Raw genomic sequence first — 72,089 nt, forward strand, 5'->3', positions numbered from 1 at the left:
GGCTTTGTTTGGCTCAACTCAGACTGTTGCAGTCATTTAGGGAGTGAACTAGCACATGGAAGGCCTTCTCTCTGTCTCATCTTTCTTCCATTTCTATCAACCTGCGTTTCAAATAAAAACAAAACATTTAAAATAACCACCTCTCTGTACAAAAATATGCAATAAAACTTGAAGGATATGTGTGGAAAATGCATTATACTCATATCATGTTAAAGAATTGTCAATGGTTTCAATATAGCAGACAAGAAAAAAGGCATGTGCATTTGGACCAGGGAAGAGAACACAAGAAAAACAGAAGGAATGCTTTCTCCAGAGAAAGTTAGAGAGGCTTGTAGTAGAAATTCCGCAAAAACAACACAGGTACAGTAGAGCAGTGTGGACAGCACAAACACCCACAATTTCATCAGAGGGTGAAGCTGTGATTCTCCACTGACTGAATCTTGTGAAAAAAGCATGCAGTGATCTGGGCACCCATTTCTAACTTATGAGGTGCTCCCATCCCCTAACTTCACCAGCTCTGGAGGGCACTGACACTGCATTTCCTGTACCCTGTGACTGTAGCATCCTTGCACACTATCACTGTCATAATTTTGGGTTTACACAATCGCTATATTTGGTATCAGGTACTCAGATACTTGACTACCAGAGGAGGGTTCACAGCTCACGCTGAGAACCACACAGATCCATGTATCTGCGTAGGTGTTAGGCTGAAGGCCATGTGGGCTAACCCTGGGAATCTATCACCTTGGAAGACAGGAAGTGAGGCTGTGATATAGGAGCACATGTGACTGTGCCCTCCAACTCTGGGGAATAATAGAGGTCATCTACCATGCCCAAAGTGTCACCCTGGACTCATGCCTCACCCTTACGGACTGAGGAGTGCTTCCTGGTGCCATCCCGGATCACACTTCTGCATGTTCATAGAGTGAGCAAACACTTCACTATTCCACAGAAGCAGCACTGAAAGACAGAGTCATCAGAGAGAAAAATTAGCAAGTTTTTTTTTTCCACAAATGCCTAAAATACAAATAGAGAAATGCAAGGAACAGGAACAACAAAGAAAATATGACTCCTCGAAAGTGACACGAGATTTCAATATGAGAATGCAATGATGAAGAGATCTATGAAATGTTGAAAATAAATTCAAGAGAATGAGCAAAAGATTACTCAGAAAAAAATCATGAGATAAAAAGATTCATATCCAATATGGAAGAAAGTCTGCATACTGAAAAGAAATCAAAATAAAATATTATGAATGAAAAGTTCAATCTGTCAAACAGAAAATAACAGTGAAAATCCACGACAACAGATTTTTTTGAGGTAAAAGGAAGAATATCCCAACTAGAGGGCAAAACTTTGGATAAATCCCAAACCAAAAAACAACAAGAAAAAATGAGAAACAAAACCCAAAACAATATAAGAGATTTGTGAGATACTATCAAATCACCTAAAATGTGTGTTGTTAGAGAAACTGAAGGCTTCGAAAGAGAAAATGAGTGAAAAGCAACATTTTTGGAATAATAGGAGAAGCAGACTCTTAGGAAAAGGAAAGGAACATCCACATTCAGGAAATACACAGAACTCCTGGTATACACTATCAGAAAGATTTAAAGTAAAGAATTCTAAAATATGTGTAAGAGAAATGTCAGTTCACCTTCTAAAAATGCTCAGTTAGAATAAGAGTCGATTTCCCTCACAGGAACCCTATGTGCAGAGACAAATTAGAGACACAGCTGAAGCCCTAAAGGAGACAGCTGGGACTTAGGTACTGGCACAGTAAGTCAAGCTGTCGCCTGAGATGACTACATTCAACCCGATTCAGTCTGAGTCCCAGCTGCATCATTTCGGATCCACTTCTGTGCTAATGTCCCGGGAAAAGAAGCAGAAGGTGGCTCAGGTGCTTGGGCTTGGGCCACAATGCAGAAGACTAAGAAGAAACTCCTAGCGCGTTACTTTGGACCAGCTCACCATCAAATAAATAAATAAGCATTTAAAAAAGAAAAGAGAATCAGTCAACCCAGAATATTGTGCCCTGCAAAGTTCTCACTTATAAATGAAGGTGAAAGAAAAACCTTCCCAAACAAGCAGAAATGGAAAGAATGTCACCACATGTACACACTTGCAAATGATGCTTAAGGATGTGCTACACACAGAAGCAGATGATAGTCATTTTTATCAAGGGCCGTGAATGCATACAATGTCCTAGGGAAAGTCCAAAGATAATCCAAAGTAAACAAAAAGAATACTTTCCAAAACATGGTAAGATCAAGTTGTTACTTATCAATAATAACCCTGAGTATAAGTGGATTAAATCCCTGATTTAAAAAATACAGAATGGATGAACATAATAATAATAATAATAATCATAATAAAAGGCCCAGCTATTTCTACATGCAAACAACCCTCTCGGTTATGTAAACAATAGTAAAAACAAAATTTTAAAAATGTAAAAAGTATCATTTATGTATATGTACCAAATCACTAAATGGACTTTACCAAATATAACACAGCAGCATTATATAATGTGTACATATGGTGAACCACTCAGAGTTCATCCAGGAATGCAAGGATGATAGAAGACAAACATCAATCCAGGTAATCAATCACACAGCATAAAAAATTGTAAAGCTGCAAATCACCTGCGCTGACTGGAGAGCAACCTGACAAAACCTAATGCCTTTTGTATAAGATTTTTCAAAACTTGTTTAAAAAACATGCCACAACACAGAAGAACTTCGTAATCACGATGATAAAACTTTAACTTACCAGGGTCTGGAACGATAGCATAATGGTTAAGATCCTCAGCTTGAACACGCCTGGATCCCATTTGGGCAACGGTTCTAATCCCAGCAGTTCCACTTCCCATCCAGCTCCCTGCTTTTGGTCATTCCTGGCTCTTGCCTTCAAATTGGTACAGCACCAGCCGTTGCAGCCACTTGCAGAGTGAATCATCAGACAGAAGATCTTCCTCTGTGTCTCTCCTCCTCTCTGTACATCTGCCTTTCCAATAAAATAAATAAATCTTTAAAAAATTAAATTTATTGTTCTCTGCAATACTAAAAAAAAAAAAATCACTCAACAAAATAATGGAAGATAAACCACAGCTTTGTATCAATCTTTCCTGAAAAACTCATGCAGAGCCAACATCACATATGAATGAAATTGCTGAAAACTTTCTTCCTAGACAAGCATTTGAGTGCCCATTACTTCTCTCCATTGTTTTGGAGATTTTGAAGTAGGACAATTGAGGGGTAAAGAAAGGAAATTAAAAAAAAAAAACAATCCTTTCTGGAAAAGAGTTTGTAGAATTATCTCCATTCTCCCACAGCACAATGTCACATACAGAAACAAACCTAAGGATTTTCAGAGTAAAGAAATGATATGCTAAATGCCGCAGCAAGGCCACTTCCGCAGAAAGGAATCACAAAAGGAAAGCAGACAAATCTCACACTGTAGTTGGGTTAAGAAAAAAAGACTCAGCAACAAATCTTTTGAAACAACATTCAAGTATCTGTACTCACTTCCAAAAAAGTAGCTTGCAGAACAAAGAAAACCACTAGAAATATAGGCAAAGTTTACACAACAAAGGAAGGGCAAATTCACCATGAAGGAAACACCTTGAATGAAGCACATGCTTGCTCCTGACAACAGATCTCTGGCAGACAAGATACAAAAACTAAGAGAACAGATGAAGAAATATACTCATTGATAATTGCAGGCAGTTTTTAATATTTCTCATTCAACCACAAATAATATTATGAATGGACATAGAATTAGCAAAGACATTGATCAACTCAATCACTCCATCCAGAAATGACCTAATTCACACTTATGAAGCCCCAATTCAACAACAGAAGAACACACAATCATTTCAAGCTCACATGGACCATTTGCCCTAACATAGACCATATACTGGAGAAAACAAACTAATGAACTAAAGAAAAACTAAACTCACATACTATATTCTCTAATGAAATGCAATGAAAGTAGAAACCAGTAACAGAAATTACTGGAAAAACCTCCCAACAGGGTTCATATCTGAATTCAGAAAGCAATAAAATGGCAGTTAATTCAATTACAAAAAGCTAACCTAATATACATGTAGATGACTAAACAAAAGAAAATATGAAAGACTTGCACAAATTACCCAAATGCAAATTTCAAAAATCAAACACCCATGGCTAGCGTACATACATGGTGACAAGCAAAAACACATGCATTTGAAAAAAAAAAAGGAAGACAATACTCTAGTTAGCCATGCAAAAGAAGAAACCTGGTGAAGTTACATTACAAGATTCAATGACTCAAAATAAAACCAAGGAAATTCAGGGCCAGGTGCTGTGGACAGGGAGTGAGCAGGATTCATGTACCGCTGGCTGGAAAGCACAGCAGCACCCATACATTGGAAGGCAGAAATAAAAACCAAGCATGCACAGCCAAAGCCACATCCCTCCAGTACCAGAGAGGGGGAGAGAGAGAGAGAGAGAGAGAGAGAGAGAGAGAGAGAGAGAGAACAGGATGCTGCAGTGTTCTGGTGCAGACATTCACTGAGGATCTGCATTTGGCACAGCTATGTAAACTCTGTCCATAGTAGAAGAAACCACAGAACACCTCACAGTGGGAAGGAATGAACCATCTATGAATACAGGGAAGAATGCAGTGACTTTCACAAAGATAATGCTGACCCACAAAAGTCAGACACACCTATCCTATGTTTACACTCACACAAAATCAAAGAGTGAGTACAAGAATACTAGGATGAGTGTTGTGCCTATGCGGATTAAGCCACTGCCTGAGATGCTGGCAACATATATGGACACAGTTGGATTCCTGGCTGCTCTACTTGCAATCCAACTCTCAGACAGCAGAAGATGGCCCACGTGCTTGAGGCTCTGTACCCATACAGAAGTACCAAAATGAAGCCCCTGACCCATGGCTTCAGCAAAGGCCAGACTAAGCTATGGTGGCCATCTGGATGGTGTGCACTAGTGAATGCAGGCACACTCTGTACACCACTCCACTTTCTGTACGATTTCTTGGTTACGGTTACGGTTACGGTTGGGGTTGGGGTTGGGGTTAGGGTTAGGGTTAGACATCATACTTCCAAAGCCATGACTGGAACAGGGCATAAGATGGATCTTGGGTTTCTCTAGGTTTCTGCTTTTTCTTGCATTGTAACAGTTATACCATGTGTGCTGAGCCTGAAAATTCACCAGATTACATGTGTATTAATTCAGAGTCATGGCTGCCTGTCCCTGCCCTCGGTGTACCTCAGTACACTTAGAGGAGATGAGCTGACCACCACTCCTCACCGAAGGCTCCAAGGGCACATCTAGCTCAGTGACAGCAAACACTGTCAGGAAAGTTCTCTCTCTGTCTCATTGTTCCTCTCCCCCACCAATCCCATGCTCTCTTTCCTCTTACACCCCCACTTCTCCTTACCCTCATTCCTTCCCTCTTACCCTCCTCTCTCTTCCTCCCTTTTCCCTTCTCACTCCTCTCCCTGCCATTCCTGACAACATAACACCTTTCTGGTTTCTATCCCAACACCACCCTTTGTCCCCAGCTCAGGCCCCTACCTGCCCTGGGATACAAGAATATCCAGCAGCTCTGTCTCCAAGCCTCCTGCAAAAAGAACACTCTGTTAGAAATGGGAGTGCATGCAATCAAAACTTCCAGAAGCAATAGTAGAGGAGACTGCCTGGAAAATTCCAGAAACTCAAAGAGCACACTCAAATGCCATAGGCTGCAGCCTCACCTGAGCCAGGCCTGGCTCTGGCTGTACTGGGTTTTTCCCAGGCTGGCCAGCAACATTGAGGGTAGCTCCTCACTGCTTGCCCAGGACCATGCAGGAAGGGTTCTATAATGTATAGAAGAGGCCAAGATTCTAGCTTTATCTTTGAGTTTCAGTGCCTGGCACAGGCACTCCCTACTATGGGTGTGGTGGCACAATAGATGCTGCTGTGTGTCGCCACATCCCAGCACCCAGTGCCCATCAGCCACCTCCACATGTGAGAGCCATGGAGGCATGAGATTGCCCAAATCCTCGGGTCCCTGCGACCCACAGGGGATACCCACATGGAGAACTGGCACCCTGGCTTAGGCATAGTCCACTTGCAGAGAGAGAACCAGTGGATGGAAGAACTTATATACACCCTCTGCCCGACTCTGTTATGTTTCAATAAATACGCAAACACACATCATACATAAATATATAACTAAGTGCCAATATAAAACTAAGTACATATACACAGCTATATTCATGCATACTCAAGTAAACATATAATGCCTAAATATGCATGAAAATGCATCATATACACATAATTAATATACATGCATACATATACCTACATCAATGCATGTGTGCACACACATGTAACCATTTGTTGATTACAGAAATAGCTACACATAAACACAAATACCTAGGTAAATATGTATATAAATCTTAACCAAATACATGTAAATACATACATAAATACATGCATAGGTATACATGTATACACATATCTAAACACATTCATACATACATACACATATAATTATGTAAAATCATACACACGCTCATAAGCATACACACACATATATATAATTACATATACCTTTATAAGCACCTGTCTATATACTTAAGCACACACACATATACACACCCCCATTTCTTGCCCTGGTTCTCTTTCTCCACACCCATTTCCCCTGACTCTGTTCCCCATCTCTCCCCCACTTCCTCCTCCTTCCTCTCCCTGTGCCCATAAATCTCCCTCTTTTCCCCCACCCCCTCACACACCCACATCCCTTCTCCATTATCTAAACACATGAATACATAAATATATACCTATATAAACTCATTCATGGCTACATTCACACACATAATTACATACATACCTTTATAATATATGCCTTTATACTATATACATACATATATACACCTATATTCACACACACACATACAATACCCCATTCCTTGCCCAGGTTCCCTGCCTTTCCACACCTCTTTTCCCCTTGTCTTCCCCTTTCACATCACCCTCTCTCCCCATTCTTCCTGCCTTCTCTCCCTGTCCTAGATGTCACCTCGATAATTGAGCCCCCTCACACACCCACTTCCCTTCCCTGTATCTAAACACATGAATACACAAATACAAATATAACCTTATACATGGCTCTATTCATACAATTACATAAATATATACCCTTACAATATATACATATCCACACACATAAATATACATGAATATCACATTCTTTGCCCTGGTTCCCTGCCTTTCCCCACCCCATCTCCCCTTGTCTCTCCTTCCCTGTCTTCCTCTCTCCGGCTTCTTCATCCCTCCTCTCCTGTCCCCCATGTCCCCTCTATACCCACACTCCCTCACACAACCACACCTATGCCCATATCTAAACAAGTGAATACACAAGTAAAAACTCACAATGCCTACATTCACACATATAAATACATAAATATACCTTTAAAACATATACATATATAATACACCTACATTCACACACATATACGTAAATATTTTATTATTATATTTTATTCTTTGCCCTGGTTTCTTGCCTTTACCCACACCTTTGTCTTTCCCTTTCTTTAATGTTTTAATATTTTTTAAATATTTTTATTGGAAAAGCAGATTCACAGAGAGAATGAGACACAGAGAGATTTTACATTTGGTGGTTCACTCCCCAAATTTTGGCCAGAATGGCCCAGTTGAGTCTATTCAAAGCCAGGAGTTTCTTCTGGGTCTCCCTCACGGGTGCAGGGTCCAAACTTTGGGCCTTTCTCTACTGCTATCTCAGGCCACAGGCAGGGAATTGGGTCTAAAGTGGAATGGCCTGGACTTGAATTGCTTCCCATATGGGATCCCGGTACATGCAAGGATAAGATTTATTGGTCTCACCCCCTACCCTTCTAGATGGCCGGAGAACCTTGTAAGAGGCCCTGACACCCAGCCCAGGGAAGGCTACCACTACTCAGCAGGGAAAGACGACCCCACCCCAACCCTTCTAGGTGTCCAGGGACCCGCTAGAGTGGACACTGACCCGGGCCAGAAAAGGCACCCCTGAACCCTTACCCCTGCTTCAGGTCAGAAAAGACACCCGGAATCCCTATCCTTCCAGGTGCCTAGGCCCTCATAGGGGTCCCGAAACGGGCAGAGGGATGTGCCCCCAACCACTATACTTCCAGGCAACCTGGATCCTTCTGGAGCCATTTCAACCCAGGCCGGAAAAGGCGGCTTATTTCCTATCCTTCCAGAACTCTGGGGGTCCACCTAGGGGCCCCCGGAATAGGCCACGGAAGGTACCCCAACCCCTACCCTTCTGAGTGTCCCCCGATCACAGCCAGGGAAGGTGCCCCCCGACACGGACCAGTGAAGGTACTCCCACACCCTACCAGTCCAAGAGGCCGAGCACCCTCCTGAGTGTTTCTGACCCAGTGCTGGGAAGGCTCCACCACGCCCTACCCTTCGAGGTGGCAGGGGCCTTCCGAGCGGCCCCTACCAGTGCGGTGGATCTAGATCACCTCTTTTTCCTTAACACTTTATTTTTGTTAGAAATTTCGATAGACAGAGATGAAGATGCTCTGTCCTTCACTTACGATTTTCCACGCCTCTCTTCTCTCTGCTGGCCGACCTGCAAGTCCGCCATTACTGAGCACGCAGGGGTCACGCAGATGACGTCGAAGCGTTCACAACGGGGTCACGCACACGCTGGGGTCACGCAACGCTGGGGTCACGCTGCCGTAAGGTCACTTACAGAGCAGTGGAAGCCAGGAAGCCAAGGAGAGCTGTCCACGGAAGAAGCTCAGGTAAGCCGAGGGCAGGATACTTAGTATGAGGCCACGGGAAGGGCAGAGGGTCACCGGGAAGGAGTGAAGGATTACCCGATAGGGATAGTGCTTAGGGCTCCGGCTCGGGCTCCTCAGAGGGTCGCTGGACGGGGGGAAGGCGCTAGCTTCTGCTTCAGAATCTCCAAAACAATGGAGAGAAGTAATGGGCACTCAAATGCTTGTCTAGGAAGAAAGTTTTCAGCAATTTCATTCATATGTGATGTTAGCTCTGCATGAGTTTTTCAGGAAAGATTGATACAAAGCTGTGGTTTATCTTCCGTTATTTTGTTGAGTGATTTTTTTTTTAGTATTGCAGAGAACAATAAATTTAATTTTTTAAAGATTTATTTATTTTATTGGAAAGGCAGATGTACAGAGAGGAGGAGAGACACAGAGGAAGATCTTCTGTCTGATGATTCACTCTGCAAGTGGCTGCAACGGCTGGTGCTGTACCAATTTGAAGGCAAGAGCCAGGAATGACCAAAAGCAGGGAGCTGGATGGGAAGTGGAACTGCTGGGATTAGAACCGTTGCCCAAATGGGATCCAGGCGTGTTCAAGCTGAGGATCTTAGCCATTATGCTATCGTTCCAGACCCTGGTAAGTTTAATTTTTATCATCGTGATTACGAAGTTCTTCTGTGTTGTGGCATGTTTTTTAAACATGTTTTGAAAAATCTTATACAAAAGGCATTAGGTTTTGTCAGGTTGCTCTCCAGTCAGCGCAGGTGATTTGCAGCTTTACAATTTTTTATGCTGTGTGATTGATTACCTGGATTGATCTTTGTCTTCTATCATCCTTGCATTCCTGGATGAACTCTGAGTGGTTCACCATATGTACACATTATTTTATACTGCTGTGTTATATTTGGTAAAGTCCATTTAGTGATTTGGTACATATACATAAATGATACTTTTACATTTTTAAAATTTTGTTTTTACTATTGTTTACATAACCGAGAGGGTTGTTTGCATGTAGAAATAGCTGGGCCTTTTATTATTATTATTATTATTATTATTATTATTATGTTCATCCATTCTGTATTTTTTAAATCAGGAATTTAATCCACTTATACTCAGGGTTATTATTGATAAGTAACAACTTGATCTTACCATGTTTTGGAAAGTATTCTTTTTGTCTACTTTGGATTATCTTTGGACTTGCCCTAGGACATTGTATGCATTCAAGGCCCTTGATAAAAATGACTATCATCTGCTTCTGTGTGTAGCACATCCTTAAGCATCATTTGCAAGTGTGTACATGTGGTGACATTCTTTCCATTTCTGCTTGTTTGGGAAGGTTTATCTTTCACCTTCATTTATAAGTGAGAACTTTGCAGGGCACAATATTCTGGGTTGACTGATTCTCTTTTCTTTTTTAAATGCTTATTTATTTATTTGATGGTGAGCTGGTCCAAAGTAACGCGCTAGGAGTTTCTTCTTAGTCTTCTGCATTGTGGCCCAAGCCCAAGCACCTGAGCCACCTTCTGCTTCTTTTCCCTGGACATTAGCACAGAAGTGGATCCGAAATGATGCAGCTGGGACTCAGACTGAATCGGGTTGAATGTAGTCATCTCAGGCGACAGCTTGACTTACTGTGCCAGTACCTAAGTCCCAGCTGTCTCCTTTAGGGCTTCAGCTGTGTCTCTAATTTGTCTCTGCACATAGGGTTCCTGTGAGGGAAATCGACTCTTATTCTAACTGAGCATTTTTAGAAGGTGAACTGACATTTCTCTTACACATATTTTAGAATTCTTTACTTTAAATCTTTCTGATAGTGTATACCAGGAGTTCTGTGTATTTCCTGAATGTGGATGTTCCTTTCCTTTTCCTAAGAGTCTGCTTCTCCTATTATTCCAAAAATGTTGCTTTTCACTCATTTTCTCTTTCGAAGCCTTCCGTTTCTCTAACAACACACATTTTAGGTGATTTGATAGTATCTCACAAAACTCTTACACTTTTTTTTTTGTTTTTTCTCATTTTTTCTTGTTGTTTTTTGTTTGGGATTTATCCAAAGTTTTGCCCTCTAGTTGGGATATTCTTCCTTTTACCTCAAAAAAATCTGTTGTCATGGATTTCCACTGTTATTTTCTGTTTGACAGATTGAACTTTTCATTCATAATATTTTATTTTGATTTCTTTTCAGTATGCAGACTTTCTTCCATATTGTATATGAATCTTTTTATCTCATGATTTTTTTTCTGAGTAATCTTTTGCTCATTCTCTTGAATTTATTTTCAACATTTCATAGATCTCTTCATCATTGCATTCTCATATTGAAATCTCGTGTCACTTTCGAGGAGTCATATTTTCTTTGTTGTTCCTGTTCCTTGCATTTCTCTATTTGTATTTTAGGCATTTGTGAAAAAAAAAACTTGCTAATTTTTCTCTCTGATGACTCTGTCTTTCAGTGCTGCTTCTGTGGAATAGTGAAGTGTTTGCTCACTCTATGAACATGCAGAAGTGTGGTCCGGGATGGCACCAGGAAGCACTCCTCAGTCCGTAAGGGTGAGGCATGAGTCCAGGGTGACACTTTGGGCATGGTAGATGACCTCTGTTATTCCCCAGAGTTGGAGGGCACAATCACATGTGCTCCTATATCACAGCCTCACTTCCTGTCTTCCAAGGTGATAGATTCCCAGGGTTAGCCCACATGGCCTTCAGCCTAACACCTACGCAGGTACATGGATCTGTGTGGTTCTCAGCGTGAGCTGTGAACCCTCCTCTGGTAGTCAAGTATCTGAGTACCTGATACCAAATATAGCGATTGTGTAAACCCAAAATTATGACAGTGATAGTGTGCAAGGATGCTATAGTCACAGGGTACAGGAAATGCAGTGTCAGTGCACTCCAGAGCTGGTGAAGTTAGGGGATGGAAGCACCTCATAAGTTAGACATGGGTGCCCAGATCACTGCATGCTTTTTACACAAGATTCAGTCAGTGGAGAATCACAGCTTCACCCTCTGATGAAATTGTGGGTGTTTGTGCTGTCCACACTGCTCTACTGTACCTGTGTTGTTTTTGCAGAATTTCTACTACAAGCCTCTCTAACTTTCTCTGGAGAAAGCATTCCCTCTGTTTTTCTTGTGTTCTCTTCCCTGGTCCAAATGCACATGCCTTTTTCCTAGTCTGTTATATTGAAATCATTGACAATTCTTTAACATGATATGAGTGTAATGCATTTTCCACACATATCCTTCAAGTTTTATTGCATATTTTTGTACAGAGAGGTGGTTATTTTAAATGTTTTGTTTTTATTTGAAACGCAGGTTGATAGAAATGGAAGAAAGATGAGACAGAGAGAAGGCCTTCCATGTGCTTGTTCACTCCCTAAATGACTGCAACAGTCTGAGTTGAGCCAAACAAAGCCAGAAGCCTGGAGGTTTCCCTGGGTTTCCTAACTGGGTTGCACAGTTCCAAGCTCTTGGGCCAAGCTTTGCTGCTTTGGGAGCTGGATCAGAAGTGCAACAACCAGGATACAAACCAGTACCCAGATGGAATGTTGGTGCTTGCATATAGAGGATTAGGTAGCTATACCCCCTATGCAGCCCAATAGTAAAATTTTGATGGAGTCCTATACCACATGTAGCTGAGCTGACTGTAACCTACTGTGGTAATTAATTAAGTCATATCTGCAGGATATTGACTCCCTGTAACAAATAGGCTCGCCATACCATGTGTTTATTTTGTTATAATTATTTCCATAAAATGCAGCATGTTATAGTGATACCTGGAGTAGAACGCCAATCTTAGTTATGCATGCTGTCATATTTTCCTATAATTCCTTATGCCTTCATCTGTTTATTTTTGCTCTTATATTTGCATGGAAAGCAAACCTATATTATGATTCAACAAATAAAAATATAAAACCAGAGGGAAAAAAGACAAAGGAAAAATGGAGGAAGCTGAGTGGTAAGCAGTTTCTGAATTTTCAATGTTCATGTTCCAATCCTAGTATCAAAAGATAATTTTAGCAAGAAAATGTAACTCACTCTATATTGAGTTCCTTAAATTCTGAGAAGAAATTTGTACAATGACTTTGGTGTTTGATATAGAAAATTTAAGAAACGGTCAGAGCAGAAATAGTGACCAGTGCATGCTGCAAGCATCCATTCTTTGTGGGTTTTTTTTTTTGGGGGGGGGGGGGCGTGGTTTTTTTTTTTGTCTTTTCATCATACTGTTGGGATATTGCTAGTTCCATTTTTTATTAATGAACTGATGCCATTTTAATTATAGGAAGATGGTTACCACAAAATAGCTGAAAATGAAAGATTTTCAAAATGTTCAGGTAAGAGACACGTTCTTTCTATGCACTTATAGGAGTGATTGATGTTCTATAATATCTCTTCTCCTTTATTTTATTATTTTTTTAAAAGATGTATTTTATTCCATTTTTTATTGGAAAGGTGGATATACAGAGAGGAGATACAGAGAGGAAGATCTTCCTTACACTGATTCACTCCCCAAGTGAGTGCAACGGCCAATGCTATGCCGATCTGAAGCCAGGAGCCTCTTCCGGGTCTCCCACGCGGGTGCAGGGTCCCAAAGCTTTGGGCCATCCTCCACTGCCTTCCCAGGCCACAGGCAGGGAGCTGGAAGGGAAGCAAGGCTGCCAGGATAGAACCGGCGTCCATATGGGATCCCGGGCATGCAAGGCGAGGCCCTTAACCACTGTGTCACTGCGCTGGGCCACTATTACTTATTTTTAATTTGTTCATGGATAATAAATGAATTACATGTTATTTGTGCTCTTAATTATTTGTACGGGCAATATTAGTATTACTGCAAATATAGGGATGTGTGTGTGAGTGTGTGCGCACACTTTAATTAGTGTGGGTTTTGAAAGCAAGGATGCCTATGTGTTAAAGACAGAGACAGGGAGGGAGAAAAGGCATAGCAACAAAAAAGGAATTCCCATCCACTGATTTATTTCCTGTGAGCATTACCTGCTAGAACTGGGGCAAGCAGATGCTAGGAGCCCAGAAACCAACCTAAGTCTCAAGAAAATGGCAGGGACCCGATTACTTGAGCCATCACCTGTTGCCTTCCACAGTGTACTTAGCAGGAAGCTGGACTTGGAAGAGGATCTGAGAGTTGGACTCAGGAACTTGAATGTGAAATGAGAACATTCCATGTGATGTCCTAACCATTACACCAAGCATCCATCTCCTGTTGGTTCACTCTATCACAGATTTCAGAAAATAAAATGACAAAGCCAGGCATATTGATATCACATCAGGAACACAAAAGTTACCATGGTTATTCAACTATAGCCAATATCATGGAAGAAAAAACATTATAGGGAGTCACTTTAGGAACTCACTGATTATGTGTTTGTGGATAAGTGCACTTATGCTATTTGGATATGATATCTTTCATCACCCAACTAAGTGAAATCAAAGCTAATTGGAATGAAAAGCAGTGGCAGGTGCGCATAAGACATATATGCCTGCATCCCATGTTAAAGACCCTGGGTTCAAGTAGCAGTTGTCATGATTCCAGCTTTCAATTGATGCACAGCCTGGTGACAGGTGTAATGGGGTAAGTGCTTGAGTCCCTGCCACTGAGATGGGAGGCTTGATGGAGTACCTGACTCCTGATTTGGTTCTCAACTCAAGTCTGTGAACCCATAGGTGCAAGACTTCTCTTGATCACTATGTCTACCATTCAAAAAATAAAATTAGACTATTAAAAAGTTAGCTTATCTAAATAAAAATGTTATAATAGTCTGAAGAAACAAATCAAAGTTCTTCAGAAATTGTGAACTACAGAGGTCACTCTTTTTTATGGTATGTAATGAAAGAGATATACAGTAACTCTAAAATACTTTAATTTCTTTGGCTGAAAGTATTTCCATGAATGATGTAAATGTTATATTTACCTGAGTGATTGAAGAATACATAACACAAATTCAGGAAAAAATTATGATTTTTTTTACTGTGTATAAAACTGTAGTTTATGCAACTTTCTATTTGCACAAGTCACAACAAATTTGGTGTTTAAAACTTCACACTTTCGGGCCTGGCGCGGTGGCGCAAGTGGTTAAGGTCCTCGCCTTGCATGCCCAGGATCCCATATGGGCGCCAGTTCTATCCTGGCAGCCCCGCTTCCCTTCCAGAACCCTGCTTGTGTCCTGGGAAAGCAGTGGAGGACGGCCCACTTCTTTGGGACCCTGCACCCACGTGGAATACCTGGAAGAAGTTCCTGGATCCTGGCTTCGGATCGGCATAGCATTGGCCATTGCGCTCACTTGGGGAGTGAATCAGTGTAAGGAAGATCTTCCTCTCTGTCTCTCCTCTCTGTATATCCACCTTTGCAATAAAAAAAGGAATAATAATAAAAATAAATCTTAAAAAAAAAAAAAAAACTTCACACTTTCAGTGTATCAGGTGCCTGGACATGACAGCTGTGTTTATGTCACAGCCGTAATTTTGACATCTGTACCTTCTCTGCCTTCCCTTGGGCCTCTCCAAGGACTGTGCTGCTGTTGAACTCTGTCCTTTGGTTTAAGTTGTAAAGATTCAAACTGTCTGTTAGCAATGAACTTGGCCCAGAGAGGAATTTTCTAGTTTTTATATATTATTTTTATTGGAAAATCAGATATACAGAGAGGATGAGAGACAGAGAGAAGATCTTCAGTCCTGGTAAGTGATTCACTCCCCAAGTAGCCTCAATGGCCTGAGCTGAGCTCATGCAAAGCCAGGGGCCCAGAACTTCTTCATGGTTTCCCATACATATACAGGGTGCCAAGCCTTTGGGCTGTTCTCCACTGCTTTTCCAGGCCATAGGCAAGGAGCTGGATGGGAAGTGGGGCTGCCGGGATTAGAACCAGTTCCCATATGGGGTTCTGGTGTGTGCAAGGCAAGGACTTTAGCCACTAGGCTACTGCACTGAGCCCAAGAGAAGGTTATATATATATATATGTATATAAAGACTCTTACACAGAATTATATAGACTCTTACACAGGATGCTTTCCTTATTTGAAGCTCACTGCCTTTCATTTGTAGTGAGTTAGTATTTGTACTTTAGCCTGAAGTTATGGTGGTCACATGCTCAGCCAAGATGGAAGCAGTGCTGAAAATTGTCTTACATCTTATAGAAACCTCTTAAGGCTTTTTAGTTTTTAGAATCTACTAATTGTTACAGCCAGAATGAGTGTATTCTTTAAAGTGTAGATTATTTGAGTAAGACTTGAAATGTTTCAATTTAAATATGTGAAAGTTAGGGCCCAGCACAATAGGCTTGGGGCCAATGTCATCACCTTGAACACACTAGGATCCTATATATGGGTGTGAATTTGTGTCCTGGCTGACCCGCTTCCCATGCAGCTCCCTGACTGTGGCCTCGGAAAGCAGTGGAGGACTGCATGGCCTTGGGAATCTACACCCATATGGAAGACTTTGAAGGAGTTCCTGGTTCCAGGCTTCAGAGAACCTAAATACAGAAATCTTTAAAATTCAATTTGTGAGACCTAGAGAAAAGGAGACATACTTACTTTACATTGATTGTTGTTTGCCAGATTTGTGCTCAGTTTGACAGTGGGAAGTTAGCAGGAGTCTGTGATGCCAAGTAATACCCATCCTCATGAGTGAGAAATGTGTGGTTAGATGCTTACACACCAGTCATCACCATGGCTGTCTGGATTAGAGCTCGGTGGGTGATGGCTCAGCGAGGGCCTGGGCATTACCTCTGTTTCCCTCTCTCAGCAACTCTTCTTTTCAAACACATAAATAATCACTAAATAAAATATAAAAGGGTAGATTAAAACAAACATCATTGAAATAAAGGGTCATAGGAAAATGGAATGAAGAAAATAGAAAATCCTGGAGAAATGGATACATTCCTAAATATATATACATATATGTATATGTCTATATACGCACATATATGTATATGCACATACATATACACATGTATATTTATATATATGCACATGTATAAAACCTACCAAGATTAAATCAAGAAAATCCAGAAAATATAAGCAGGCCCTTCAAATGCTCTGTCCCCACAATTCTCCTTTCCTGCCACTTTACCCAAGGTTTTCCCCCGATTCCATGGCAAGGCTAACACTCCTGGGCCTTCACTGCTCTAACAACCACACCCTTCACCTGTTATAACCTTTTCTCTCTCCCCTCAGGAGACACACACATTACCTGCTCTCAGCTTCCAATACCCAAGCATCCCGTGTGCCCCTGGCTCTTCCATGGCACCCAATCCCCCAAGGGTTCCCTCCAAACTCTTCACACTGAGCACTGCACGCCAATCCCACTCTTTCTCCCCTAAACTCTAAATCCTGACCTCCTGTTTTTCCCTCAGCCAAAAACACATTTTTCCTCCCAGGTCTACCAACCAGGTTTTGACACACAATCCACTCCCTGGCTCTTAACTATCTGCAGCTAGCTCGAGGTACCAGCCCCATGCCTGGAGGGCTGCACTGTTTGCCCCATAACTCACAGGAGAGTGAATTACATATACTAATGTATATTTGTATATTATATTATATATATATTACTAATACTAGTATATAGTAGATCTACTAATATCCACTAATAGTAGATATTGACCAAAAGAAGCCAATATCAGTAGATATACTTAGAATGATTAGTATCATCTATGTTTCTTCATTGACAGCGCATTATCATTTTCAGACTGATCTCTTCCTCTCCATCTTCTCACCCTGACAGTTCACCCTCAACAGACTGCTCACCAGTGGGCTCTGTAGGGCCGAGACTGTTCTGATGGCCACCTGCAGCACCAGCCCACAGAAACTGAATCCCCCACACCCCAGAGCATGCACACACTGCCTTGCCTGCAGTTCCAGGGCCAAAGGAGTTCTTGTGGGACCCCTCCTGCACTCTCAACCCTGCTCCCTCAGTGAGCTGCTGGCCCACAAGGTGCTGTAGTGCTGGTGCTTTCTTATGGAAAACTTGCAGCACTAGCCCACAGGACCTGAATCCCCTGCCCCACAACATACCCATGCTGCCAATCTGCCTGGCAATAAGGGCCAAAGTGGTTCTGGCAGGACCTTCCACATTCTGGGCTGTCTACCAGCCTCTCCAAAGCCACTAGAGGTCAGCTGTCATTCCATCAGCCTCAGGCCACAGCCTCCCATATCCACTGCAGTAGCATAAAGTGGGCTTCTCAAGCAACCCACACCTACCCAGCTCCCACAGACATCTGCTGCCTGCTCCAGGGCCAGTCTGGCTTGCCAGTGCCCCTGAGCATCGTGCAAGCCCACCACATGCCCCACTTGCTGCCACAGGGCCATACCTTCTTTGGCAGCAGCCACCACATCCCCAGCCTTCCTGTCCTACAGTGCCAGGCCAGCTTGACAAACAGGCCCCAGACATGAAGCACACATGCCTGCCATCTGGCTTGGTGGGCCAGGTTCAGGCTTAGTGAGCTGTTGGCAGGAACACCTCTAGCTGGGATGCCACTCTGCTGCTGTCCCAGGGCAGTTGGTGTTGGCCAGCCACCCTACCCCCTCAGCTGACTGCTTGGCTGCATGCCTCTCTAGGGCCAGGCCACTTCTGATGACCCTACAGTCCCAGCTGGCATGCCTGACCACTCTGCATGGCACTTCAGGGCCGGGTTCACTTGCCGTGGGTCAACCACATCTCTAGCACTCCCACTGTGGCCACTCAAGAGGCACAGGCTGGCTCGGACAATAAGCCCTGACTCTCCAGCCCATCTACCTGGATGCTCTCAGGCTGCTCCATGGCCAGGTATGCTCAGCCAGACATTCCACACCACAGCATGGCATCCCACATTCTGCTGCCCGACTGTTGCTTCATAGCCACACAGGCTCCGGTGGCATCTCCTACACACAAGGCCACATGCCCGCTGATCCAGGGCCAGTAGAATTCAGCTGCCTGGCACCAGGGACTCAGGTGCACCCATTCCATTGCCCTTTACACTGCTCTAGGGCCAGGCGGCTCAGCAAGTGACCTCTCCCTCACATGGCCGATTGCAAACCAGCCTCTCTGGGGACAGTCCCATTTTCCTGGGTCTCTGGGGCCCCAGACAGTATACACTGATGCCCTGCTTGCCACTCACTCCAGGGTCAACCTTGATTGGCAAGCACCAGACATGCCTCTAGCATGCCTGTTCCAACACCCTGCCCCTGCTGCTGCTCAAGGGATAGCTGACTTTGGCAACCAACCCAGTTCCCTCAGCAAGCCACTTGCTGTGTGTGCCACACTAGGGCTGGGCCCATTCTACTGACAACCCTGAGGCCTCAGCCAGCATGAACCTCCAACCCCCCAGCATCTCAGGGCCAGGCTAATGGGGCCCTGGGCCCTCAGTGCCTCTAGCACTCTGGCGTGCCCACTGCAGCAGGCACAGCTCCCTCAGCAGATGACCCCTACGCCTCTAGCTCACCCATCCAGCTGCCTCACCAGCAGCTCAAGGCCCAGGTGGCCTCAGCCAGTGCCTTCCACACTCCCGAGCCCCACAACACCCCCATTCTCCCACCCAGCCTGCTTCCGCAGGGCCATTCAGGTTCAGCCCACACCCCCACCTCCCGCAGTCCCCTCCTGGGTCAGGCCAAGTCACTGACACCCCTTGCTTTCCCAGCCTAACTGCAAGCCGCTCCAGGACCAGGAGGGTTTAGCTGGCCCCACACACTTCTAGTCAGCACACAACACTCTGACTGCTGTTCCTGGACCAGGTAGGCTCAGCTCATGCCCCACGATGCTGCCCTATCAGTTACTCCAGGAACAGGTAGACTCAGCCTCTGCCCCACTCCCTTAGTGGGTTGCAGAGCAGCCAGCTGCTATAAGGTAAGGCATGCTATTATGGCAACCCTGAGGCACCAGCCTACAAGACCTGAATCCTCTGCTCCATAGCATTCCTGACTTTCCCCCTCACTCCCCCATCTGATGTTAAAGGGCCAAAACAGTTCTGGAAGGGCTTCCCACTATCTCAGCTAGCCTACCCCTCTCTCCAGGGCCACTACGGATGGGCTTGCTGTCACATGTGCCTCAGCCCACCTGACCCATCTCTACTGCTTCAGAAAAAGGTGTGCTCCTCCAGGACCCACAGCCACCCGTGACTCTGCCTGCTCCAGGACCATGCCAGCTCAGCCAGCACCAATCAGATCCAGCACACCCTTCCTGTTGACGAGCCAGGTGCATTTGAAGGCAACCTGTAGCACCAGCCCACATGAACCGAATTTCCCTGCCCAGAGCATGCCCACCCAGATGCCCTGCCTACTGTCCCAGTGCCAGAATGACTCAGGTGTGGCCTTCACACCCTCAGCTGGTCTACCAGCCACTCCATGCCAAACCAGGCTCCAACAGTGTCCATGCCCATAGATGCCCACCATCTACCACCTGCTCCAAGGCCATGCCTGCTTGGAAAGTGTGCCTGCACATTCAACATGCCCACCCCATCAGCCCCCTCACTACTGCAGGGTCATACCAGCTTGGGCACTATTTACCACAACATGGCCAGTTGGGCTCAGCCAGCACCCCATGCGTCATTAAGACAGACACCCCAGTCCCACACACCGCCTCAGCGGCAGGCAGCTCTGCCAACAACTTCCACACACAAAGCATCCCACCAACCATCGCACTGGTCACTCCAGTGACAGGTTCTATTTGACATCACCAGGCCCTCCCCTGAACTGGCAGCCTTGTCATCCCATGCAGTGCTCCAGAGCCAGTGGGGCTCGGCCAGCAACCCTACTCCCTCAGCAGACCACTCAGCTGCCTGCTATTTAGAGCCAGCTCATTCTGCCAGTGACTCTGTGGCCCCAGTTGGCACACCCTGTCAGTTTGGCACTCCAGGGACAGGCTCACGAACACTGGGCCCTCTGTGCCTCCAGGACACTGCACTGCTCCACACCAACTACTTTAGGACCAGATCCCTGCACTTCTAACCCACAGGCTGCTCCAAGCCCAGGCAGGCACAGATGGCGTGTCTACTGTTCCTAGATCCTGTCTGCCTGGCTGCCCTGCAGGGTGCTCCAGGACAAGGCAGGCTCAGAAGGTTCTACACACCCTCCGGTACCCCAAGCCTGCCCACCATGCACTCTGGTGCCAGGCCAGCTGGCTGACACCCCTCCAGGTCCCAGTCTGCCACCTGGACTCTAGCCCACCCGCACCACTGCCCCTGCCCCACCAACTGTTCCAGGTACACAGACTTAGCCACCCACCTGCTTCCTCAGTAGGCTGCTTGGCTGCCCACTGATCTAGGGCTGGGCCCATATGACAGCAATCTGTAGCACCAGGCCCTGGGATCTGAATCCCCCACCCCAGAGCATGCCCACCTCACTAACACGCTTACCTGTTTCAGCAATTTAAAAAAAGGCTCATGTGTGACCTCCCACATTCCTAGCCCACCTACCAGCCCCTCTACGGTCAGCCGAACTTGGCTGACGCCTCATGCACCTCAAGCTGCTGGCCCCTGCTGCTCTTGGGCAAAGCATGCTATTCCATCAGCAATCCTCCCCACCACACCCCTTGCCTACAGATACCTGCCATCCACTCCAGGGCCACATCAGCTAGCTAGCATCCAGCCACATCCAGCATGCCCACCATGCCACCATGTCCACCCTGCCACCCTACCTGTTGCTGCAAAGCCACACTGGCTAGGACAGCATCCATCACATCCCCAGCCCACCTGTTCATTGCAACACCTCAAGGCCAGCTCCACTGAAGCCTGCCCACACAAAGCAGGTTTGTGTACTGTCCCATTTGCTGCTGCAGGTCCTGCTGCCCTTCACTAGGTATGAACCCTAGCCTGCCAGCACCACAGCTCATCTGCTACTCCAGGGCAGGATGGGATCACCCAATTTTCATGCTCCCTCAGCAGACAGCACTGCCACCTGCTGCTCTAGCACCTGGCCCATTTTGTCAGAGACTCCGAGCCCCAGTTTGGCATGCTCTGTCATTCCTCCTGGCACTTCAGGACCAGGCTCACTCCCACAAGGACTGCCATGCTTCTAATATTCTAGGCAGCCAGGCACAGGACAACTGGACTGGAAACCCCTATGCCTTTAGCCTACCCACCCAGTTGTGCCATGAGCTGCTCCAAGACCAGGTGGGCTCTACCAATACTTGCCAAGTTCCTAATGTCCACCTGTCCCACCACCACTCCCAGGTGCTTGAGGACCATTCCACGTTGGCCAGTGTATCTGGCACCCTCCATTCACCCCAGGGTCAAGCTGGCCCACAGAACACCCTGTCTTTCCCAGCTTGCCTCTAAGCTGCTACAGGGCCAGGCAGGCTCAGCTGTTGCCCACCATGACTCTAGCATACCCATGCCACTTTCCCACCCACTGCTCCAGTGACTAGCAGGAAGTTCACCTAGCTCCAGGGCCAGGGGTGCTCGGCCAGAGAGCCCAACACCCAAGCCACCTGCTGGCTGCTCCAGAGCCAGGCCCAGGATGTCGGATCACCCTGTGTCCCAAGCCCACCCACTACCTGCTTCATTGCCAAGCAGGCTCCTCTGATACCCCTGCACCCACAGCACTATCATTGTCCATTTCATGGGCCAGCTGGACTCTCCCAGGCCCCCTCCCCACCGCACTCCTACCTTGTCCACCCTGCTACCCTGCCAGCTGCTCCAGGATCAGGTAGGCTAGCCCAGTGACCCAGCATCCCCAGCAGGCCACTCACTGGCCTGCCCCTCCAGCACCAGGACCACTTGTCCTGTGTCCACTGCACACCTTGCACATCCATTCCACAGCACCTTTCCCACTCCGGGGACAGGCCAGTTCAGTCGGTGACCCCGTGTCCACAGTGCAATAACCCTTGTCCCCAGGACCAGGCTCCCAAGCCCAGGGTCCCCAGCTCATCTAGCCAGCATGCCCTGCTACCACACCCACTGTTCCAGGGCTAGGCTGGCTGGTTCTGGTAGTACCTCCTGAGTCCCCAGCTGGCCTGCTAACCATTAGTGCCAGGCAGGCGCAGCCAGTGCCCACAGTCACCACCTGGCAGCTGGCTGCTCCAGAACCACGTTGACTTGGCTGGAACATCCAGCTCGTAGGCCTTCCATAGCCAGGCTGGCTCTGCCTGTGCCTCCTGTGCCCACAGCCTTATCACCATCCTCTCCAGAGCCAATTTGCCAGCCTCCTCATACCCAAACCATCTTGCCTGCCACTCCAGGTCCAGGAGGGCTCAGCCAGTTCCCCCAGCACCCATAGTTGCTGGCTGCCAATGGCTCCACCTTCCAAGAGTTGGTCTTGCTCCCCTCCCCGCAGTGTAGCACTTAAGTGTTCCAGAGTTGGTTCCTGGTTCTTCTGGATTGGGCTTCAGTCTTCACACAGCAAAACTAGGACTTGAGACAATATCATTGCTCTTCATAGAGTCATCAAATGATGCTGTTACTTGGAAGCGTAACTGTGTCAGAGCTTTGTCCATTCACATTCCATCCTTCTGACTCCGACAACTTTGGCTTGAAAATCTTATGTTTTTCTACATGTCTGTGCTGCATCTCTTGCAAGACTGTGCGTTTCTCTTCAGCCTGGGCTCTAAGGGGGCATGAAGAAGAGTGGTACATAACATAGTGCCACTATAGGTTCTATGTGCAGAGAGGCGTCCCTGGAAAAGTTATTTGACAAATGAGAAGATAACATTACATAAGTGGGAAAAGTGTGGCATCTCTATGTCCAAATCAAAGATGGACTCCCAATCAAACTGTTGGACATATCTAGACAATGGTATGCTGAATTGTCTGAGATTGTATGTATCGGCGATGTTGGGACACACTTAACTAATTAATAGACTGAGAAATTTATGACTGCTAATGAAGGGCTAAACTATTCTTATAAAATGAGGAAAATCAATCAGCAGGTAGGAATTTGAGGAGAGAGAAAGGAAATCCCTGATCCTACGGAACTATACTATGAAACTCAATATTTTTTAAAAAGCCCAACTCTTGGGCCTGGCGCCCCCAAGAGTGGTTAGGGTCCTCGCCTTGCACGCCCAGGATCCCATATGGGCACCGGTTCTATCCCGGCAGCCCTGCTTCCCTTCCAGCTCTCTGCCTGTGGCCCAGGAAAGCAGTTGAGGATGGCCCAAAGCTTTGGGACCCTGCATCCATGTGGGAGACCCAGAAGAGTCTCCTGGCTTCGGATCGGCATAGCATTGGCCGTTGCGCTCACTTGGGGAGTGAATCATCGGACGGATCTTCCTCTCTGTCTCTCCTCTCTGTATATCTGCCTTTCCAATAAAAAAAATAATAAAAATAAATCTTAAAAAAAAAGCCCAAGTCTTAGTAATATGCCAAATGATTTTAACAATGATTTAATGTGTGCCTCCTAGATTAAAATGACAGCTGTATTTCTAAAAATTTCACTTTGTTAAAACACTGCAAAAACTATTTTATGTTTATATGTAAATATGCATAAAACTGAATCGAATTTAAATTAAAATAGGAATCTCCTTGACCAACCTGAAAAATTCTTAGGATGAACACAATTCGTCATTGTTGGGACTGCCCTGAGTACTAACCATCTAGCACAATGAATGGCAACACCTTTCACTCTCTGTACAAAGATGCCCTCACAAAACCCCAAAGAGAATGACCCTGACCTGGGAATGATACCACTGCATTAAACCACTACTCTCACAAGCCACTATCATGTATATCCAGTAAACGGTACCCTAGATCCATAGCCAGGCTCCCATTTGATCTCATACAGTTTCTGTACTTCATGTTTTTTTTTCAAGATGTATTTATTTTTATTTCAAAGCCAGATTTACAGAGAGAAGGGGAGACAGAGAGAAAGATCTTCCATCCACTGGTTCACTCTCAGAATGACCTCAATGGCGGGAGCTGAGCTGATCTGAACCCAGCAGCCAAGAGCCTCTTCTGGGTCTCCTGTTCAGGTGCAGGGTCCCAAGGCCTTGAGCCATCCTGCTCTGCTTTCCCAGGCTACAAGCAGGGAGCTGGAAGGGAGGTGGAGCAGCCAGGATGCGAATTGGTGCCCAGGTGGGATCAAGATGTGCAAAGCAAGGACTTGTGCCACTAGGCTACCGTGGCCAGACCAATGTTCTTCATGTGTTGTTATCTCTCACCTGGCCTTACGTTTCTTTGTGATTCCCATCTGTTCATTCTACACCAAAAGCAAAATGAACTTTGTATTCTGCAGAGATTATTTCAATGTTCAATCAATAATTATTGCATACAGATAGTACACCCGGCCTGCTCTAAAACTAGATCACAGCCTTACCCCTCAATTAAGCATGAACAATTTAGTCACCCACAGCAATTCTGAGTGCTTCATTTTCCATTTTATATACTACGTTTCTGCATAAGATATTCTTTTTTAAATGTGTATTTATTTTCATTGGAAAGTCAGATATACAGAGAGGAGGAGAGGCAGCCAGGAAAATCTTCTGTCTGTTAATTAACCCTCCAAGTGGCCAAAATGGCCAGAGTTGTAAAAATTCAAAGCCAGGAGCCAGGAACTTCTTCTGGGTCTCCCACATGGGTGCAGACTCCTAAGGCTTTGGGCTGCCCTCAAATGCTTTCCCACACCACAAGGAGCTAGATGAGAAACAGGTCTGCCTGGATTAGAACCGCTGCCCATGAGGGATCCTGGTGTGTGCAAGGTGAGGATTTTAGTTACTAGGCTACCATGCAGTTCCCAAGATATTCTTTTAACAAAATGAAATACAGCATTTTTAAAAGTTTGCAAATCCATCTGCAGGACTAAATCTAAATTGATAAAATAATTTTTATATCTACATGTAACCATTACCATGCCATTAACAGCTTAATGTTGGGCTGGTGCCATAGCCTTGTGGCTATAGTCCTCATCTTGTACATGCTGGGATCCCATACAGGCACCAGCAGCCCTGCTTCCCACCCAGCTCCCTGCTTGTGAACTGGGAAAACAGTCAAGGATTGCCTAAGCTTTGGGCTACTGTACCCATGTGGGAGACCCAGAAGAAGCTCCTGCACCTCCTGCCTTCGATCCAGTGCAGGTCCAGTTGCTGCAGCTGCTTGGGGAGTGAATCAGTGGATGGAAGAGATTCCTGTCTCTCCTCCTCTCTATATATCTGACCTTACAATAAAAATAAATCTGAAAAAATAAAAACAGCCTAATGTAGTTTTACATCTCCTTCCATCCATCTTCCAAAATAACATTATCCATCTTCTTCCATCCATTTTCCAAGTAAACTCCAGAACTAGCTGACATTCCCTCTTACCTCTGGCAAGTCGCCACTCAAGCTGCTAGCTCCTCCTGATAAACCCCCTCAGCAACAACTCCCTTTCCCAAGTCTATCCACCTGTCAGTTGGCACTCAGCACTCTTAGCTCTGCTGAACCCAGAGACCTTCTCGGACTCTAACCCCTCTGATAGGATTAACTGTTTCTGCCACTGCAGACATTAATGGGAGATGAGCTTAGTTCAAAGAGTTACACAGAGAGGGAGAAGCAGATTTGTTTCACTCCTCATTATTTCATCTAGGTCTCCCACAGGGTAGAAGGGGCCCAGGTCCTTAGGCTATCTCAGCCAGTAGCAAGGAGCTGGATCAGAAGTACACTTATGGGAGTTGAATGGGCACCACATGGATTGCCAGCATCATGGCCACATCTGTATCTGCTAGGTGACAATTATATGGCCATCCGTGGTAAAAATAATGTTGGCTCTTTATGTCAAACTAAAAGTAAAAAGTAAAGCAAAATGAACAAAGGCCAAAACATACACTATGCATTATAAAATTGTTAGAAGCAAGTATAGCAGCATACCTTCATAACCCTGGAATAGTACTCTTTCTTTTTTTTTTTTAAGATTTACTTATTTTTATTGGAAAGTCAGATGAACAGAGAGAAGAGACAGAGAGAAAGATCTTCCACCTATTGTTTCACTTCCCAAAGTGCTGCAATGGCCAGAACCTAGCCAAGCCAGGGGCTTCTTCCTGGTCTCCACAAGGGTCCAGGGGCCCAAGGGTTTAGACAGTCCTCTACTGCTAGAGCTGGACCAGAAGTGGAGCAGCCAGGATAAGAACCAATGACCACACGGGATCCTGGTGCATGCAAGGTGAGTACTTCAGCCACGAGGCTAAAGTTAAGTACTCTTATAAAAGGTCTAATTTAAAACTGGTATATGACCTTAGCAGACAGTTTTCTAAGAAAGATATACAAATGGCCAATAAGCACAAGAAAAGATGCTCAGTATTAATAGTCATCAGGGAAGTGTAAACCAAGATCACATTCAGATACCACTAACTCCTTAGGACAGCTGCATTCAGAAAGACAGACAGCAAGTGTCGGCAGGGAAGGAGACCAACTGGAACCCTCATTTACTGCTGCAAGGAACGAATGTAAAAACGCTGTGGTCACTTTTAGAAATGGGCATTTCCTTAAATAATCAGACAAAATGACTATATGCTACAGTAATTCCACTCCGATAACAGGTTCACAAAAACACAGGGCTGGGGCCACAGCATGTTAGGCTAAGCTTCCACCTGCAGTGCTGGCATCTCGTTGGGTTGCCGGTTCCAGTCTTGGCTTGTCCACATTTACTAAGCCAGCTCCCTGCTGTGGCCTGGGAAAGCCAGCAAAAGCTGGTCCAAAGCCTGGGCCCCTGCATCCACATGAGAGACCTGGAAGAAGCTTCTGGCGACTAGCTTCAGATCAGCTCAGCTCCAGCCATTACAGCCTCTTGTGAACAAGTGACCCAGCAGATAGAAAATTCGCTTTTTCTCTCTCTGATTTTCAAAACATTTTTTAAAAACTATACAAATGGAAGCAGTATTCATAACAGTCAAACTGTGAAAACACCTAATGATTTTATCAATTAATAAAATATAATCTTCAACAATAGTATTGGCTATAAAAAGGAATAACTTCCCATATTTATACAACATAGATGAAATGTATAATATGCTGCTGAGCATGAAAAAAATGAAAAATCTAGCCACAAGACAACATTCTTGAGAAAAGTCCAGGTAGGGAAATTAAAAAAAAAAAAAAAAAAAAAAAAAGAAGGGCTTGGTTTGTAAAAGAACAACTGGTCCTGGCACAGTTGCTCCATTGGTTAATCCTTCCCTTGCAAGCACTACGATGCCATATGTGCTGTGACAGTGTCCTGGCTGCTTCACCTCCCATCCAGCTCCCTGCTTGTGATCTTAGAAAGCAGCAGAGAGTGGTCCAAAGGCTTGGGACCCTGCACCCACCTGGGAGACGGGGCTCCTGATGGGCTCTGCTATGGCAGTTGGGGCCATTTGGGAAGTGAATTAGTGGATGGAAGATCTTTTGTCTCTCTGTAAATCTGATCTGCCATTTTAAAAAAGGAGAAGAAGCAGCAAAAGTGTTAACTTTGCTAAATGTGGGCATACTACCATGGTCATATTGCAGTACTTTTATTTTTGGTGCATGTCAAAGTACTAAGGGATAAAGTGTTACATCACCAACTTACTTTCAAATATTTCAGCAAAGAAGAAAACTAAGCTAATGTGACAGACACGAATTAATAATTAGTGAATTAAAAGGATACTAGATTGGCATTGTGGCTTAGCAGGTAAAGCCTGCCTATTAGGCCTGTATCCCATGTGGTGCCAGTTGATGTCCCAACTGCTCTACTTCCCACCCAATTCCCCATAAGTGGCTTGAAAAAAACAGCAGAGGATGCCTCAGGTGTTTCAGTCCCCCACCCACGTGGGAAACCCGGAAGAGGCCTCTGACCTGACACTAGCCCACGTCTGGATGCTGTGGCCATACGGGAAGCAAACCAGGAGATGAAAGATTTCTCTCCCTACCCACCTCATTTTCAAATAAACAAGTAAATAAATAACTAAACTTTAAAAATATACTTTCTGAATATAGTTATACCAGATTCATACGTTTCAAATGAGTTTTCCAAAAATGTTTTATAAATTAATACATTTAGGGGATAGAAAAATACCTTTTAATCAAACACTTAAAATCTCTGAATGAAAAATGAATGCAAACTAATAAAAGGAATCACAGGATTTGAAAACAACTACCTAGGGACCAGCATTGAGGTGCACTGGGTTAAGCTGTCATCTGCAGGACTGGCATCTTACAGGCTCCAGTTCAAATCCCACTTTCCTCGCTTGTAATCTAGCTCCCTTGTCATTACCAAGGCAGCTCATTGCCCAGGAAAGCACCCATGGAGAGCACCCAGCTAGAGGTCCTGGCCTGGGGTCCAACTGTCAAGGCCATTTGGGGAGTCAACCATCAAACCAATGACTTTTCTCTTTCTCTTCATTCTAAGACTTTACAAAATAAAACGTCACTTGTCATTTCCTATGTATTTAGGCAAAGTATATACTTACAAATACGTGAATTCAAATGAAAAAATAAATTTTTACACAGTAACTCCAAGAATAATTTCTTATAAGTGAAAAACGGTAAACTTAAAATAGAAGAGTTGTGCTAGATAGTATCTTTGATTTCTTGGTTAAGGTGCTAACAACCAGCAATCAGCTGTCCAATCAGTACCAGATCATTTCTGCCATGATGCACCAAATGTTTTTATAGAACTAATAAGGTGAGACAAACAAATGAGGTGGTGATCACTCAATTGACTAATCCTCCCCTTGCAAGTGCTAGTATCCCCATATTGCACTGGTTTGTGTTCCAGCTGCTTCACCTTCCATCCAGCTCCCTGCTTGTGGCCTGGGAAAGCAGTGGGATGGCTCAAAGCCTTAGAACCCTGCACCACGTGTGGGAAACACAGAAGAAGCTCAGCTCTGACCGTTGCAGCCACTTCTGGAATGACTCAGTGGACAGAAGATATTTCTCTCTGTCTCTCCTCTCTGTAAATCTGCCTTTCCAATAAAAATAAGTCTTAACAACAAAAAGGTGCAAGAGGCGGAGGAAGGCAACAAGGAGGAGGAAGAAGCTGGAGGCAGGAGAGCTAGATATTAAATTCAAATAGCCTCATCTGTGGCATTACGCCTAAATTAGCATTCCAAACACTACTTCAAACACGTTATCATGGACTGATTTCACCTTTCTAAAACTGCTCTAACACATGGGGCCAGGGCTGTGGTGTTGTAGGCTGGACCTCTGCCTCTGGTGCTGGCATCCTCTGCCTTTGGTGCTGGTCCAAGTCCTGACTGCTGCACTCTGCATCCAGTTCACACTTCCTATCCAGCTCCCTGCTTATGGCCTGGGGAAGCAGTAGAGGATGACCCAAAGCCTTGGGCCCCTACATCAGAAACTCTCCTGGCTCCTGGCTTCAGGTAGGCTCAGCCCTGGCCATTGTAGAGTGAACTCTACAATGCAGAGTGGAAACACTCTGTCTCTCCTTTTCTCTGTAGATCTGCATTTCCAACAAAAACAAATAAATAGATAAATCTAAAAAAAAAAAAAAAAAACAGCAGTATTCCAAATACCTTAACTATAGGAAGGGTAAATCCAAAATTGCAATGACAGAAACATACATTTCTGGGTCTAGATTTTTTACTTCCACCTCATTCAATACGAAGCTAAAATATTGAGCAACCAACAATTTAAGGATAACCACTCCCTAGCAATCAGAACAGAAAGAGGGTTTAAGATACAAAACATGAAAAACCTGGAAATATGGTGGTGTTCCTTAAAGGGGGGGGGGTGTGATCACTGATCATTTCAATACAGTAACAAAATGCTTGTGTGTAGGTTTGGGGCTAGTTTGAATTTGTTATAACTATGCCTTAACTATGTCTAAAATCAAAAGCTCTTCCTTTTTCATCATGCACATTTCCTCAGAGTTCTTTTTCTCGCCTTCCAGGAAAATGCACTTGTACTACTAGCCTTTCCATTTCCTCTTTTTTTTTTTAATTAAGAATTAGCTATTTTTTCCTTAAGATTTATTTATTTTATTTGAAAGACAGACCAGATTTACAGAAACAAAGAGAGACAGAAAGATCTTCCATCCACTGGTCCAATCCAAAGCCTGGAGCTTCTTCTGGTCTCCCAAGCAGGTGCATGGTCCCAAGCACCTGGGCAACATCTACTGCTTTCTCAGTCAAGTAGCCTGGACAGGAACCAGCATCTAAATAGGATCCTGAGATCCACAAGGGGAAAGATTTAGCCAGTGAGATTGCATCAGGCCCAAAATAAGTTTTTTTAAAAAATATTCACTTATTTATTTGAAAAACAAAGTTACAGAGACACACAGAGAGGGAGATCTTCCATCTGTTGTTGCATTCCCCAAATGGCCACGGTTGGATCAGGCTCGTGTTGGGAGCCCAAGGCTTTCTCTGGGTTTCCCATGTGCATGCAACCCCCTTTGCTGTCTTCCCTGGCACATTAACAAGGAGCTCAGCTGGACTGGAAGTAGAGCAGCACAGACACAAACCAGTACACAGATCTGGATATCGTACTACAGGTGGCAGCATCATTATCTATTCCACAACGCTGGTCCCTCCAGCGTGCTTTCCAATTGTGATTCTCCTAATAATCTTTCTCATACTTAACACGCAGACCTTGGCGCTGCAAGATCTACCCTGTGCTCAGAGTAGTTAATAGCATCCAGCACTGAGCTGTCAAACTTACCAGAAGCCACCTTCCATCAGCTTCCCACTTCACAAATCAGTTGCAGTCTTCAGTCATGGTTACTCTATTTGCAACCACAAACATTCTAGCAAATGCAAGCTTCTTTATGTATTCTTACACTGTTCATTGCTCAGTCCTTTCCTCAATCATGCTGACAAACTTTCTTCCCTATTACCACTAGGCTTGGAATTTTATATCCATTCCACTTTGTAAATGAGTCTTCTTCCTTCACTCAATTCTAGCCTAACTACAAAACTTAAATCTTTTTTATTTTATTTTTATTGAAAAGTCACATAAATAGAGAAGAGGAGATTCAGAGAGAAAGATCTTCCATCTGTCGATTCACTCTCCCAAGTGGGCACAATGGCCGGAGTTGTGCAAATCCAAAAGCCAGGAACAAGGAGCTTCGTCCAAGTCTCCCGAGTGGGTGCAGAGTCCCAGGACTTTGGGCCATCCTCCACCACTTTCCCAGGCCACAAGCAGGGAGCTGGTTGGGAAGAGGGGCTGCCAGGATTAGAACTGGTGTCCATATGGGATCCCAGCATGTGCAGGGCGAGGACTTCAACCACTAGGCGACCATGCCAGTCCCCAGACTTAAATCTTAATTCAGTCCTAGCAATTCCACCCCAGCGCCATAGTGGACAGGCTAAGCCTCCACCTGTGGCATCACCTGGAGTGCTGGCTGCTCCAATGTAGCCTGGAAAAAGCAGCAGAGGGTGGCCCAAGACCTAGAAGAAGCTCCTGGTCCCAGTTTCAGACCAGCCTAACTCTGGATGCTGACATCTGGAAAGTGAACTACTGGATGGAAGATCTTTGTCTCTCTGTCTCTCCTCCTCTCTGGTAATTCTGCCTTTCAAACAATAAATCTAGGGCCCGGCGTGGTGGCGCAGTGGTTAAGGACCTCGCCTTGCACACCCGTGATCCCATATGGGCGCCAGTTCTATCCCGGTAGCCCTGCTTCCCTTCCAGCTCCCTGCCTGTGGCCTGGGAAAGTAGTCGAGGACGGCCCAAAGTTTTGGGACCCTGCACCCGCGTGGGAGACCCAGAAGAGGCTCCTGGCTTCCGACCAGCATAGTATTGGCCGTTGCGCTCACTTGGGGAGTGAATCATTGGACTGAAGATCTTCCTCTCTGTCTCTCCTCTCTGTACATCCGCCTTTCCAGTTTTTTTCTACTGTTTCTGAGAAGACAGCACCCACATTCCTGGGCCCCTGCCACACACTGGGGTGACCCAGCTGGAGTTCCTGGCTCATGGCTTCAACCTGACCCAGCCCGGGCTTTAACAGCCATTTGGGGAATAATTCAGTGGGTGGAAGGCTCCTCTCCCTGTCATTTACTTACTGTGTTGCTCTGCTTCTCAATTAATAAAGTTCCTTTAAAAACAACATTCCTCTTTCACTCCAGCGCAAGCATGTGCTTAGTGTAGCCACAGTGTTTAGAAACCTGAATCCCATGAGGTGTCTAGGTTTACCTCCAGGGAGGAAGGAGCTGGTAGCTCAAATATTTGGGCTGCCCTTGCTGCTTCAGCTCTGGTTGCTGAAACAATAAATATTCAAAAAACAGGTTTTACTTACAAGAAGAAACTAACCAGAGGAAAGCACCATGGCAGTAAACAACACTGCTTCACAGCTTCTCAACCATTCAGGAAGTGTTCATGAAAGGTTGTTTAAAAGTTCAACACTGGGGTCCGGCGTGGTGGTGCAAGTGGTTAAGGTCTTCGCCTTGCACGCCCAGGATCCCATATGGGTGCCGGTTCTAATCCCAGCAGCCCCGCTTCCCTTCCAGCTCCCTGCCTGTGGCCTGGGAAAGCAGTCGAGGACAGCCCAAAGCTTTGGGACCCTGCACCCGCGTGGGAGACCCAGAAGAGGCTCCTGGCCTCGGATCGGCATAGTATCGGCCCGTTGCGCTCACTTGGGGAGTGAATCATCGGACGGAAGATCTTCCTCTCTGTCTCTCCTCTCTGTATATCCTCCTTTCCAATGAAAAAATAATAAAAATAAATCTTTAAAAAAAATAAATAAAAGTTCAACACTGCCAACTGGAAAAGGCTGGACAATGGCAGCCCCAGGGCTTGCTCTACTGCCCTTCACTTTGAAGGTTAGGGGGTGGGTTGGGAGTACTCACAAAGCAAGCACATCTACTCTGCTGTGACAACAACTGACTTAGGTGGCCACTTGCCTGGGGACGTCCTGCCAAACCAGCCAGCACTGCAGCAAAGCTACAATGGACAGAGGGAGACCCAACTCCAAGCCTCAACAGTGTGGACTGCAGCCTCCACTTAGAACTGATCATGCTCCTGTGAGACTTAAACAAGAGGACACCACTTAACCCTGCCCAGCATCTTTTACAAGGGCCATATAAGGTCAGGGACTTTAAATCAGGGAATAAAATACATTCTTTGTACATTACATAAACCATGCTACACTTGACACGGGCAGGTGTACAGCTTAGGACACAACAGGGGAATCACATTCCTTCTAACCAAAGAGAAAAATGCTGGTGGCTGCCGATGTGACTGACCTTATACCAACTCATTTACACAAATTCTGGGATTTTGCGTTTAACATCTCGGTAAAGACCAGAAAATCCATCAATCCTCCACCAATGCCCTAAACAACCTAACCACATCAGGAGGTGATCTCAGACCTGACTTTTGTGTCTGCATGCCAGTACAGGGTCCAGCATAGTCCATCATCCCAACCAGCTTATGCACATGCTGGTGGTTGCAACTGCTGGGTCAGTTCTGTTTCCACCCCTGTCTCCACACAAGATCCAATGGGTGTTGCAGTCCAGTGTGATCCTGCCCAACACACATGTGGCATTTACACAGACTGATGGGAGCTGCAGCCTCGTCTGAATAATGCGTAATGACCCCTACCAGGCCTGGCCCCTGTCCTGGTTCCTGTGCTTGCCAGTATGTACAGTAGACTGGTCCAGTCTATGACACATCCCATTCAGCTGTCATACATGTCAATGGGCACTGAAGCCCAGTTGAACCCAACCAGCCCCACTATCCAGCCCACACACATTCTTGTGGGTGCCGTTCTGTCCAGCCACATCTACCACAGTCCTGGTTCTCATGCTCTCCAGTGGGAGAGGTAACCCAAGAGGGAGGTGCCCACTGTTTCCCTACTGGGCCCACTCTCACCCCTGGATCACACACTCTCCAGGAGTTTTGCAGTCTGACTTGACACAGTTAGCCCCTAGTGCCAGCCTCTGCCAGCTGATGCTGCAACAAAGCCCAACCAACACTCACCAACTCGGGTTTATGCTTGCACCAGTAGGAACGGTCAGCCCAGCCTGGCTTTTCCCTCATCTAGCTCACATGAAGCCGGCAGATTTGGTAGCCCTGCCTGGTCTGATCATGCTCTCCAGTGGGAGCAGTGGTCCAGCAGAGTAGCATTCCATATCCCCCTTACCAGCTTTGTCCCCTGCCCCCCATTTCTCATGTGTGCTAATTGAATGCTACAGCTCAGTGTGGCATGGCCCGCCTCACCTCAGCATTTGGAAGTAGGTGTTGTAGCCTGGCCCAGCCTGGCCCACCCCAATTCCAGTTCCCACTGGCAGGATTACAGCCTAGCCCAGTCCAGCCGGTACCCAGTCCTAGCCCTTATGCATAATGGTATGAGTTGCAACTGAACCCAGTTCCAACCACACTCTATTCCAGTGCTCTGATTCACCAGTGGGTAATGTGAACTGGTTCAGTCTTGTCTGCCCACAAACTATGCCTAATGTATGCTGGTGGGTACCTTTCCTTGCCTGCTCTGGGCTGTTCTCTATCATGGTTCTTGCCCTCACCTGCAGGAACTCTATTCTGACAGAGGAGTTTCCTAGGCTCCTCCATCAGAAGCCCTCCCAGTGCCAGATTTCACACACTTCAGTGGGTCCATGGGCCAGCCCTGCTTAGTCCACCTCCTGTCCTAGCATGAACAGTAGCCTTTCTTAACTGGTCTTCAACCCATTCTGGTTCTTACTGTTGGATGTTTTAGCCCAGTTAAGGCTCATCCTCACTCAGACACGACTCACACGTGGCTCATTAGGGGGCCTAGACGTAGCCGAGTCCATCCTACTCCTACTCTGGTCCTCCAGAGCACCAGTTGGTGCTGGAGTCTACCCTGGCTCAGTACAGCCAACCCCAGTCTACACTTGTGCCAAGGGACACTGCAGCCATATCCAAACCAGAACACAGGCCCCACTCCGGCTATGGCACACAACAATGGGAGCCTCAACCCAGCCTGGGTGACCTCTTAGCTTCCCAAACATGCCTGTTCCCAGCCATAGATTGTGCTCATGCAAGCAGTTGCTTTGACCCAGCTTGGCATAGCCTCTCACCTGTTTTGGCCTTTGTCTTAGATGCTGTAGCCTGGCATCCCTGGATCATGCAAACCAGTCGATGTAAGAGTCTAGCTTGGCAGCTTGGCATGACCTGTGCTCCAGAGTGAATTCTGTTCTTGCTGGTGAGCAAAGGCTTGCTCAGCACTGCCCAGTCCACCCCTTTCCATAACCAATCCACACATTAGCCACCAGTTGGAACTACTTTGCTAACATGCCCAACCCCATGTCTGGACCACGTGATCATCAGTGAGAGTTACCACCCACTAGGAGAGTTTCCCAGGTTCTCCCACTCAGCCCACTTCAGAATGCATAGAGCCTTCTCAATCAGGTTAGAAGGATTTTCACAATTTCTTCTCCAACTCATCTCAAAGAAAAGCTATTATCACTTAAATCTTCAAACATGACACAAATGGCCTCCCATTACCAGTCAACTATTCTCCAACAGTCAATGAAACCAAAACTCTCGGGGAGAATGGCTTATGGGCATTGATACCTGAGATTTGAGACATCTTGTTCTCTTCAGCCAATGATTCATCCTGGCACCAGCATCTGGGGAAGTTTGGGTATCAGTGAGAAGAATGTCAGGTTCCACTTTTTCCTCAAGATCTCAATTAGGCATCTGCACACCCTAAAAGACCAGAGCAAAGAAAATTTTCTGAGAAAAATCAGGTTTGGCAAACCGTGAGAACAACACATTCCCAATAAGCCTCCTAAAACTTCATGAAACCACATGACAATTCCACTACAAATTCATCTACAGATAAAAGGCCATCCCTATGAAAATTCAGAATTTTTTATTTGGTAGAAATTCAAACATCATTATGAAATTATGTGGAAATATGAATGGCTGGGAAACTTGGGGGGATTAAAAAAGGACTTCTACTACCAGATACCACAGTTATTTAAATCTACACTGTTCAAACTAGTGTTACTGAGATTTGTCATACACATATAGTAGAACCACAACACAGACACAGCAGGTATTCTAAGACCACTGATGGAGGTTAAAAATTGAGGAAAAGTACAGTTTTTTTTTTCTACAAAAGTTTGGTTTATATATTAGGTAGAGCATGAGAATAAAAATACTGAAATCAAATAATCACAATAGCACACTATGATAAGAGGTGAATGTAGTCATTAACCTAAACAAATCCTATTTTAATTCCACTTTTCCTATGAGAGAAAATACATTATGACTTCTCTTTAGCATATCCCAATTGCCAACATCATTGCTGTTGTATTTTGGGATCATTTTTGTAAAATATGAAAATATCTGAGGAGTAGGCTTGTTGCTATTGTTCAGTGGCAAATTCCCTCACTTTGCATGTGTCAGGAGTCCATGTGGACACTGGTTTGTGTCCCATTTGCTTCACTTCCCATCCAGCTCCCTGTTTGCAACTTGACAAAGCCTTTGGAACCTGCACCCATGTGGGAGACCTGGAAGAGGCTCCTGCTTCTGGGCTTTGGATCGGTTCAGCTGCAGCCACTGTGGCCACACAGGAAGTGAACCCAGAACAAAAGCCATTTCTCTGTGTCTCTACTACTCTGCCTCCAATAAATCAGTAAATAAATAAAAATCTAAAAAAAGAAGAAGGAAAGCATATCTGGTTACCAGCATTGGGATGCCATGAAAGCCAGTAAGATAATTAAGATGGATATTAAACAGGTGCAAAAGAATAAATTCCATTCCAGACAGGACGGAGGGCCACACAAGTGAGATTTCATCACACTTATCAGAATACCACACATCTAAAAAGTTACAAACTGCTTACTACTAGAATTTTCCATGCAATTTTAATGCAATTGGCTGTAGGTAATCAAAACCACAGAACAATGTATGAAACCATGGACTGACTTAGGATTGCAACAAAACAGTTCAGAAACAACACAGTACATTTATGCTCAACTGATTCTCAATACAGTTAGCCCAGCTAAATCAATTGAACAATACTGTTTTAAACAAATAGTGCTCATCAAAACTGAATATTCATATGCCCTCCATCCCAAATAACTAACCTGCCTATGTACCTGATATGTTATACACACACAAAAATAAACAGTTCAAGATGCACCATGAACCTAAACATAAAAGCCAATTCTTACAACCCCACTTGTGAGTCCCACATCCCACACACCAGTGCCTGAGTTCAAGTCCCAACACCAATCCTAACTCAGCTTCCTGCCTGGCAGACAACAGATGACTATGTAAGTATTCGATTCCCTCCCACCCACAAGAGAAATCTGAATTGACTTCCTGGCTTTACCCTGGCAGGAGTGAACCAGCAGATAGAAGCTTTATCCCTTCTCTCTTTCAAATAAAATGAAAATAAGGGAATAAATGAACTCAAAAAGAAATGCTCTGTAACAAAAGCTAAAACCACAGAACTTACACATGGAGAAAAAAAAAATGACTACAGCCATGGATAAGGAAAATACTTCCTAAATGATACGAAAACTAAAACCCATCAAAGGAAAACAGGAACCTGCAAACCACTCTTTAAGCAGATACTATCAAAAAACGAAACCATAAATTACACACAAGAATAAAGTTTTTCTAAATCAGGTGCCTGACTAAGGACTTGCATTTAGTATAACAAACTCTTACGAGTATATAAAGCCAACCCATCAAACACTGCACTGAGGAAGATGCACAAAAGGCTAATATGAACAGAAAACAATGTCAATTTTCAGTAGCCTTTAGGAAAATGCAAATGAAAACTACAAGGAAATACCAGTACACACCTAATAAAATGGCCAGAACCAAAGCAAGAGACAACACGTGTTTGCCAGGACATGGAAAAACCGGAAGCCTCTACATTATTGGGGGAATGTAAAATGGTTCGGCCACTTTGAAAAACATTCTGACAGTTTTAAAAACTAATATATATGTAATATAATACCTAGCAATTTCACTCTATTAAGAGAAATGAACACATATGTCCACATGAAACGTTATACCTAAACAGGCATATTATTATTGCTAACGGCCAAAAACTGCAACAATCCACTCTTCAACTAGTAAACAAGTAAAAAGGTACATAAATCCAATGGAGTATTTTCACCAATAAAAACAAATGAAGTGGGGCCCAGCACAGTAGTCTAGCAGTTAATCCTCAACTGGCATGCTCTGGGATGTCACATGGGCACCATTCAGTCCCTAGCTGCTCCAGCTTCCCACCCAGCTCCCTGCTTGTAGCCTGGCAAATCAGTCAAGAATGGCCCAAAGCCTTGGGACCCTACAGTCACGTGGGAGTCCCAGAAGAAGCTCCTGGCTCCTGGCTTTAGACTGCCTCAGCTCTGGACACTGCAGCCACTTGGGGAGTGAACCAGTGGATGTAAGATCTCTCTCTTTCTCTCTTGCTCTCTCTCAACTTCTTTTTCCAACATAAAATAATTTTAAAACATTCTCCCCCCAAAAAGTTTTATTTTTGTTGGAAAGGCAGATTTACAGACCCCTCAAGTGGCCACAACAGCCGCAGATGAGCTGCCAGAAAGCAGGAGTTCCTTCCTGGTCTCCCGTGGGTGCAGGGTCCCAAGGCTTTGAGCCATCCTCAAATGCTCTCCCAGGCCACAGGCAGGGAGCTGGATGGGAAGTGGAGAAGCCAGGATACAAACCACAGCCCAAATGGGATTATGGCACATGCGAGGTAGGGATTTTGGCCACTAGGCTACCACACCAGGCCCAATTTACGCACTTCTAAGAAAAATGCTGCAACTCACCATAATACTGACATCAGACTGGAACAGCTCATATGGGCAGAGAATTCTTTCATAGTGAGAATTCAAGCGACACCCAGTGCGCAGATATTCCAAGCAGATATCAACTTTAGTCCACTACTTTTCTTTGGTGGCCATTTCAAAACCTCCTTTGCTACCAACAATCTGAATTAAAAAAAAAAAAGTAAAAACTAGTATTTAAGTAGAGTCAAACATTCTCTGCTAACACATAAATTACTCTGGGCTTCAATTTTAGATTTCAACAAATAAATGACAACAGTGACAACTGTAATATTTACAGGCAAACAAAAATGGATAATGATTATTAAGGCTTCTTTGTGGCTTTTCTTGTTAAGATTTGTTTATTGGGCCCAGCATGGTGGCCTAGTGGCTAAAATCCTAGACTTGTATGAGCTGCTATACCATATGGGTGTATGTTCATATCCCATCAGCCCTGCTTCCCATCCAACTCCCTGAATGTGGCCTGGAAAAGCAGTCGAGGATGGCCCAAAGACTTGGGATCCTGTACCCGTGTGGGAAACCTGGAAGTGGCTCAGAGCCATGGGCTTTGGATCACGTAGCACCAGGCTTTGCAGTCACGTGGGAAGTGAACCATCAGGCAGAAGAAGTTCTCTGTCTCTCATCCTCTGTGCATATCTGACTTTGTAATAAAAATAAATAAATCTTGGGTTAAAAGATTTATTTATTTTTGGGCCAAGAGTGACAACCTAGTGGGTAAAGTGCTCGACTTCCATATGCCAGGATTCTATATGAGCACTGATTCATGCCCTGGCTGCTCCACATCCCATCCAGCTCCCTGCCTCTGGCCTGAGAAAGCAGTCAAAGACAGCCCAAACCCTTGTGAGAGACATGTAAGAATTTCCTAGCATCAGACTGGCTCAGTTCTGGCCACTTGTGGAGTGATCCAGCAGAGAGAATATCTTTCACTCCGTCTCTCCTTCCCTCTGTATATCTGACTTTCCAAAAGAGTAATTTAATTTATAAAAAAAAAAAAAAAAAACAAAAAAAAACTTTATTTCTTGGAAAAGCAGATCAGATTTACAGAGAAATAGAGGCAAAAAGATGTTCTTCCACTGAATCATTACCCAAATGGCCATAATGGCCACAGCTGAGGTGAGCCAGAAGTTTCTTCTCACTCTCCCACACGGGGATAAGGTCCCAAAGTTTGAGCCACCCTCTTCCTCTTTCTCAGACCGCAAGCGGGAACCTGTATGAGAAGTGGAGCCACCAGGACACACACTCAACCACAAGGTATCCTGGCACTTCTAGGTGAGCATTTAGTCATTGAGCCCTCGTGCCAGTCCCTCTCACGGAATTTTTCTTGTTTGTTTGTTTGTTAAGGCTTATTTATTTTTATTGCAAAGTCAGATTTACAGAGAGGAGAAGAGACAGAGAAGATCTTCCGTCCATTGATTCACTCTCCAAGAGACTGCCACGGCTAGAACTGAGCCAATTATCCAAAGCTAGCAGCCAGAAGCCTCCTCCGGGTCTCCCATGTGGGTGCAGGGTCCCAAAACTTTGGACTATCTTTACCTGCTTTCCCAGGCCATAAGCAGAGGGGATGGGAAGCAGGGCTAACAGGATTAGAACCAACACCCATGTGGAATCCTGGCACATTCAAGGCAAAGACTTTAGCCACTAGGCTACCATACTGAACCCTCTCTCAAAAGTTTTAAACTCTAAAGTTTAATTCACATTAGAGTGCCTACACTGAAACTAGACATTTAACAGATTTACTCTATGTGTACCTCTTGTCTGTTTTGAACACCAGACGAATTTCTGTCTCTAACTAAATTATTCATACTATACAAAATAAAAGGCAGCCGATGAGGTTCAGCTGCCAGTTTCCATTCACATGGAAACCCAGACTGAGTTCCTGACTCCTGGATGTGGCTGGGCCCTGCGCTAGGAACTGCAGACGTGTGGACAGTGATCAGTGGAAGGAGGTCTCCCTGTTGGATTCTCTGCCACTCAAATAAATTACAAAAGAGTCACAATGGGTTAACACAGCAACACTCTCAGCAGCAATCATGGAAACGAAGAAACAAACTTTCACATCATTTTACTGAACTGAAATGATTCATAATTTAATTTTTTAAATCTATACTCTTATTCAAAAGTGAAATGAGAAGAGCTCTTCCATCCATAGGAGCTTCACCCAGGTCTTCCATATAGACGACAAGGGCTCAAGAACCTGTGTCATCTTCTGGTGATTGTCCCAGGCCATCAGCAGGGGTTGGATGGAGTAGAACAGCCAGGACCTGAACAACGGGGTGGCGGCTGTGCAGGCAGCAGCTCTACTTATCACGAAACCAACTCAGTCTCACACCATTACAAAAGCTCTCCACAAAAGCAAGATTCTTTTTACTAAATATGCATGTATGTGTACATTTTAAAACTAAAAGCAACAAACATGGAAGAGACAGACACGTTTCTTCCATCCAGTGGTCCACTCCCCAGATGGCCACAATGGCCAGACTAAAGCCAGAAGCTGGAACTCCATCTGGGCCTCCGCATGGGTGCAGGGATCTAAGGAACTGGGCCATCTTCAACTTTTCCCCTCAGGTCATTCTCAGCTGGATGAAGGCAGAGCAGTCAGGACTCACACTGGCAACAAAAGCAGCAATTTCATCCACAACACCACACAGGCCTCAAGAAGCAAGTTTCTACTTCACTTCCCACTGACCTTCTTCCTCATTATACTAGAACATATGATCCATCAAAATCATAAGGAAAACAAAGACCTGCAACACAGGATGAAGCAAAAGGAAAGCCCCAGAGGTTCTAGGCTACTAGCTAACCTTAAAACAGCTGGTCTCGAGTGAGCAGCAAAGATAACTGAGGAAACAGCAACATGGCCATGTGGGATGTCGGCACTACAGAAGGTAGATTAGCGCACTGCGCCACAACAGTAGCCCTCACATACACTTTAACCAGAATATTACCAGAAACTCTTTTTACTACTTTTATCTAGAAAACCACTCATCCAGAAAATGAAAAAGAGAATGAAATTTTCAGGGAAAACAAATCACTGGAATAAGTGACTTAAACAAAAACTCAACCAAAGCATGATGATTTGGTGGCCAGCACCATGGCACAGTAGGCTAAGCTTCCACCTGTGCCGCTGGCATCCCAAACAGGTGCCAGCTGGTGTCCTGGCTGCTCCACCGCCCATCCAGCTCCTGGCTTGTGGCTGCAAAGGCAATAAAGGATGGATCACGTCCTTGGTCCCCTGCATTCATGCTGGAGACCCAGAAGGACTGGCTCAGCCCCAGCTATTATGGTCATTTGGCAAATTGGATGACGGATGGAGGATCTCTGTCTCTCCTTCTCTCTGTGCTACTCTTTCCAATAAAAATAAGTGAATCTTAAATATAGAGAGAGATCCAGGGCCTGGTACAATGGCTCATTGGCTAAATCCTCATCTTGCAAGCACTAGGATCCCATAGAGCTGAGAGTTTCAGGTTCCAGCTGCTATACTTGGCATCCAATTTCCTGCTTCTCTTTCCCTCCCTTTCTCTCCTTACAAGAGATTGGTAAGTTGCCGTAAAAGCAATTAAAAATACCAAGCATGAGCTTACTCAAAAGCAGAGAAACAAACTCATGGAAGCCCAAGAATGGGGACTGGGCCTCCTCAGGTGCTGAGGCCTGTGCAATGTTTGGAGAGTGTACCCCACTGCACAGTTCATCTGGGCCAGCTGGGGACATCAAGTGCCACATCAGGAAATGGAAAGCAGAACAGATCAGACCATTCTCCTGACCAAGCTTGCAGCAAGTACTCGGGTCTGTGGATGCACTAAGGTGGGCTTGAGCAGCCAGCGAAACTGGAAAAGATCTTCTCAACCATGAGGCAATAAAGCTAACAATGTGTCAGAACTGTCCAAATCACTCAAGCAACAGTCTGGGAATGTTCTTCCTCACATCGGGGTCTCTAAGGTGTCATCAAAGAGCCATCTCCTATCCCTGGGAGCTGATGCAGTTTGACAGCAAGGAGCGGTCCCCTCCCCTCCGACACCTCACTCCCATCAGTGGACAGATCAACAAAACAGAAAATCAGCCAAGAAACATCAGAGCTAATCTATACTGTGGACTAACAGAACTTCATTGCCATCTGAGAGAACTCATTCCACACCTCCAGAAAACATCCTTTTCATCAGTACGTGGAATTTTTTCAGCATGCTTCACTGCTAAGATATAAAGCAAAAGTCTCAATAAATTTTTAAAAAATGAAACCATATCATTTCTCTTTTCTGATCACAATCTAATTCAGTGAGAAATTAACAACCTACAAATATCTGAAAGATATGTAAACTCACAAATGACTTAACAATTTGCTCCTAAGCAAAGAGCCACAGAAGAAATCAAGGAGAATCAAAAGCTTCCTGTAAACAAATGGAGATAGCACAATGCATCAGAATTGAAGGGACACAACAACAGCAGTGCTAACAGGGACTTTTATGGCAGCCAGCGCTTACACTAAGAAACTGAACGGTATCAGATAAATGGCATCAAGATAAAAGATAAACAACAAGAACCACAAAATTAGTAGGAGGAATGAAATTAGAGAATAAACAAAATAGAAAAACGATAAAAGATCAATGAAGAATAGATTTATTGAAAAATAAGTAACACTGATACACCACTAACTAAAATAAGAAAAAAAGGAAAGAGAGAGAGAGAGAAAGAAAGGAAAAAATGAAGGACGGCCCCAAGGACATAAGTGGAGCAGGCCTTGCAGGACAGTGTGAACCCGAGGCACCTGTGCCCACTCTACCCAGAGACGACACTGAGTGCCAGGCCCCAGCTTCCCTCTCATCTCTGCACCAAAGACTCCAGCCCTCCCAGAAAACAACACACAAAGTGCAAAGCCGCAGCCTGCCCTCATGGCCCCCATGCTGATGGTGAAGCCACCACCTGCACTTCCCCACCCAGGACAGAGGACTAAACTGCCACCTGCGCTTCTGGAACCCATGCCGAGGGCCAAGAAACCTCATGCCTTTCATGGACCATGCCAATGACCAAGCTGCCACCAGCCCTCCTAGACAATGCACAAAGGGCCAAGATACTGCCTGCCTTCCAGGAACACTCACCAAGGACCAAGCCACCACCTGCCTCCTGGACCCTGCACTTAGGGACAAGCCACCACCTGGCCTCCTAGACCCCATGCAGATTGCCAAGCTGCAACCTCGCCTCCTGGAACCCTCACTGATTACTAAGCCACGGCCCGTCCTCCTAAGCCCCACAGGAAGGCAAGCAGCCACCTCCACTCCTGCACCATTGTGATTGAGATGGCCAAACTACCCATGCTCTTGGGGACAAGCTGCCACCTGCACTCCCACACAGGTGCTAAGGCCAAGCTGCCACCTCCCCTTCCTGGACCCCTGGACCTTGGGGGTCTTACCTTGTAGGTGTCCTTGTTTTCAGTAACAGGTCAGATGGTGCTGATGAAGCCCAGTGGGTCTATGAAGTCCTCCAGCGAGGCTCAAAGACCAGGCACTCTGGGAGCGGCACCAACTTGCACACAGCCGGCCCCATGTCCACCATGGCGGCCACTGAGAGACCCTCCCCAGGTGGGGGGCAGGTGGACAGCAGGCAGGATGATTTTCAGCTGGAGTCCATGAGCCCTTACGTCCTCTCCCGGAGCCGCAACCCGCAGAGCATCTCTTGCAAGAGAACAGTTCTCTGGAGAACCCAGTGACTTGTCCTCTTTCTCCACTGGCTCTTCACTGACTGAGGGTGCAGGGCCGCAGCATCTCACAGGAAGTGACCATGCGGCCAATCCCTCCGCGTCAGCACCACGCAGGATTCCTCCGCTGGACGCCCCACCTTTGGGGACCCTTTTCTTCCTCCTCCTGGACACCAGGGCGCCCTGCTGTGCTTCCTCTCCTCACCCTGGGAAGTTCTGTGTGGCCGGAAGGGGCTGTGGGGCTCCTTGTTGCACTGGGCTCTGGAGGCCCACTTACAGACATGCAATTTTAGGTTTTCATTGCTGTACAAATAAAATGTGTTCTATCAGTTTTGACATATTTCATATCAGTTTTGAAAAACTGTACACTACATTTGCTTTTTAAAAAACTTCTTCCATGTCTCTTATTGTTTTGTTTATTCATTCAACAAAAATCTTTCAGAATTTTTCTTCGGATCGAGAACCCTATGTGGCAGCCAAAGCACAGACGCTTTGAAAATAATTAATTTTTAAGGAGTTCAGGTGAAAGCCTAATTTTTTAAATGGATGAACTATTAAAAATGAAATAGAGTTATTGCCATGTTGGTGCAAGGAGATTAGATGATCATGTGAAAATTACCTGAAAATGAGTTGAACAGTTATGCTATCTTGTGAATTATTTCAACATGTTTAAAAGTAAATTCTAGTTTTTAAATTTATTGTAAATGGAGAGGCAGAGAAGGAGAGAAAGAGAGACTGAGCGTGAGCCAAATTCTAAATAACATTCCAAATACCTACACTACCACAGGCTATATCAGTCAAACACCAGGAGCCAGGAGCTCAAGTCCATTTTCCCATGTGGGTGGCATTGAATAGGCTATGTGAGCTATAACCTGTAGGCTTCTGTGTTGAGCATTATCAGAAAGCCAGGTTTGGGAATAGAGCCAGGCACTCCACCATGACATGGAGGTGTCCAAGGCAGTATCTTCACCATTTGACTAATGTCTACCTCCCTGAAAGAATTACTATCATGCGAAGAAATGGTAGGTCCCAATTAAAACCAAAAGAGATTCCTTGAGAATTTAGAGTGAGAGGAAGAAGCAGTAAGTAGTGAATGGATTTTGACAAAAGAACCAGCAAAGACTTGAAAATGGTTTTGGGAAGATGGGAGAAATTAAGGTTGATGACAACAGCTGTCCAAACTAGCATCATTACAGAAATAATTAAGAGGAAATAGTTGGAAATATTTAATATGTAGAAATGCATGGATATATGCATTGGTGCATGAAAGCAAGGGAAAAATTAAAAGCATTATTATTTCATATCAGGTTACACACTATGGTGCAGAAATTCATTATAGTTCATAGAAAAAAACGAGAATCTGTTTTGATTATTGTGTCAGGGGGGTGTTAGCAATGGTGAAGTTTGACATTCTGGCGGCATAATAGTGGAGACTATGATAGGATTAAATGGGGACCAAGAGAGCAGTCTAGATTCCAGATATGGATTGTGGAGTCATCAACTGCTATCACAACTAAATTTGAAAAATAATAGAGGGAGCAGATGCTAAGTCAAAAAAAAATCCTTATCAAAGAAATGATCATCTGGAGGAGAAAAATGTTCTTTAGAATAGGTGAGCTCTTAGTTGACAGTGAAAAAAAATTGTTTTGAATAGAAAATTACGGAGGATAACACAACAATATTGCATTATGAAGAACAGGCTTAAAAACACTCAATGCTTTCAAGTGCTATGTAAAATCAAATAACACAGTGGCCAAAGATTTGCCCGTCAATATGGAATGTGAGAGGAAAGTAACTGTGTCTCCTGGAGTAGATTCAGTGGAGTCATGCACATAGTCAAAGGCAATTTATACTACATAGAACTGGGCCCGGATGATAGAGTAATGATTAAGGTCCCCACCTTGAACCCATTGGGATCTCATATGGCTGCCAGTTCTAATCCCAGCAGCTTTGCTTCCCATCCAGCTCCCTGCTGGTGGCCTGGAAAAGCAGTCAAGGATGGCCCAAAGTCTTGGGACCCTGCACCTGCTCCTGGCTTCAGATCAGTACAGCACCAGCCGTTGCCGCCACTTGGGGAGTGAATGATCGACAGAAAGATCTCCCTCTCTGTCTCTCCTCTCTGTACATCTGCCTTTCCAATAAAATAAATAAATCTTGAAAAACAATACATAGAACTTAGGGGAAGATTAACAAGAGAAAGCATGAATATAAGTATGAATTTTAAAAATACAGAGAGAAAAGGGGAGACAAAACCAAAGATGACTTCTCTTCACTTCTGGCTCATTTACTGTCCAAATGAAACATGCGTTTTTTTCTGGATTACCCACACAGGTGCCAGGGATCCAGGCTCCCCTGCTGGCAGCCTGAAGGGAAGTGAGGCAGCTGGGACTCAAACTGGCACTGGTATGAATGCTGGTGGTGTAAGCCATGGTTTCACCCAGTGCACCACAGCAGCACTCCTATGCTGCACGAGTTCTAACTGCCACACAAACCAAAGGAAATGCTTAGGTACAACCATCCACATCTAAAGCAATCTTCATAGCTGTGCAGATCATAGTAACAAATATCTCAAAACTATCCAACTACAACACAGTAAATGACATCTCTGTGATGAATCACGCTACTTTCAAACATTTGTGAAATGTGGAATAATGTGGGAAAACTCTGCTTGGTTTAATAATTCACATTTCTGTGAACTTACTGCAGACTTCTCATACACACTGACTTCAGCTTTTTTGGACAAAACTGTAGTTATTTTTCAATTCTTTTTATTCCTGAACTTTTACAAAAGATGTATTTATTTTCTGGAAAGGGAGATGTGTGCAGGAGGAGAGACAGAAAGGAAGATGTTTCATTTGATGATTCACTCCCCAAGCAGCTACAATGGCCAGAGTTGCACCAATCCAAACCCAGGGGCCTTGGCCTCCTCTTGGTCACCCACGCAGGTGCAAGATTTGAAGGCTTTGGGCCGCCCTTGACTGCTTTCCCAGGCCACAAGCAGGGAGCTGGATGGGAAGCAGGGCCATAGGATTAGAACCGGCGCCCATATGCAATCCTGGTGGGTTTAAAGTGAGGACATTAACCACTACACCCAAAAATAAATCAACGTTAACAAAAAGCTTCTACCCTTCCCTTCAAAGACATGCAACTAAAGGAATAAACTCAATCACCAAATCATTGCCATTGTTCATACATACCTTAGAGATGTGTCCAGATGTTGCCTGTCTCTGTGTGTATTCTGAAATGCTCTTTAAACACGGCTGGATGGAAGGCAAGTCAAGGAATTTAGCCACTAGACTACCACGGTGGGCCCATGGTTTACTTCTTAAAAAAACTTTTCAGAAATGTGGAGGGGGCTTATCTTCCCCATTTGAGGGTTCATACTGCAAATGTCCCTAAAAACTCCCAGGTCACAAGCAGGGAGTTATATGGGAAGTGAGGCCGTCTGGACGCTGGGATTAGAACCAGCACCCATACTGGATCCTTATATGTGCAGGGGAGTACTTTAGCCACTAGCCTACTGTGCTGGGTCTCAGTTTGGTTTTTGAAGTATGAAACTATTCACTGTCTGCCTTTGTGCTAATCCTCCTGAAATAGTGATCAACACAATGGACTGACTCATTATTTTACCTTGTTTCTTATAAATTATCAAACATCAGTGAAATTCTAGACTCTAATTGGATCCATGAATGCTCACCTTGCAAAGTGTATCCACGTTCACATTATTTTTCATCCCTCGGTCCAATGTACAGTAGTCTTAAATCAACTGGTCTCAGTTACTTTTAGTATCTTTGTAAATGTAAAACCTAAATTAAGTGTCCATGTACTAAGACTCTTGGTTTCTGGGCAGGCATTGGGCCTAACAACTGAGATGCTGCTTAACCTGCATCCCAGATGGAGAGCCTGGTTGAGGTCATGGATCCTCACCATCCTGCTGATGCAGACTCTGGGATCCAGCAGGTGATGGCACAAGGGTGAAATTAGTGTCACTCATGTGGGAGATTGGGACTGAGTCCTTGGCTCCTGGCTTTAGCCTGGCCCAGCCTTGGCCACTGCAGGCATTTGGGCTAACAGAAGGGAGCTCTTGAGTTCTCTCACTAGAGGGCATCTGACTAAGAGGCTCCTGTGCAGACAGCAATGTGAATAGTTACACATACACCAAGTTAGCTTCTCAAGAGCTATTGGAGTCAGGCAGGGGAAACAATGCCTCCCCTTGTTATATGCCTATCATGACACAGGCATGCAAATCAGGGAAAAGGTCCCAACATAAGAAGTCATCAACAAACAGGAGCCTTTCTGCTCCCGAGAACATCATCTCCAGCATACACAGCATTAGAGCCTCTGCCCTCTCAGTGTCCTGACGCTGCACATGCATCATTCACTCTTTGCTCTTGTCATTTAGCTCTAATTTCTTCCTGAACTTTATAATCATGACAGCTCAAAGATTCTCCTTCGCACCTCGAATTCAAAAAGTTGGTATACCTTCCATCATTCCCATCTCCAACTTTCAAGTTTTAATGAACTCCAGGAAGATTCTATCTCTGGAAACAGCACTCCTTCTCATCCCCATGGAAGTTTATTCAAACATTAACACTTTCACCTGTTTTGACCTACTCCAGGACATTTCAGTAGTATTAATTGACTTTCTAGATGAGAGGTTCCCGATTCTTTGAACTTTGCCTTCATTTTCATGTCTGAAATTAGTTTGTTCAGAGTCTCAAATTTGAATTTTAAAATTTGCTTCTGAAAAAATTCTCCCTCCAATGAATCCCAAGGTTTATAAACTTTTCCAGTGGGAAGAAAATCAAGGGTATCAGAAAATAATGAAAGGCTGCATGTCTGGGTTTGTGTATACCCAGACTCAGTTTCCAGTTCTTCTTGCCTGCCTTGCACTGCCAAGTGACTACATATAAAGATGTGAAGGAGGAAAAAATACATAAGCTTGTGTTTCATACATGATGACATATTCATTTGGGAAGCATACCCATGGTATAGTGATGAACTGCTATAACATTTAATACACATACATTAAATCTAAATGTTAATGTTAATGCTCACAATTATATTTACAGTGCTAACAAGGGCCTTCTCATTTTCTAAATGAAAAATAACATGCTTAAGAGACAACAAAATGCCTTTTTTCCTGTATAGCTCTGGCAGATTTTGAAGAAGATTCAATGACCTGATTGAATTCCCAGCATTCTTCCTTCTCATGTTCTGTTTCTATTATCCTTGTCCACTATATAATTGACTTCCTGGGCTTGTACACACATTTCATAAAATATTACAAAACAAATAATTGAATTAGAAAGGCATAGCAAAACCAGAAGAAAAAAAAATCACAACAGGAAACAAGAAGAGATGTCATCACTCACCAAGAAGGGTCTCCATTCTGCATCTGGAGATCTGTAGCTTCAGATGCTTCTGCAGCCCTGAGTCCCAGATTCAAGTCAAGGAATTCACCAGCCAGGGCCTGAAGCTGGTTGCTACCCAGTTTGCACACACCAAGAGCTGTGTGACATCCAAGGCTCCAGAAAGGTATAGTAGAGTAGATTATAGCAGTTAGCCAAGTGGCTGCTCTTGCAGAAGTCTCGGCCAGTGGTACCAGTGTCACATATTGGTGTCCTTTCATGTCTCAGGTACTCCATGTTGGATCCAGTTCCTGGACAGAAGAGCAGAGGAATGCCAATTCCTTCAACCCCGACAACCACAAGGGAGAACAGGAGATAGCTTCTACTTCTTGGCTTCAGACTGTCTCAGCCACAGCCATTGTGGCCAAACGCAGAGTGGAACAAATTTAGACTTCTCTCCTCCTCAGTTGATCTGTCTGTCATATAAAACAAAAGAATGAATAAATAACCACATAAATAGAATGAATAGTTAAAAATACACACCTCACAGATCTTGTAGATAGCAGAATACAGGTACCCAGCAAAAAATCCATGAACTCAGGGAAGCCACCATGGCACCTCAATCTAATCCTTGGTCCCTTCGGTAATGGCATCCATTAGCAGCACTGGTTTGTAACATAGATGCTCCACTTCTGATCCAGCATTCTGCTCTGGCCTGGGAAAGGGATGGAGCATGACCCAAGTCCTTGAGACCCTGCTAGATCAATGTGAAACACCTGGGGGAAACTACTGGCACCCAGCTTCAAATTGGCTTTGATCTGGCCAACACAGCCCTATGTGCAGTGAACCAGCACATGGAAGATCACCCTGTCTCTCCTTCTCTATGCAACATCTGCCTTTCAAGAAAAAAAATGAATGAATGAATTTTTAAACATTTAATGCAGAAAAACAAAGATGTTGCACTAAAGCATAAACTATGAACAATATGAAGAAATGAGATGGGAAATATTACAACTCTATGATACATGCCGGACAATCCCAATTGGCTACCACAATGTTAATGAAGTTCCAGAAGAGAAAGAAAAACAAATAGAAACGAGAACACAACATTTTAGAATTAATGCCTAAAACTGCCACTATAGGAAAAAAGAAAGCAACATGAATCTCAAGACTCAGAAGCCAATTCCCACCTCTATAGTAAATATCTCCATGCTAGATCTCACTTGGAGCTTTTGCTCAAGAACCCTACGCCCTGATCAAATGAAGCAATCACGATCCACGCACATGCCCCAGGCTGACAGGTGCTCAATCTGTCAGCACAGCATCCTCAGAAACACTGGCTTTCTGAATGAATGCTGACGAAATGAAACCCATAACCACTGAAGGCCAACCAGAGCCGACACACAGCTGAAGACACCCTGCTGAACTAGTGTTGATCTAAAAACCTAACCTCTATGGGAGTCTGAGAAATGAGATATATCTGTCTGTTTAAGTTATTTACTTTGATTGAAATGCAGATATACAGAGAGGAGAGACAGAGAGGAATATACAGTGTCCGATGGTCCACTACCCATGTGAGTGCGACGGCCGGAGCTGAGCCAATCTGAAGCCAGGCCAGGAGACAGGAGCTCTTCTGGGTCTCCCACATGAGTGCAGAAAGCAAGGCTTAAGGCTTTCCTCAACTGCTTTCCCAGGTCACAAGCTGGGAGAAACGGGCCCCCCGGAATTAGACCTGGGGACAATATGTGATCCCAGGCATGCAAGGCGAGGATTTTAACCACTAAAATATGATGCTGGGCCCAGCTATTTCTGTCTTTCTGCTAAATACATAATACCATCCTAGTGCTCATGACTGTCTTGCTGTGCATTAGATGAGTTTCTAACACAGGGACACATAACAAAATGTTCAGTTTAGATTGAACTGAAAAGCAATGGCAGTAGTTGGAACACACCATGTAAAACACATGTTAGTTCAAAACAACACATCCTACAGTTACAGCTCTCCATGAAAGTCACTTCAAATCGAATGGTGTATAGGAAGGTTATAAAACAGACACGGCAAGCAAAATCTTCTGAAACAACCACCACGTGTCCATGTTCATATCAGAAAATCTAAATTGCAGAGCAAATAAAACTGCTAGAAGAAAAGATGAACTTTACACAACAAAGACAGGGAAAATTCACCATGAAGAGTAAAACCCTGAATACACATTTTCCTGACAACAGATCCCTTACATACAAGATATAAAACCAAAACCAAAAAATGATATAAAACTGAGGGAAGAGAGGGAGGAATCCACAGATTTATAATTGCAAAGGAGTCTTTACTACTTCTCACCCAACAACCAATAATAAGAATAACAGCCATAAAATGAGCAAAGACACTGAAGAACTCAGCCATTCAACCCAGTAACTGCACCTAATTCAACAACAGCAGAACACACACTCATTTCAAGTTCCAAAGATCCATCCATATACATCGGACACTGTATATTCCTCTCTGTCTCTCCTCTCTGTATATCAGACCACTCCCTGGATCATGAAACCAACTGATCAACTGAATTGACTGAGAATCACACAAAATATCTTCCCTACCTAACTGTAATGAAAGCAGAAGCTTTAGTAACACCAGGAACTGGGCAAACCTCCCAACACTGGGAATTCAGACAACAGAGTCCACTTGTGAATTCAAAACTCAATAAAGCCATAATGCCTAAACACACTTCCACATACCTAAACACATGCTTACCTAAGTATATACATAATTGTATACCTTTAAAATAACATACATGCCTATATTGACAAACACATACATATAGAATTACACATATATCAGGAAAGCTACCTATGCATACATAAGCACACATTCATAAACACAAATACCCCATTCCTTTCCCTGACTTTCTTTCCCCATTCCTATCCATTTCCATTTATATCTCCCATTTCTGTCTCCATCGCTCCCCCATTCCCCATGTCTGCTCTATCCTCAAGCCCTCTCACAAACCCACACCCCTTTCCCAAATCTAAACACAAGAATACACAAATACAGACCTAAATAATCTCATACATGACTACATTCATACACATATAGCTACGTAAATACGTAACTAACATACATACACACACACACACCCGCTATATTCACACACATTCCTGTGCACTAATGCCCCATTGCTTGCCCTGGATCCCTGCCTTCCCACACCCCATTTCCCCTTGTCTCTCCCACCCCACTCCTTCTCTCTCCCTATCCCTGCAACATCTCACACACTCTCATCCTTTCCCCACACCTAAACACAACAAAACACAAAAACATCTATACTCACATAAATTCATACATGACTACATTCCTATACAATTTCATAAATATAGAGCTTTAGAGTACATACATACACATATATACACTTACATACAAACACACACATACGGAAAGACCCTTTTCCTTGACCTGGTTCCCTGCCTTTCCCCAACCTATCTCCCATTGTCTCTCCTTCCCCATCTCCCTCTCTCCAACTTCTTCCTCCCTCTCTCCCTGTTCCCCATGTGCCCTGTAGCCACGCGCCCCTTGCCATGTCAGGCCTCCAGGACAGGCCCACCTCAGGCTCCCGCAGGCCCAGGCACACTAAAGCCTCCAGCCGCTCCCTGGGAGCCTCCCCCGCACAGAGGCACTTCTGGGAGGCCCAAAGTGCGGCCCTGGGCTCAGACCACAGGAAGGAGGCTTGGGGCCGTTCCATCAAGCCAAGCCCCAGAAGCCCTGGGAGCCGCCCTGGCCCCACTGACAGCCTCACCTGCTCTGTGCTGACCTTGGCCACGCTGCTGCTTCTCATATTCAGCCCGCGGTGTCCAGGGTGACTCCTCGTAGCCGGCCCACGTCCACGGCAGTACACCCGGTGCTCATGCCTGTGCTGGCACCAGACACTGTGCTGGGCCCAACATGGCGCTCATCCGGGTCCCACAGCACAGCGCAGCCATCATCCCCTGCGCATGCCCAGGCTGCAGCACCCCACCTCCCTATCCAAGTTTTCCATCTCCTGTCAGGCTGCTTGGCGCTTGACAGCTACAGAGGCAGCAGCACCTGACCCAAAGGCTCAGATGTGTGCTGCTGCCCACAGCAGAGACCCCATGGGGTGCCAGGCCCCTGGCTTTGGTCTGATTTACTGTGAGCCAGGGCAGCCATTTGGGGGAGAGAAGCAAGAGAGGTGGGAACTCACCCCCCTTCCCTCCTTCCCGAGTCCTAATGAAGACACACATCAACATGTACATATATGTATACCCACAGCTGCACACACATATATCTATACCTTTAGAATCACTTGCATAGATACATACACACCTAAGCAATGCCTACATGAATAAACACATGTATAAATACACAGGTAAGCAGATAGATACACACACAGCTGTACAGCTCTAATTTCAAATAAATTCTCTGTATACTCCGTTGTCATCTGTTTATTTCTTCTTATGGGAAAGGTATTATTTTTAAATTTATTTGTATTGGAAACTCAAATACACAGAGACAGATAGGATCTTCTGTCCACTCAGTCACTCCCCAAGATTCCACAATAGCCAGACCTGCAATCGTGTGAAGACAGGAATCAGGAACTCCTTTCAGGTCTCCCGCCAGGTGCAGGGTCCCAGGATTCTGGGTCATCCTGGACTTCTTTCCCAGAGCACAAGCAGGGAGCTGCATGGGAAGCGGGGCTGCCATGGTTAGAACTGGCACCAATGTGGGATCCTGCAATGTGCAAGGCAAGGACTCTAGCCACTAGGCTACAACACTGGGCCCAGAAAGGGATATTTTACAGAGAGATGCAAGAGAGAATGATCTTCCCTATTCTGGTTCACTCTCCAAGTGTCTGCAGTGCCTGGAGCTGATCAGATCTGAATCAGGAACCTGATGCTTCTTCTGGGTCTCTCACACAGGTGCAAGGTTCCAAGGCTTTGAGTTATTCTTGACTGCTTTCCCAGACCGCCAGCAAGGAGTTGGAAGGGAAATTGAGAGGCTGGGACACAAACTAGCACCCACATGGGTTCCAAACATACGCAAGATAAAAACTTTAGCTACTAGGCTACTGCACAGGGTCCAATATATTCTCAGCTAAATCATCATCATCTCAGTGACAACGTACACCAGACCTTGCCTGCTAGGACGCACACGCGATTCCATCTGAGAAAAGCTCTAGGTCGAGACACTACACTGCCTGTACATTGTATGAACTTCTCCAGTTTACACATTCCTATATCACACAAAATCACCTAGCAGGTACAGAAGAGCTAAGAGCTCAAGTCTGGAAGCCATGAGTGCCAGCTCCTTGGCTGCTCTGGGCTCCATTACCTGTCCCCTTAGGGTAGAAAGGGCCCTAGGCTGGGGCAGTTGGCGGCAAAGCAAAACTGAAGCAGAGTCCCAAATCCTAATGCCTCTGACACAGACTGATTCGAGCCACAGTCTTTCTTGCTTAGCAGCCATTCCCTCTGTCTCTGAACTACTGGCAATTATTACTTAAAATAATTCATTAAATTGGGCCCAGTGCCGTGGCCTAGCGGCTTATTTCCTAGCCCTGAAACCACAGAGATCCCACATGGGCACCGGTTTTAATCCCGGTGGTCTCAATTCCTTTCAAACTCCCTGTCTGTGGCCTGCAAAAGCAGTCGAGGACGGCTCAAAGAATTGGGACTCTGCACCCACATGGGAGATCTGGAAGAGCACATGCTTCCCGGCTTTGGACTGGCACAGAACCGGCCATGGCGGTGATTTGGGGAGTGAATCATCGGATGTAAGATCTTTCTGTCTGTTACTCCTTCTTTTTGTATATCTGACTTTGCCATAAAAATAAATAAATATTTTTTTTAAATTATTCATTAAATTAACTTAGAGACAGAAATGCCTCTTGGCCCTAAGCAACATGAATCTCAAGACCTGGATTCCAACTTGCACCTCTAGAGTAAATATCTCCATGCTAGATCTCACTTCAAGAACCCTACGCCCTGATCAAACTTAGCAATCCCCATCCACCCACATGCCCCAGGCTGACAGGTGCTCAATCTCTCAGCACAGCATCCTCAGAACACACTGGCTATCGGAATGCTAACAAAAACAATCCGATAACCACTGTAGGCCAACCAGAAATGCACATACCTCAAGACTCAACTATTGTGTAAAAGCCCAATCTCTATGGGAGCCTGAGAATTGAACTATAGCTGTCTCTCTGCGAAATACATAATACCATCCTAGTGCTCATGACTGTCTTGCTGTACATCAGATGAGTTTCTAACACAGGGACACATAACAAAATAGTTCAGTTTAGATTGAACTGAAAAGCAATGGCAATAGTTGGAACACACCATGCAAAACACATGTTAGTTCAAAACAACACGTCCTACAATTATAGCTCTCCATGAAAGTCACTTCAAATCGAATGGTGTATAGGAAGGTTATAAAACAGACACGGCAAGCAAAATCTTCTGAAACAACAGCCACATGTCCATGTTCATATCAGAAAATCTAAATTGCAGAGCAAATAAAACTGCTAGAAGAAAAGATGAACTTTACACAACAAAGACAGGGAAAATTCACCATGAAGAGTAAAACCCTGAATACACATTTTCCTGACAACAGATCCCCTACATACAAGATATAAAACCAAAACCAAAAAATGATATAAAACTGAGGGAAGAGAGGGAGGAATCCACAGATTTATAATTGCAAAGGAGTCTTTACTACTTCTCACCCAACAACCAATAATAAGAATAACAGCCATAAAATGAGCAAAGACACTGAAGAACTCAGCCATTCAACCCAGTAACTGCACCTAATTCAACAACAGCAGAACACACACTCATTTCAAGTTCCAAAGATCCATTCACCAACACAGACCACTCCCTGGATCATGAAACCAACTGATCAACTGAACTGACTGAGAATCACACAAACTATCTTCCCTACCTAACTGTAATGAAAGCAGAAGCTTTAGTAACACCAGGAACTGGGCAAACCTCCCAACACTGGGAATTCAGACAACAGAGTCCACTTGTGAATTCAAAACTCAATAAAGCCATAATGCCTACATTCATACATAGTAAAATGTATGTATCTCTTGATATCCATATACACACTTATATACACTCATATTGAAATGTGCATACGCACTAATACAACCATTCCTTGTACTGGTTCCCTACCTGTCTACATACCCACCCCCATCCTCTCTCTTTCTTCCCTTCTCCATCCCTCTTTCCTATATTCACTTAAATAAACACATGCTTACCCAGCTGTATACATAATTATATTCTTATGTAAAGTCATACCTGACTACATTCATAAACACATACATATTATTTTCACATATACCATTTAAAGTTAGTTACACCTATATTAGTATGTGCATATATACATAAGTACACATACATACACCTTTTCCTTGAGTTGGGTTCCTGCCTTACTCCACCCAATATCTGCTTGTGTCTCCATTCCCCGTCTCCCTCTCTCCAACTTCTTCCTCCTACCTCTCCCTATCCCCCATGTCCCCTCTAACCCCGTGCCCCCTCACACACCCAGGAGCCTTGACCAGTCTGCCTTCCCGGCCAGGCCCACCTCAGGCTCCCGCAGGCCCAGGCACACTAAAGCCTCCAGCCACTCCCTGGGAGCCTCCCCCGCACAGAGGCACTTCTGGGAGGCCCAGAGTGCAGCCCTGGGCTCAGACCACAGGAAGGAGGCTTGGGGCCGTTCCATCAAGCCAAGCCCCAGAAGCCCTGGGAGCTGCCCTGGCCCCACTGACAGCCTCACCTGCTCTGTGCTGACCTTGGCCACACTGCTGCTTCTCACGTTCAGCCCGCGGTGTCTTGGTTGGCTCCTAGCTACTGGCCCATGTCCAGGGCAGAACACCCGGTGCTCATGCCTGTGCTGGCACTAGGCAAAGTGGTAGGCACAACATGGCGCTCATCTGGGTCCCACAGCACAGCACAGGCACCATCCCCAGAGCATGCCCCGGGTGCAGCACCCCACCTCCCTATCCAAGTTTTCCATCTACTGTCAGGCTGCTTGGTGCTTGGCTGCCACAGAGGCAAGAAGCACTTGAAAGCCTCGGTGCCCTGTACCTATGTGGGAGACCTAGAATTGCTCCTGGCTCCTGATTTCGGATCGGTTTAGCACTTGCCATTGCACTCACATGGGGAGTGAACCATCGGACAGAAGATCTTCCACTCTGTCTCTCCTTCCCTTAGCTCTCTCAGCATGGTGACTCTCTATCCCACCTAGCGCCCTCCCTGCTCTCTGTCCAGTGATCCTCAGCTGAGCCTGAGCCTTAAGCACTCTCTCTATCCATTAAATCTTTCACCCCTTCCTGGTGACCCTCTGCCCAGCCAGGGACCTCCAGCCAATGCAGGAGCTCTCTGCATCAGCACCGTGACTCTCTTTCCCACCTAGGGCCCTTCCCCCTGCCCAGTGACCCTCTGCCGAGTACGAGCCCTAAGCACGATTGCTACCCAGTAAATCTTCACCCCTTCCCGGTAACCCTGCACCTGAGGTCTGGGCCCTTCACCCAAGGGAGGAGCACTCCACCTCAGCACGGTGACTCTCATTCCCTCCTAGCGCCCTCCCCCCGTCCAGTGACCCTCTGAGGAGCCCGAGCCCGAGCCCTAAGCACTATCCCTATCGGGTAATCCTTCACTCCTTCTCGGTGACCCTCTGCCCTTCCCGTGGCCTCATACTAACTATCCTGCCCTCGGCTTACCTGAGCTTCTTCCGTGGACAGCTCTCCTTGGCTTCCTGGCTTCCACTGCTCTGTAAGTGATCTTACGGCAGCGTGACCCCAGCGTTGCGTGACCCCAGCATGTGCGTGACCCCGTAGTGAACGCTTCGACGTCATCTGCGTGACCCCTGCGTGCTCAGTAATGGCGGATTTCCAGGTTGGCCAGCAGAGAGAAGAGAGGTGCGGAAAATCGTAAGTGAAGGACAGAGCATCTTCGTCTCTGTCTATCGAAATTTCTAACAAAAATAAAGTGTTAAGGAAAAAGAGGTGATCTAGATCCACCGCACTGGTAGGGGCCGCTCGGAAGGCCCCTGCCACCTCGAAGGGTAGGGCGTGATGGAGCCTTCCCTGCACTGTGTCAGAAACACTCAGGAGGGTGCTCGGCCTCTTGGACTGGTAGGGTGTGGGAGTACCTTCACTGGTCCGTGTCGGGGGGCACCTTCCCCGGCTGTGATCGGGGGACACTCAGAAGGGTAGGGGTTGGGGTACCTTCCATGGCCTATTCCGGGGGCCCCTAGGTGGAACCCTGGAGTCCTGGAAGGATAGTAAATAAGCTGCCTTTCCCGGCCTGGGTTGGAATGGCAGAGGGATCCACGTTGCCTGGAAGTATAGTGGTTGGGGGCACATCCCTCTGCCCGTTTCGGGGACCCCTATGAGGGTCTAGGCACCTGGAAGGATAGGGATTCCGGGTGTCTTTTCTGACCTGAAGCAGGGGTAAGGGTTCAGGGGTGCCTTTTCTGGCCCGGGTCAGTGTCCACTCTAGCGGGCCCCTGGGCACCTAGAAGGGTTGGGGTGGGGTCGTCTCTCCCTGCTGAGTAGTGGGAGCCTTCCCTGGGCTGGGTGTCAGGGCCTCTTACAAGGTTCTCCGGCCATCTAGAAGGGTAGGGGGTGAGACCAATAAATCTTATCCTTGCATGTACCGGGATCCCATATGGGAAGCAGTTCAAGTCTAGGCCGTTCCACTTTAGACCCAATTCCCTGCCTGTGGCCTGAGATAGCAGTAGAGAAAGGCCCAAAATTTGGACCCTGCACCCGTGAGGGAGACCCAGAAGAAACTCCTGGCTTTGAATGGACTCAACTGGGGCCATTCTGGCCAAAATTTGGGGAGTGAACCACCAAATGTAAAATCTCTCTCTGTCTCATTCTCTCTGTGAATCTGCTTTTCCAATAAAAATATTTTAAAAATATTAAAAAATTAAAGAAAGGGAAAGACAAGGGGAGAAGGGGTGGGTAAAGGCAAGAAACCAGGACAAGGAATAAAACATTTATGTATATGTGTGTGTGAATGTAGGTGTATTATATATGTATATGTTTTAAAGGTATATTTATGTATTTATATGTGTGAATGTAGGCATTGTGAGTTTTTACTTGTGTATTCACTTGTTTAGATATGGGCATAGGTGTGGTTGTGTGAGGGAGTGTGGGTATAGAGGGGACATGGGGGACAGGAGAGGAGGGATGAAGAAGCCGGAGAGAGGAAGACAGGGAAGGAGAGACAAGGGGAGACGGGGTGGGGAAAGGCAGGGAACCAGGGCAAAGAATGGGATATTCATGTATATGTATGTGTGTGGATATGTATATATTATAAGGGTATATATTTATGTAATTGTGTGAATAGAGCCATGTATAAGGCTATATTTGTATTTGTGTATTCATGTGTTTAGATACAGGGAAGGGAAGTGGGTGTGTGAGGGGGCTCAATTATCGAGGTGACATCTAGGACAGGGAGAGAAGGCAGGAAGAATGGGGAGAGAGGGTGATGCGAAAGGGGAAGACAAGGGGAAAAGAGGTATGGAAAGGCAGGGAACCTGGGCAAGGAATGGGGTATTGTATGTGTGTGTGTGAATATAGGTGTATATATGTATGTATATAGTATAAAGGCATATATTATAAAGGTATGTATGTAATTATGTGTGTGAATGTAGCCATGAATGAGTTTATATAGGTATATATTTATGTATTCATGTGTTTAGATAATGGAGAAGGGATGTGGGTGTGTGAGGGGGTGGGGGAAAAGAGGGAGATTTATGGGCACAGGGAGAGGAAGGAGGAGGAATTGGGGGAGAGATGGGGAACAGAGTCAGGGGAAATGGGTGTGGAGAAAGAGAACCAGGGCAAGAAATGGGGGTGTGTATATGTGTGTGTGCTTAAGTATATAGACAGGTGCTTATAAAGGTATATGTAATTATATATATGTGTGTGTATGCTTATGAGCGTGTGTATGATTTTACATAATTATATGTGTATGTATGTATGAATGTGTTTAGATATGTGTATACATGTATACCTATGCATGTATTTATGTATGTATTTACATGTATTTGGTTAAGATTTATATACATATTTACCTAGGTATTTGTGTTTATGTGTAGCTATTTCTGTAATCAACAAATGGTTACATGTGTGTGCACACATGCATTGATGTAGGTATATGTATGCATGAATATTAATTATGTGTATATGATGCATTTTCATGCATATTTAGGCATTATATGTTTACTTGAGTATGCATGAATATAGCTGTGTATATGTACTTAGTTTTATATTGGCACTTAGTTATATATTTATGTATGATGTGTGTTTGCGTATTTATTGAAACATAACAGAGTCGGGCAGAGGGTGTATATAAGTTCTTCCATCCACTGGTTCTCTCTCTGCAAGTGGACTATGCCTAAGCCAGGGTGCCAGTTCTCCATGTGGGTATCCCCTGTGGGTCGCAGGGACCCGAGGATTTCGGCAATCTCATGTCACTCCTGAGGGGATGGTATGATTCCTGGGTGAGGCCCTACAGGAGGAGGAGAAGCGCAGAGGACAGTGCCAGGGAAGAAGCAGGCAGGAGCCAAACGAAGCCATCAAGAAAACCCCATGCTCACTGGCAATCAAGGGAACAGGATGGATGGCTATTCCTCCCAAATTTCACACTGAAATTCCAACCTTGAAGTGATGACATGGGATGGTAGTGTCCTGGGGGCCTGTGAGGTCAGAAGAGGGGAGACTTGATTCATAAGGTTCATGTCTTTACACCACAGGCCTTCCAGGGAGGGAGGGCCCAGCAGCAGGGGCTACTTGGCAACAAGACACCCATGGGGGTCTCCATCACAGACTTGCAGCATGCAAAACTCTAGGCAACAAAGTTGTTTGTGAGCAGCCCGGTGCATACTGTTGTCTTGCAGTGATTCAACTGGACTGCAGCAATGGTGTTCCATGGCATAAAGTAATTCTTCCTAGCAAGGGCTCACAAGGGTCCAGCAGTGAGAAACTCAAAAACTCTGCCAAGTTCTCTGCATCCAAAGTCCCTCTGGCCTCCTCTTCCACCTCCTGCACTGGCCTCAAGTCAACCCCCCACCGAGTACACCTGCTCCCTTCCTGGCCACAGAAGGTGACAGTCTCCCAGTAATATCTCCCTAAGCATGCCTCATTCAGAGAGAAGATCTAGCCAACTGCATGACAGGGCCTGACCACAGAGTTTGTAGAAGACACTGAATGAATGCCATCAAGTACCCAGACAAAAAACCACCAACAACCTAGAATCCCACACTCAGCAAAACTAGTTTCACTTATTTATTTGAAAGGCAGAGTTACAGAGAGATTTTCCATCTGTTAGTTTACTCCCCAGGTGACTGCAAAATCCAGGAACGGGGCAGGCCAAAGCCAGAAGCTCCATCTGGGTCTCCCACATGAGTTTAGGGGTCCAAGTTGGGGGATTCATCCTCTGATACTTTCCTGTCATCAGCAAGGAGCAGAGTCAGAAGCGAAGCAGCTGGGAACCCGTATGGGATGCTAGCACTGCAAGCAGCAGCTTAAAATACTGAGCCACAATGCTGGCTGACAGCAACACTGTTTAAGAATCATGATGAAATGAAGACAGTATCAGGGGCTGGTGGGCTCAGTAAGTTAAACCACCACTTGTGATGCCAGCATTCCATACCAGAATGCCAGTTTGAGTTCCAGTTGCTCTGTTTCCAATCCAGCATCTGCTAATGCACCTGGAAGGTTGCAAAAAAAAAAATGGCCCAAGAATTTGAGCCCTTGACACCACCCGACAGGAGATCAGGATGGCTACTGTCTGAGACCTGGCCTGACCACAACTGTTGAGACCATATGGGGAGTGAACCAGCAGATGAAAAACCAATCTCTCAATTTCTCCCCATCACTCTGCATTTCAAATGATTAAATCTTAAAAAGAAATGAAGGCAGCACCAGATAAACAAAAACTGACAGAGTCACACAGATCTCCCTCAGCACTGTGTGAAGGAAAAGGACCTCAACAACAAGCCCCAAAAGTTAGATAGATACCTGGAAGGTTAGAGTGGGGTTCAGCAACGAGGGACAGTCTGGTCTATTTCACACTCCACAAGGATATTTTGAATGAAGAACCATTCTGCTCCCTCCCTCATCCATTAAAAACCAACAGCAGTTGGGCTGGTCCAGCCTCATGGGCCTCAGCACTCTCACCTGCACCAGTCCCACCAGCTTAGCCCTTAGGGAGAAACTCAGCGGCTGTGACTCCAGCCAGAGCTGTCTTTACACCTTGCATGGGCCAAGGAGGTGGCTGGACAGCCAGAACTGGAGTGGTCGCCTGGCGCAAGGAGCCACAGCCAGAGGTGTGGCTCTGAGGGGCTGTGGCTCTGGAGCGACCCTCCTGGAACATGTACAGGAACTCTCTGCCTGGCTCCAGTCTGGCTCCGTCAGCCTCATCATCCCCTCCGCCCAGCTACCTTCCAAGTGCTAGCAGTGAGGTCACAGCCTGCTCAGGGCTACTCAGAAACTGCTTCCCATGATGGGGCACAAGGCAGGACAGCCACTGTCCTGTGGGGGCAAACAGAACAGTGAATGTCTGGTTTCCTTTCTGTGTCCAATCCTGCCTTTCTGGTAAATCAACACATCTTAAAAATAAGAAAAAGACTAAAAGTACTCTTCTAATAAACATAAATGTGGGAATGTAGGAATTTGTGTGTGTATACTTTACTTGGCATAGTACACACACATTTCACACACGAGTCCTCAGACAGGAGCCTGTGTAATGTATGCTTATGGACATATGTGGGGACATAAATATGAACAATATCTTGCTGCCTGAGACCCCTGCTTTCTCTGGCACTCAGGAAACTCACCACACATAAGTCGGACAATGATTGGTTCTCCCTGCCCCAAGGTGCCACACTCGCACACTGATGTCATCCCCAGGATCCTGGAGTCCAAGCACCAACCAAGGTCATTCTCAGAGCAGTGCAAGGAGGTGGCTGAACCTATTTCCCAGTTGGCCTGGGTCCCTGGCTCCAAGTTCATGATCACAGCTCTGATGCCAGCTACAAGTGAGAAGTTTTCTGTGCCTTTAACCAGCCCATCTCTTGAAGGTGTGGCTGCCTCCAGGACCCCCTGGAGTCTTTAGGCCAGCCTGGGCCTGGGACTAGACCTGGGCCTGGCATCTGGCTTCTCCTAGCATCTGGTTGCTCAGCCCTCCTTGCGGCTAGGCTGTTTGAGACAGAATGGCTCCAAAACGCACAGGCCTGTACTCAGGCAGTCCAACAGAGTCTCTTCCATAAGGCCACAATGCTCAGCATTGATATCTGCAAAATGTAGCAGCCCTTCTGTCACGAACTGGCCTGGCTCTGCAGAAACAGAGGCAGGGTATGGCCTGGGCAGACCCCTGCTGCTGACTGCTACGTCAGCTCAGCCCCCTGAGTCCAGCTCCTATGATGGGGGTGCATACTCACCAATCATGGAGATGGGAGGTGATGGCCAGGTACACAAAGCAGGGTCTGGCACCCAACACAGACTGACTCAGTGGCATGTTGGTTTTAGAAAGCTTGATTCCTTCTCTGGAGGCTGCTAACATGACCTAAAAACAACTTTTGGGGAATCTCACCACCAGCAGGTAGAGTGACATGCCAGATTCAGAAGCGCTTTATGCATTGGAGCCCTCTCTGCCTGCAGGGTCCCTCATTATAATCACATCTCTCACGCCAGGGACTGCAGTCTCCAAACTTTTGTGATCAGCCCTGTTCTCTGCCCGGTGGGTTTCCTCTGAGAATATAGCTCCCTGGGTACTGAAATAAAGCTTGGAAAGAAATAAAGAAAGAAATAAAAGCTTGACATCAACAAGAACTGGACACTCACAAATACCTGAGAGTCAAATGATATGCTACTAAATGAGCAACTGGTCATTGAACAATTTGAAAGGACATGAAAAACTTTCTTCAAATAAATGAAAATGAAAATACAACACAGCAAAATCAGTGGGATACAGCTAAATCAGAATTAAGAGGGAGACTGATGGTATTAAGTGCGAACACAAAAAGAGCAATATCTCAAATTCAAAGTTACAACTATCTACCTCCAAGATATAGAAAAGGAACAAACCAAAGCCCAAATCAAGAAGAAGAAAAATAAGAGACATTACCTGCTTGGTGTAAGCCTGTAGTAAGTTAAGCCATGCCAGCATCCCATACGGGCAAGAGTTAAAAACTCAGCTGCCCGACCTCTGATCCAGCTCCCTGCTTAAAACACCAAGGAACTCGGTGGGTGATGGCTCAGCGAGGGCTGGGCATTACCTCCATTTCCCTCTCTCAGCAACTCTTCCTTTCAAACACATAAATAATCACTAAATAAAATATAAAAGGGTAGATTAAAACAGACATCATTGAAATACAAAGGGTCATAGGAAAATGGAATGAAGAAAATAGAAAATCCTGGAGAAATGGATACATTCCTAAATATATATACATATATGTATAAAACCTACCAAGATTAAATCAAGAAAACCCAGAAAATATAAGCAGGCCCTTCAAATGCTCTGTCCCCACAATTCTCCTTTCCTGCCACTTTGCCCAAGGTTTTCCCCCGATTCCATGGCAAGGCTAATACTCCTGGGCCTTCACTGCTCTAACAACCACACCCTTCACCTGTTATAACCTTTTCTCTCTCCCCTCAGGAGACACACACATTACCTGCTCTCAGCTTCCAATACCCAAGCATCTCCTGTGCCCCTGGCTCTTCCATGGCACCCAATCCCCCAAGGGTTCCCTCCAAACTCTTCACACTGAGCACTGCACACCAATCCCACTCTTTCTCCCCCAAACTCTAAATCCAGACCTCCTGTTTTTCCCTCAGCCAAAAACACATTTTTCCTCCCAGGTCTACCCACCAGGTTTTGACACACAATCCACTCCCTGGCTCTTAACTACCTGCAGCCAGCTAGAGGTACCAGCCCCATGCCTGGAGGGCTGCACTGTTTGCCTCATAACTCACAGGAGAGTGAATCACATATACTAATGTATATTTGTATATTATATTATATATATATATTACTAATACTAGTATATAGTAGATCTACTAATATCCACTAATAGTAGATATTGACCAAAAGAAGCCAATATCAGTAGATATACTTAGAATGATTAGTATCATCTACTGTTTCTTCATTGACAGTGCATTATCATTTTCAGACTGATCTCTTCCTCTCCATCTTCTCAGCCTGAGAGGTCACCCTCAACAGACTGCTTACCAGTGGGCTCTGTAGGGCTGAGTCTGTTCTGATGGCCACCTGCAGCACCAGCCCACAGAAACTGAATCCCCCACACCCCAGAGCATGCACACACTGCCTTGCCTGCAGGTCCAGGGCCAAAAGAGTTCTTGTGTGACCCCTCCTGCACTCTCAACCCTGCTCCCTCAGTGAGCTGTAGGCCCACAAGGCGCTGTAGTGCTGGTGCTTTCCTATGCAAAACTTGCAGCACCAGCCCACAGGACCTGAATCTCCTGCCCCACAACATACCCATGCTGCCCATCTGCCTGGCAATAAGGGCCAAAGTGGTTCTGGCAGGACCTTCCACATTCCGGGCTGTCTACCAGCCTCTCCAAAGCCACAAGAGCTCAGCTGGCATTCCACCAGCCTCAGGCCACAGCCTCCCATATCCACTGCAGTAGTGCAAAGTGGGCTTCTCAAGCAACCCACACCTACCCAGCTCCCACAGACATCTGCTGCCTGCTCCAGGGCCAGTCTGGCTTGCCAGTGCCCCTGAGCATCGTGCAAGCCCACCACATGCCCCACTTGCTGCCACAGGGCCATACCTTCTTTGGCAGCAGCTACCACATCCCCAGACTTCCTGTCCTACAGTGCCAGGCCAGCTTGACCAACAGGCCCCAGACATGAAGCACACCTGCCTGCCATCTGACTTGGTGCTCCAGGTTCAGGCTTGGTGAGCTGTTGGCAGGAACACCTCTAGCTGGGATGCCACTCTGCTGCTTCCCCAGGGCAGTTGGTGTTGGCCAGCCACCCTACCCCCTCAGCTGACTGCTTGGCTGCATGCCTCTCTAGGGCCAGGACACTTCTGATGACCCTACAGTCCCAGCTGGCATGCCTGACCACTCTGCATGGCACTCCAGGGCCGGGTTCACTTGCCGTGGGCCAACCACATCTCTAGCACTCCCACTGTGGCCACTCAAGAGGCACAGGCCAGCTCGGCCAATAAGCCCTGACTCTCCAAGCCCATCTACCTGGACGCCCTCAGGCTGCTCCATGGCCAGGTATGCTCAGCCAGACACTCCACACCACAGCATGGCATCCCACATCCTGCTGCCCGACTGTTGCTTCATAGCCACACAGGCTTCGGTGGCATCTCCTACATACAAGGCCACATGCCCGCTGATCTAGGGCCAGTAGAATTCATCTGCCTGGCACCAGGGACTCGGGTGCACCCATTCCATTGCCCTTTACACTGCTCCAGGGCCAGGCGGCTCAGCAAGTGACCTCTCCCTCACATGGCCGATTGCAAACCAGCCTCTCTGGGGACAGTCCCATTTTCCTGGGTCTCTGGGGCCCCAGACAGTATACCCTGATGCCCTGCTTGCCACTCACTCCAGGGTCAACCTTGATTGGCAAGCACCAGACATGCTTTAGCCTGCCAGTTCCAACACCCTGCCCCTGCTACTGCTTAAGGGATAGCTGACTTTGGCAATTAACCTAGTTCCCTCAGCAAGCCTCTTGCTGTGTGTGCCACTCTAGGGCTGGGCCCATTCTACTGACAACCCTGAGGCCCCAGCCAGCATGAACCTCCAACCCCCCAGCATCTCAGGGCCAGGCTAATGGGGCCCTGGGCCCTCAGTGCCTCTAGCACTCTGGCGTGCCCACTGCAGCAGGCACAGCTCCCTCAGCAGATGACCCCTACGCCTCTAGCTCACCCATCCAGCTGCCTCACCAGCAGCTCAAGGCCCAGGTGGCCTCAGCCAGTGCCTTCCACACTCCCGAGCCCCACAACACCCCATTCTCCCACCCAGCCTGCTTCTGCAGGGCCATTCAGGTTCAGCCCGCACCCCCACCTCCCGCAGTCCACTCCTGGGTCAGGCCAAGTCACTGACACCCCTTGCTTTCCCAGCCTGACTGCAAGCCGCTCCAGGACCAGGAGGGTTTAGCTGGCCCCACACACTTCTAGTCAGCACACAACACTCTAACTGCTGTTCCTGGACCAGGTAGGCTCAGCTCATGCCCCACGATGCTGCCCTATCTGTTATTCCAGGAACAGGTAGACTCAGCCTCTGCCCCACTCCCTTAGTGGGTTCCGGAGCAGCCAGCTGCTATAAGGTAAGACATGCTATTATGGCAACCCTGAGGCACCAGCCTACAAGACCTGAATCCTCTGCTCCATAGCATTCCTGACTTTCCCCCTCACTCCCCCATCTGATGTTAAAGGACCAAAACAGTTCTGGAAGGGCCTCCCACTACCTCAGCTAGCCTACCCCTCTCTCCAGGGCCACTAGGGTTGGGCTTGCTTGCTGTCACATGTGCCTCAGCCCACCTGACCCATCTCTACTGCTTCAGAAAAAGGTGTGCTCCTCCAGGACCCACAGCCACCCGTGACTCTGCCTGCTCCAGGACCATGCCAGCTCAGCCAGCACCAATCAGATCCAGCACACCCTTCCTGTTGATGAGCCAGGTGCATTTGAAGGCAACCTGTGGCACCAGCCCACATGAACTGAATTCCCCTGCCCAGAGCATGCCCACCCAGATGCCCTGCCTACTGTCCCAGTGCCAGAATGACTCAGGTGTGGCCTCCACACACTCAGCCGGTCTACCAGCCACTCCATGCCAAACCAGGCTCCAACAGTGTCCATGCCCATAGATGCCCACCATCTACCACCTGCTCCAAGGCCATGCCTGCTTGGAAAGTGTGCCTGCACATCCAACATGTCCACCCCATCAGCTCCCTCGCTACTGCAGGGCCATACCAGCTTGGGCACTATTTACCACAACATGGCCACTTGGGCTCAGTCAGCACCCCATGCGTCATTAAGACAGACACCCCAGTCCCACACACCGCTCCAGGGGCAGGCAGCTCTGCCAACAACTTCCACACACAAAGCAGGCCCACCAGCCATCGCACTGGTCACTCCAGTGACAGGTTCTATTTGCCATCACCAGGCCCTCCCCTGTACTGGCAGCCTTGCCATCCCATGCAGTGCTCCAGAGCCAGTGGGGCTCAGCCAGCAATCCTACTCACTCAACAGACCACTCAGCTGCCTGCTATTTAGAGCCAGCTCATTCTGCCAGTGACTCTGTGGCCCCAGTTGGCACACCCTGTCACTCAGTTTGGCACTCCAGGGCCAGGCTCACGAACACTGGGCCCTCTGTGCCTCCAGGACACTGCACTGCTCCACACCAACTACTTTAGGACCAGATCCCTGCACTTCTAACCCACAGGCTGCTCCAAGCCCAGGCAGGCACAGATGGCGTGTCTACTGTTCCTAGATCCTGCCTGCCTGGCTGCCCTGCAGGGTGCTCCAGGACAAGGCAGGCTCAGAAGGTTCTACCCACCCTCCGGTACCCCAAGCCTGTCCACCATGCACTCTGGTGCCAGGCCAGCTGGCTGACACCCCTTCAGGTCCCAGTCTGCCACCTGGACTCTAGCCCACCTGCACCACTGCCCCTGCCCCACCAACTGTTCCAGGTACACAGACTCAGCCACCCACCTGCTTCCTCAGTAGGCAGCTTGGCTGCCCACTGATCTAGGGCTGGGCCCATATGACAGCAATCTGTAGCACCAGCCCCTAGGATCTGAATCCCCTGCCCCAGAGCATGCCCACCTCACTACCATGCTTACCTGTTTCAGCAATAAAAAAAAAAAAAGGCTCATGTGTGACCTCCCACATTCCTAGCCCACCTACCAGCCCCTCTATGGTCAGCCGAACTTGGCTGACGCCTCATGCACCTCAAGCTGCTGGCCCCTGCTGCTCTTGGGGAAAGCATGCTATTCCATCAGCAACCCTCCCCACCACACTTCTTGCCTACAGATACCTGCCATCCACTCCAGGGCCACATCAGCTAGCTAGCACCCAGCCACATCCAGCATGCCCACCATGCCACCATGTCCACCCTGCCACCCTACCTGTTGCTGCAAAGCCACGCTGGCTAGGACAGCATCCATCACATCCCCAGCCCACCTGTTCATTGCAACACCTCAAGGCCAGCTCCACTGAAGCCTGCCCACACAAAGCAGGTTTGCGTACTGTCCCATTTGCTGCTGCAGGTCCTGCTTCCCTTCACTAGGTATGAACCCTAGCCTGCCAGCACCACAGCTCATCTGCTACTCCAGGGCAGGAGGGGATCACCCAATGATAAAGTTCCCTCAGCAGGCAGCACTACCACCTGCTGCTCTAGCACCTGGCCCATTTTGTCAGAGACTCTGGGCCCCAGGCTGACATGCTCTGTCATTCCTCCTGGCATTTCAGGACCAGGCTCACTCCCACAAGGACTGCCATGCTTCTAATATTCTAGGCAGCCAGGCACAGGACAACTGGACTGGAAACCCCTTTGCCTTTAGCCTACCCACCCAGTTGTGCCATGAGCTGCTCCAAGACCAGGTGGGCTCTGCCAATACTTGCCAAGTTCCTAATGTCCACCTGCCCCACCACCACTCCCAGGTGCTTGAGGACCATTCCACGTTGGCCAGTGTATCTGGCACCCTCCATCCTCCCCATGATCAAGCTGGCCCACAGAACACCCCTCTCTTTCCCAGGTTGCCTCTAAACTGCTACAGGGCCAGGCAGGCTCAGCTGTTGCCCACCATGACTCTAGCTTACCCATGCCACTCTCCCACCCACTGCTCCAGTGACTAGCAGGAAGTTCACCTAGCTCCAGGGCCAGGGGTGCTCGGCCAGAGAGCCCAACACCCAAGCCATCTGCTGGCTGCTCCAGAGCGAGGCCCAGGATGTCGGATCACCCTGTGTCCCAAGCCCACCCACTACCTGCTTCATTGCCAAGCAGGCTCCTCTGATACCCCAGCACCCACAGCACTATCATTGTCCATTTCATGGGCCAACCGGACTCTCCCAGGCCCCCTCCCCACCGCACTCCTACCTTGTCCACCCTGCTACCCTGCCAGCTGCTCCAGGATCAGGTAGGCTAGCCCAGTGACCCAGCATCCTCAGCAGGCCACTCACTGACCTGCCCCTCCAGCACCAGGACCACTTGTCCTGTGTCCACTGCACACCTTGCACATCCATTCCACAGCACCTTTCCCACTCCGGGGACAGGCCAGTTCAGTCGGTGACCCCGTGTCCACAGTGCAATAACCCTTGTCCCCAGGACCAGGCTCCCAAGCCCAGGGTCCCCAGCTCATCTAGCCAGCATGCCCTGCTACCGCACCCACTGTTCCAGGGCTAGGCTGGCTGGTTCTGGTAGTACCTCCTGAGTCCCCAGCTGGCCTGCTAACCATTAGTGCCAGGCAGGCGCAGCCAGTGCCCACAGTCACCACCTGGCAGCTGGCTGCTCCAGAACCACGTTGACTTGGCTGGAACATCCAGCTCGTAGGCCTTCCATAGCCAGGCTGGCTCTGCCTGTGCCTCCTGTGCCCACAGCCTTATCACCATCCTCTCCAGAACCAATTTGCCAGCCTCCTCATACCCAAACCATCTTGCCTGCCACTCCAGGTCCAGGAGGGCTCAACCAGTTCCCC

At 46.4% G+C, this 72,089-nt stretch overlaps 2 long non-coding RNA genes across 2 annotated transcripts in view; both read right to left on the reverse strand.

The window, feature by feature from the left end:
- Positions 1-23,230: 23,230 nt before the first annotated feature.
- Positions 23,231-50,973, reverse strand: LOC121160188. The gene is made up of 6 exons (XR_005884517.1): positions 50,936-50,973; positions 50,417-50,703; positions 48,239-48,301; positions 44,757-45,344; positions 36,111-36,245; positions 23,231-23,293 (listed from the first exon to the last, which is right to left on the reverse strand). It is a non-coding gene; the product is annotated as an uncharacterized LOC121160188 (long non-coding RNA).
- A 20,524-nt stretch (positions 50,974-71,497) lies between these two features.
- Positions 71,498-72,089, reverse strand: part of LOC121160185 — a 9,984-nt gene continuing 9,392 nt past the window's right edge. The window contains exon 3 of the long non-coding RNA XR_005884514.1: positions 71,498-72,089. This exon is cut by the window's right edge and continues 409 nt beyond it. This is a non-coding gene — a long non-coding RNA (uncharacterized LOC121160185).

This window comes from Ochotona curzoniae, unplaced genomic scaffold (genome assembly GCF_017591425.1).
Source record: "Ochotona curzoniae isolate NIBS_2020 unplaced genomic scaffold, NIBS_Ocur_1.0 contig_440, whole genome shotgun sequence".
Classification (NCBI taxonomy): Eukaryota; Metazoa; Chordata; class Mammalia; order Lagomorpha; family Ochotonidae; genus Ochotona; species Ochotona curzoniae.